The sequence below is a fragment of the Rutidosis leptorrhynchoides genome, chromosome 11, assembly GCF_046630445.1.
Source record: "Rutidosis leptorrhynchoides isolate AG116_Rl617_1_P2 chromosome 11, CSIRO_AGI_Rlap_v1, whole genome shotgun sequence".
Classification (NCBI taxonomy): Eukaryota; Viridiplantae; Streptophyta; class Magnoliopsida; order Asterales; family Asteraceae; genus Rutidosis; species Rutidosis leptorrhynchoides.
In genome coordinates, this window is record NC_092343.1 from 385,799,450 (window position 1) to 385,871,538 (window position 72,089).

At 36.0% G+C, this 72,089-nt stretch overlaps 2 protein-coding genes across 3 annotated transcripts; one reads left to right on the plus strand and one right to left on the minus strand.

Moving 5' to 3' along the window:
• Positions 1-44,450: 44,450 nt before the first annotated feature.
• LOC139877161 (RNA-binding protein Y14A-like) lies at positions 44,451-46,577 on the plus strand. The gene is made up of 4 exons (XM_071864575.1): positions 44,451-44,752; positions 45,366-45,502; positions 45,829-45,974; positions 46,267-46,577. Exons 1-4 carry the CDS (start codon positions 44,488-44,490, stop codon positions 46,310-46,312), a joined length of 594 nt encoding a protein of 197 aa, XP_071720676.1. The 5' UTR covers positions 44,451-44,487; the 3' UTR covers positions 46,313-46,577.
• A 3,019-nt stretch (positions 46,578-49,596) lies between these two features.
• Positions 49,597-55,724, minus strand: LOC139876518 (pentatricopeptide repeat-containing protein At3g59040-like). 2 transcript variants are annotated; one of them, XM_071863853.1, is made up of 7 exons: positions 55,590-55,724; positions 53,358-53,670; positions 52,971-53,261; positions 52,122-52,370; positions 51,917-52,041; positions 50,684-50,782; positions 49,597-50,360 (listed from the first exon to the last, which is right to left on the minus strand). In XM_071863853.1, exons 2-7 carry the CDS (start codon positions 53,592-53,594, stop codon positions 49,790-49,792), a joined length of 1,572 nt encoding a protein of 523 aa, XP_071719954.1. In that variant the 5' UTR covers positions 53,595-53,670; positions 55,590-55,724; the 3' UTR covers positions 49,597-49,789. The 2 variants fall into 2 exon arrangements, with proteins under 2 accessions (XP_071719954.1, XP_071719953.1); XM_071863852.1 differs by lacking the exon at positions 55,590-55,724 and adding an exon at positions 54,359-54,587.
• Positions 55,725-72,089: the final 16,365 nt, after the last annotated feature.

The following is a 72,089-nucleotide window of genomic DNA, read 5'->3' on the forward strand; positions in this document are numbered from 1 at the left end:
ATGGAACCGAATAATGTTTTGTATAATATTAATAGTGTGGTTTGCTTAATGTTCGATGTAAGATAAGCATATGTAAAATATTGAAGTATGAAATGCAATAATTTTCCATGGTTAAGTATTATTTAGATTGTAGTAATTGATTCTGTACTAAGCTATTAAGTATGAACATTAACGGGTAGGTACTACCCAAGATATAATTATAAAACGCTAATAAGAAGAAAAGGCTTTTATAATAATACCTAGTTCATATTATTAATAAGCTATAAATGTACTATAAATACACACTACATCTATAATATTCCATGTGAATAATTATTTTCTTTCATTAGGAAATGGCGCGATTGAATCGAATGACGGAACAAGAACTCGAGGAACTCATCAATCAACGAGTGAACGACAGAATGTTATGGGTCGAGGCTGCAAGAGGTGCTGCAGTTAACCCAAATCCTCGTGTGGGGTGCACTTACAAAACTTTTCAAGCTTGCAAGCCCTCATCATTCAGTGGAACAGAAGGACCGATCGGTTTAACCCGATGGATAGAAAAAATGGAGACTGTGTTTAAAATCAGTGGTTGTGTTGAAAAGGACATGACCAAGTATGCATCATGCACTTTACAAGATAGTGCACTCACGTGGTGGAAAAATTATGTGAAGGCTGTAGGAGGAGATGTAGCTTATGATACTCCATGGGAAGAATTCAAAGCAATGATAATCACCGAGTATTGTCCAAGGAATGAGGTTATTAAGTTAGAAGATGAGTTACGAAGTTTGAAGGTGGTTGGTACTGAAATCACCAACTACAATCAGCGATTCATGGAATTGGTTTTACTATGTCCTGAATTGGTTCCAACCGAAGCACGGAAGATTGAAATGTACAAAGGTGGTTTGCCCAAAAAGGTCAAGGCAAACGTTACGGCGTCGAAACCTAAGACAATTCATGAAGCTATAACCATGGCGAACGAGTTAATGGATCAGGTCATTCTGGATAAGAAAGCATTCACTACTGAGGTGAAGGTATCGAGTAACAAAAGGAAGTGGAACGGAAATTATGATCGAGGTTACCAACAGCAATCTTTTAAGAAACCAGAAACCCCGAAAGGTGCGGGTAGCGGTTCAGGCTTTGGTTACAAAGGACAAAGTCCTTTATGCAACCGTTGTCACAAACATCACTTTGGTTACTGTAGTGTGTTGTGCACCAAATGCAATCGACAGGGACATCTTGCTGAAGATTGTAAGGCTCTCGTTACAAATGCAAATGGTAACAAGACTCCTGCCACCAACGCAAATAGAACTGCTTTGGCTAACATTACTTGTTTTGGGTGTGGAAAACAAGGTCACTATAAGAGCCAGTGCCCGAATCAGAATGGCGGACCTGCACGTGGAAGAGCGTTTGTTATTAATGCTAGAGAGGCACGAGAAGACCCGGAGCTTGTTACGGGTACGTTTACCATTAATAACTTATCAGCATCTATTTTATTTGATACTGGCGCCGATAGAAGTTATGTGTGTAAAAATTTTTACACTAAATTGAATTGTTCATCATTACCTCTAGATGCTAAGTACTTGATTGAGTTAGCTAATGGTAAACTAATTAAAGCCGATAAAATTTGTCGTGGTTGTGAAATAAATCTAGCCGGAGAAACGTTTAAAATCGACTTAATACCCGTAGAATTAGGAGGTTTTGATGTAATAGTCGGCATGGACTGGATGTCCAAAATAGGAGCGGAAGTTGTTTGTGCTAAGAAGGCAATTCGTATTCCTGGTAAGGATAAAATACCGGTGATGATTTATGGAGAGAAGGGTAACTCAAAGCTAAAATTCATTAGCTGTTTGAAAGCCAAGAAGTGTTTAGAAAAGGGATGTTACGCTATTTTAGCACATGTTAATAAAGTCGAAAAGAAAGAAAAGTGCATCAACGACGTGCCTGTGGCAAGAGATTTTCCTGAAGTTTTTCCGGAAGAATTGCCGGGATTACCTCCATTTAGATCGGTAGAATTTCAAATAGATTTAGTACCAGGAGCTGCACCAGTGGCTCGTGCTCCATATAGACTTGCACCGTCCGAGTTAAAAGAACTTCAAAGTCAGTTAAAAGAATTACTGGACCGTGGATTCATACGACCGAGTACTTCACCGTGGGGAGCTCCAATTTTGTTTGTTAAGAAGAAAGATGGATCTTTTAGGATGTGTATAGACTATCGTGAATTAAATAAGTTAACTATCAAGAATCGGTATCCACTACCGAGAATTGATGACTTATTTGATCAATTGCAAGGATCATGTGTTTATTCAAAAATCGACTTAAGATCGGGCTATCATCAACTACGCGTCAAAGAAGAGGACATTCCGAAAACTGCTTTTCGGACACGTTATGGTCATTACGAATTTTTGGTTATGCCGTTTGGATTGACGAATGCGCCAGCTGTATTCATGGACCTCATGAATCGAGTTTGTAGTCCGTATTTGGATAAGTTTGTTATCGTTTTCATTGATGATATTCTTATCTATTCCAAGAGTGAGCAAGAGCATGAGCAGCATTTAAGGTTGATATTAGAGTTGTTGAGAAAAGAACAGCTATATGCTAAATTTTCTAAGTGTGCTTTCTGGTTGAAAGAAGTACAATTTCTTGGCCACGTTGTTAGTAGCAAAGGAATTCAGGTTGATCCAGCAAAAATTGAAGCCATTGAAAAATGGGAGACTCCTAAGACACCAATGCAGATACGCCAATTTTTGGGTTTAGCCGGTTATTATAGAAGGTTTATTCAAGATTTTTCTCGAATAGCTAAGCCGTTGACAGCATTAACGCAAAAAGGGAAGAAATACGAATGGACCTCGGAGCAGGAGAACGCATTTCAATTACTGAAGAAGAAGTTAACTACGGCGCCTATTTTATCGTTACCTGAAGGGAACGATGATTTTGAAATATATTGTGACGCTTCGCGACAAGGTTTTGGTTGTGTTCTTATGCAACGGAAGAAAGTTATTGCATTTGCATCCCGACAATTGAAGATTCACGAGCGAAATTATACGACGCATGATCTAGAATTGGGAGCAGTCGTGTTTGCATTGAAGATGTGGAGACACTACTTGTATGGGGTTAAATTCACTGTGTTTACTGATCATAAAAGCCTTCAACATATTTTTGATCAGAAACAATTGAACATGAGGCAACGTAGGTGGGTCGAGTTAATAAACGACTATGATTGTGAAATTCGTTATCATCCCGGAAAGGCGAACGTGGTGGCTGATGCTTTAAGCAGAAAGGAACGAGAACCAATTCGAGTTCGAGCAATGAATATAAAAATTCGCATGAATCTCAACTCACAAATCAAAGAGGTTCAACAAGAAGCACTCAATAAAGAAAACATAAAGAATGAAATAATGAAGAAGTATGAGAAGCAACTCGTTGTACGGGAAGATGGAATTCGATATTTTGCAAATCGTATTTGGGTACCGAAGTTGGGTGGATTAAGGAAGTTGATATTGAACGAGGCACATAAGACAAGATACTCGATACATCCTGGAGTCGGAAAGATGTATCAAGATCTTAAGACACGTTATTGGTGGCCTAATTTAAAGACAGACGTAGCAACATATGTTGGGGAATGTTTGACTTGTTCCAAAGTCAAAGCAGAACATCAAAAGCCGTCAGGGTTACTTCAACAACCAGAAATCCCAGAATGGAAATGGGACGGTATTACCATGGATTTCATCACGAAGTTACCAAAGACTGCCTGGGGATACGACACCATTTGGGTGATTGTTGATCGTCTCACCAAGTCTGCACATTTCTTGCCTATGAAGGAAACGGATAGAATGGAGAAACTATTACGATTGTATATAAAGGAAATTGTTTCAAGGCATGGAATACCTATTTCCATTATATCCGATCGTGATAGTAGATTTACCTCAAAGTTTTGGCAATCACTACAGGAGGCACTAGGAACTCGTTTGGATATGAGTACCGCATATCATCCGCAGACCGACGGGCAGAGTGAAAGAACAATTCAGACTCTCGAAGACATGCTCAGGGCATGTGTGATCGATTTTGGAAACGGATGGGATAAATATCTACCGTTAGCAGAATTCTCGTATAATAATAGTTATCATGCGAGCATTGGAGCTGCGCCATTCGAAGCATTGTATGGAAGGAAGTGTAGATCTCCTATCTGTTGGAATGAAGTAGGAGATCGACATTTAACTGGTCCCGAGATCATACACGAAACGACCGAGAAGATAGTACAAATCAAGGAGAGATTGAAAACATCCCGTAGTCGCCAAAAGAGCTACGCCGATGTTCGAAGGAAACCATTAGAGTTTCAGGTTGGGGACATGGTTATGCTAAAGGTGTCACCTTGGAAAGGTGTAATACGTTTCGGCAAAAGGGGTAAACTGAACCCAAGGTACGTAGGCCCGTTCAAGATCATCGAACGCATTGGACCGGTAGCTTATCGACTCGAGTTACCGCAACAACTCGCTGGAGTACATAATACCTTTCACGTCTCAAACCTGAAGAAGTGTCTTGCAAAGGAAGACCTCACCATTCCTCTTGAAGAAATTCATGTCGACGAGAAACTACAATTCGTCGAAGAACCAATCGAAATCATGGACCGTGAAGTTAAACAGCTCAAACAGAGTAATATACCGATTGTTAAGGTTCGTTGGAATGCTAGAAGAGGTCCCGAGTTTACTTGGGAACGAGAGGATCAGATGAAGCAAAAGTATCCACACTTGTTTCTCGATAACGCAAAATAGGTACAATTTTAAAATTTCGGGACGAAATTTATTTAACGGGGAGGTAATGTAACGACCCGCACTTTTTCGATCATACTATACTTATAAGATTAATATTTACATAAATTAAACCTTGCCAACATGATAAGCAATCCAAATTGTCGAGATTTATATTTCCGAAAAGAGTTTTACACAACGTTTGACCGTCTAGTTTGACCGATGATATCACGAACCATACAATATATGATAATTATACGTTTGTGTATATATATGTATATATACATATTTAACATGATTAAGGAATGTTTTAATACCTCATTTTATATTAATAACAACAAGTTATATGTGTATTTTGAAACTACTAACTTAAGTTTTCAAAACGATAACTATACGTAACGTTATTTGACATAAATACTTAAGACATATAATGTTTATACATATATTGTATAAGTAATGTATTTAATCACTTTTAAGAACTTAAATACATAAAATCATATAAGTGTATTCACAAAAGATAGCTATATTTGAATCCTCATTCCATTTTTCACAAAATTTCTATACGTATACCTAGAGTATTTGTACTCGTATCATACCAAGCTTCTATACGTATTTACTATTGGTATATACACATCAAATCACCACCTAACCAGCCCTTATTCATGCCTTATGTATAAGGTAATTACTTTTGAATCATTGCAAGACTAATTACAAAAAAACAAACTAAAATTTTGTCATGTTATCCTTAAAGATCACATTTTTAGGAGTATATATGTATCATCATTTTTGATTCATTTTTACTTCAATCTCTTAACTAAAAACACACACTCTTTCTTAATCTCTAAACTCCATAACAATCCAGCAAAGTTCCATGAAGATCTAGCTTCAAAAACCATACTAAAACACCATAAGAAAACCATACAACAACACTTCAAGAAAACCCTCCAAGAACACCAACTTACTTCCAATCTTTCATCCACTTCTATCACCCTTTTGATTCTAGCTTCTTACTTCTCTTTTACAGCAAACTTATCTAAGGAACTTGAGGTAGAATCTATGTTCATAACCTTATTCGATTCATATATATATAGCTATCTTATTTTGTGGTACAAAAGTTTAACAACAAGAACATAGTTTGAATGTTTTCAAACTTGTTTGCAAACTAAATAGATCCTTCTAACTTAACTTTTAAAATACTTCAAGACCTGTAATATAACTTATGTATATGCTAATTTAACAAGGTAAAACTTGGTTTTTCAAAGTATAAGTATTTTTAGAAAAATGATCATTAAATGATTTTGTTGTAACAAAAATGTTTAACTTCATATGTTTCACTAATGTTTCACTTATGCCGTATGATTTTGAATACAAACCAAGGTATTTACAGTTCATAGTCTTAAAGAAGAACTCGATCCAAGAAGATGGCAATTTGAATCAACGAAAACGGATTTGTAACGAAGAAACTATGACCGAAACAAAATTGGTTATCCTAGATCATTTCAACTACGGGATCAATTGGAAAAAAATGATATAAATCACATATTTCTAAGATAACATGATATTTTATATATATGTACTTACAATTCAATTTCATATGGTTCAGGATCACCCGTAAGCAACACGAGAAGATTAATCATAAGATCCCATGATTGTACGCAACACGTCATTTGACAACACCGGTACCATGGGTCAAGATTAATCTCGACCAATACATATACGTTGGGGTTTTTATTTATTTCGTTGGGGGTTTTATTTATTGCGGGTATATTAAACATCTAAAAATGAACCATTAAAAATTGAATTGCTAACCTCGGACAGCTAACTTCGGACTAAGGAAATATTCAAAGTATTAAAAGTATAACAAGTATATATATATATAACGTTTGTTTTAAAATGAAAACATATTGATATATTATATATGGATAGGTTCGTGATATCAACCGGAAGACCGAGTCAAAATATATATATCATCAAGACAAGAGTGAGTATATAGTCCCACTTTTAAACTCTAAATATTTCGGGATGAGAATACATGTATTTTATGTTTTACGATATGGACACAAGTAACTGAAAAATATGTTCTACGTTGAGTTGTACCACTGGCATACTTCCCTGTAGCTTGGTAACTAATATTTACAGCGGTATTGTAAACGCGAATCCTGTTGATAGATCTATCGGGCCTGACAACCCCAACCGGACTGGACGACCAGTATTCAACGGTTGCACAGTACTTCGTTTTGGTGACTACACTTGGTACGGTGTAGTAAGATTTCATATTAAAGGGAATATGCGACGTGAAAATGTTAAGTATGGTTACCAAGTGCTCAACCACTTAGAATATTTTTATTGAAATGTTTATATACGAAATCTTGTGGTCTATATATATATATTGCTGCGCACTAAACCTATATCTCACCAACTTTATGTTGACGTTTTTAAACATGTATATTCTCAGGTGATAATTAAAGCTTCCGCTGCATTATGTTGAATCTAAGCAGGATCATGCGTACTCATATTTGTGTCAAAAATAAAACTGCATATCCGAGGACGTGTGTTGTAAAATATGCTAGAAATCGTGTTGTTATTATCATTTGTAAAGTTTGTAAGTCGAAGATTATCGTTAAACGATAATCATCTTTTTATTGTCTAAAGCTTGTAACAAAAATAATGGTTTGGTTTGTAATGTATAATATATGCAGTTTTCCTTTTTAAAAATGTCGCATATAGAGGTCAATACCTCGCAATGAAATCATACGTTATCTAACACGTTCTTATGGTTAAGGACGGGTTATGACAATAATACTTTTGACCCCATATAAGTAGTGCCTCCAAGTCTTTAATGCAAAAACAACCGCGCCTAATTCCAAATCATGCGTCGTATAATTTTGTTCGTGAATCTTCAATTGTCTAGACGCATAAGCAATCACCTTCGTTCGTTGCATTAATACACAACCGAGACCTTGCTTTGATGCGTCACAATAAATCACAAAATCATCATTCCCTTCAGGCAATGACAATATAGGTGCCGTAGTTAGCTTTTTCTTCAATAACTGAAACGCTTTCTCTTGTTCATCATTCCATTCAAATTTCTTCCCTTTATGCGTTAATGCAGTCAAGGGTTTTGCTATTCTGGAAAAGTCTTGGATGAACCTTCTGTAGTAACCAGCTAGTCCTAAAAACTGGCGTATGTGTTTCGGAGTTTTCGGGGTTTCCCACTTTTCAACAGTTTCTATCTTTGCCGGATCCACCTTAATACCTTCTTTGTTCACTATGTGACCGAGGAATTGAACTTCTTCCAACCAAAATGCACACTTTGAAAACTTAGCGTACAATTCTTCCTTCCTCAATACTTCTAACACCTTTCTCAAATGTTCACCGTGTTCTTGGTCATTCTTTGAGTAAATAAGTATGTCATCAATGAAAACAATGACAAACTTGTCAAGGTATGGTCCACACACTCGGTTCATAAGGTCCATGAACACAGCTGGTGCATTAGTTAAACCAAACGGCATGACCATAAACTCGTAATGACCGTAACGTGTTCTGAAAGCAGTCTTTGGAATATCATCTTCTTTCACCCGCATTTGATGATACCCGGAACGTAAGTCAATCTTTGAATAAACAGACGAGCCTTGTAGTTGATCAAATAAGTCGTCGATTCTCGGTAGTGGGTAGCGGTTCTTGATGGTAAGTTTGTTCAACTCTCGGTAGTCGATACACAACCTGAATGTACCATCTTTCTTCTTGACAAACAAAACAGGAGCTCCCCACGGTGATGTGCTTGGTCGAATGAAACCACGCTCTAAAAGTTCTTGTAATTGGCTTTGCAGTTCTTTCATCTCGCTGGGTGCGAGTCTGTAAGGAGCACGAGCTATTGGTGCAGCTCCTGGTACAAGATCTATTTGAAATTCAACGGATCGATGTGGGGGTAATCCCGGTAATTCTTTCGGAAATACATCGGGAAATTCTTTTGCAATGGGAACATCATTGATGCTCTTTTATTCAGTTTGTACTTTCTCGACGTGTGCTAGAACAGCATAGCAACCTTTTCTTATTAGTTTTTGTGCCTTCAAATTACTAATAAGATGTAGCTTCGTGTTGCCCTTTTCTCCGTACACCATTAAGGGTTTTCCTTTTTCTCGTATAATGCGAATTGCATTTTTGTAACAAACGATCTCCGCTTTCACTTCTTTCAACCAGTCCATACCGATTATCACATCAAAACTCCCTAACTCTACTGGTATCAAATCAATCTTAAATGTTTCGCTAACCAGTTTAATTTCTCGATTCCGACATATATTATCTGCTGAAATTAATTTACCATTTGCTAATTCGAGTAAAAATTTACTATCCAAAGGCGTCAATGGACAACTTAATTTAGCACAAAAATCTCTACTCATATAGCTTCTATCCGCACCCGAATCAAATAAAACGTAAGCAGATTTATTGTCAATAAGAAACGTACCCGTAACAAGCTCCGGGTCTTCCTGTGCCTCTACCGCATTAATATTGAAAACTCTTCCACGGCCTTGTCCATTCGTGTTCTCCTGGTTCGGGCAATTTCTAATAATGTGGCCTGGTTTTCCACATTTATAACAAACTACATTGGCATAACTTGCTCCGACACTACTTGCTCCGCCATTACTCGTTCCGACACCATTTGTTCCTTTCGTTCTATTAACCCCTGGTCCGTAGACCTCACACTTCGCCGCGCTATGACCATTTCTTTTACACTTGTTGCAAAATTTGGTGCAGAACCCCGAGTGATTCTTTTCACACCTTTGGCATAGTTGCTTCTGATTGTTGTTGTTGTTGCGGTTATTATTGTTGTTGGGATGATTGTTGTAGTTGTTGTTATTGTTGGGCCGTTTGTTGTAGTTGCGATTGATGTTGCGATTGTTGGAATAATTGTTGCGATTATTGTTGTAATTGCTGTTGTTGTTGTATTGGTGATTCTTATCACCGTTTTCCTCCCACTTTCTTTTGACTTGCTTCACATTGGCCTCTTCAGCAGTCTGTTCTTTAATTCTTTCTTCAATCTGGTTCACTAGTTTGTGAGCCATTCTACATGCCTGTTGTATGGAGGCGGGCTCGTGTGAACTTATATCTTCTTGGATTCTTTCCGGTAATCCTTTCACAAACGCGTCGATCTTCTCTTCCTCATCTTCGAATGCTCCCGGACACAATAGGCACAATTCTGTGAATCGTCTTTCGTACGTGGTAATATCAAATCCTTGGGTTCGTAACCCTCTAAGTTCTGTCTTGAGCTTATTGACCTCGGTTCTGGGACGGTACTTCTCGTTCATCAAGTGCTTGAATGCTGACCACGGTAGTGCGTACGCATCATCTTGTCCCACTTGCTCTAGATAGGTATTCCACCATGTTAACGCAGAACCTGTGAAGGTATGCGTAGCGTACTTCACTTTGTCCTCTTCAGTACACTTACTTATGGCAAACACCGATTCAACCTTCTCGGTCCACCGTTTCAATCCGATCGGTCCTTCCGTTCCATCAAATTCCAAAGGTTTGCAGGCAGTGAATTCTTTGTAGGTGCATCCTACACGATTTCCTGTACTGCTAGATCCAAGGTTATTGTTGGTATGTAGCGCAGCCTATACTGCGGCTATGTTTGAAGCTAGAAAAGTACGGAATTCCTCTTCATTCATATTCACGGTGTGTCGAGTAGTCAGTGCCATTTCCTTCAAAATAGTTAAATGGAACAAGTTAATCATACAGAATATTAAGAGTAGTTAATAGTATTTCGTAGCATAATATGAACTCATTTATAAAAGCTTTTTCTTCATATTAGCATTTTATAAGTTTAAATTCGGGTAGTACCTACCCGTTAAGTTCATACTTAGTAGCTAATATACAATTCAACTACTACAATTCTATATGAAAAACTGATTATAATAATATTTCGCGTTCAAACTTTTATACAATATTTTACAAACTTACAATACCGCTTATTTTACATAAAGCATGAAATATAGCACACAATAACTTTGATACAAGATAGTTGTGAAGACAATTCTAGCTAGTACACAAGTCGTTCAGCAAAGGCAATAAAGACACGTAATTCATACGTCCAGAAACAAGTCATGCATTCTGGTTTTACTAGGACTACTTCCCATCCTTGGTCTTGTGCAACATAACCGTTATGGCCGTTGATAAGACAGCGTGTTGTAACGTCATCAAAGGGACGAGGGTTACGTAATGTCCAACAGTCCCGTAATAATCTAAAAACCTCATTTCTTACCCCAATTACCGACTCCGTCACTTGTGGAAACGTTTTGTTTAATAGTTGTAGCCCGATGTTCTTGTTCTCACTTTGGTGAGAAGCGAACATTACTAATCCGTAAGCATAACATGCTTCTTTATGTTGCATGTTAGCCGCTTTTTCTAAATCACGAAGTCCAATATTCGGATATATTGAGTCAAAATAATTTCTTAACCCGTTGCGTAAAATAGCATTTGGGTTCCCCGCAATATATGCGTCAAAGTAAACACATCGTAACTTATGGGTTTCCCAATGTGATATCCCCCATCTTTCAAACGAAAGTCTCTTATAAACCAAGACATTCTTGGAACGTCCTTCGAATGTCTTACAAACTGATCTCGCCTTAAATAGTTGTGCCGAAGAATTCTGGCCGACTCTAGACAAGATTTCATCAATCATGTCTCCGGGTAGGTCTCTTAAAATATTGGGTTGTCTATCCATTTTGTGTTTTTAAACTGTAAAATAGACAAGAGTTAGATTCATAAAAAAAATACTTATTAATACAAGCAATTTTTACAAATATCATAAAGCATAAGCACACTATATTACATATATTACACCACACGAATATAACTATCTTATTCCGACTCGCTCGTTTCTTCTTGTTCGGTTTTGGTTCGTTTTGCCAAGTTTCTAGGGATATATGATGTTCCCCTAATACGAGCCGTCGTTATCCACATTGGTTTAGAAAAACCTGGTGGTTTAGAGGTTCCCGGGTCATTGTTACAACTTAAGGACTTCGGGGGTTGACGATACATATAAAGTTCATCGGGGTTGGAATTAGATTTCTCTATTTTTATGCCCTTTCCCTTATTATTTTCTTTTGCCTTTTTAAATTCAGTTGGGGTAATTTCTATAACATCATCGGAATTCTCGTCGGAATCCGATTCATCGGAGAATTGGTAATCCTCCCAATATTTTGCTTCCTTGGCGGAAACACCATTGACCATAATTAACCTTGGTCGGTTGGTTGAGGATTCTCTTTTACTTAACCGTTTTATTATTTCCCCCACCGGTTCTATTTCTTCATCCGGTTCCGATTCTTCTTCCGGTTCCGATTCTTCTTCCGGTTCCGACTCTTCTTCCGGTTCCTCTTCGGGAACTTGTGAATCAGTCCACAAATCATTCCAATTTACATTTGACTCTTCATTATTATTAGGTGAGTCAATGGGACTTGTTCTAGAGGTAGACATCTATCACATAATATCAAACACGTTAAGAGATTAATATATCACATAATATTCATATGTTAAAAATATATAGTTTCCAACAAAAATGTTAAGCAATCATTTTTAAAGAAAACACGGTCGAAGTCCAGACTCACTAATGCATCCTAACAAACTCGATAAGACACACTAATGCAAATTTTCTGGTTCTCTAAGACCAACGCTCTGATACCAACTGAAATGTCCCGTTCTTATTGATTAAAAACGTTCCATATTAATTGATTTCGTTGCGAGGTTTTGACCTCTATATGAGACGTTTTTCAAAGACTGCATTCATTTTTAAAACAAACCATAACCTTTATTTCATAAATAAAGGTTTAAAAAGCTTTACGTAGATTATCAAATAATGATAATCTAAAATATCCTGTTTACACACGACCATTACATAATGGTTTACAATACAAATATGTTACATCGAAATCAGTTTCTTGAATGCAGTTTTTACACAATATCATACAAACATGGACTCCAAATCTTGTCCTTATTTTAGTATGCAACAGCGGAAGCTCTTAATATTCACCTGAGAATAAACATGCTTTAAACGTCAACAAAAATGTTGGTGAGTTATAGGTTTAACCTATATATATCAAATCGTAACAATAGACCACAAGATTTCATATTTCAATACACATCCCATACATAGAGATAAAAATCATTCATATGGTGAACACCTGGTAACCGACAATAACAAGATGCATATATAAGAATATCCCCATCATTCCGGGACACCCTTCGGATATGATATAAATTTCGAAGTACTAAAGCATCCGGTACTTTGGATGGGGTTTGTTAGGCCCAATAGATCTATCTTTAGGATTCGCGTCAATTAGGGTGTCTGTTCCCTAATTCTTAGATTACCAGACTTAATAAAAAGGGGCATATTCAATTTCGATAATTCAACCATAGAATGTAGTTTCACGTACTTGTGTCTATTTTGTAAATCATTTATAAAACCTGCATGTATTCTCATCCCAAAAATATTAGATTTTAAAAGTGGGACTATAACTCACTTTCACAGATTTTTACTTCGTCGGGAAGTAAGACTTGGCCACTGTTGATTCACGAACCTATAACAATATATACATATATATTAAAGTATGTTCAAAATATATTTACAACACTTTTAATATATTTTGATGTTTTAAGTTTATTAAGTCAGCTGTCCTCGTTAGTAACCTACAACTAGTTGTCCACAGTTAGATGTACAGAAATAAATCGATAAATATTATCTTGAATCAATCCACGACCCAGTGTATACGTATCTCAGTATTGATCACAACTCAAACTATATATATTTTGGAATCAACCTCAACCCTGTATAGCTAACTCCAACATTCACATATAGAGTGTCTATGGTTGTTCCGAAATATATATAGATGTGTCGACATGATAGGTCGAAACATTGTATACGTGTCTATGGTATCTCAAGATTACATAATATATAATACAAGTTGATTAAGTTATGGTTGGAATAGATTTGTTACCAATTTTCACGTAGCTAAAATGAGAAAAATTATCCAATCTTGTTTTACCCATAACTTCTTCATTTTAAATCCGTTTTGAGTGAATCAAATTGCTATGGTTTCATATTGAACTCTATTTTATGAATCTAAACAAAAAAAGTATAGGTTTCTAGTCGGAAAAATAAGTTACAAGTCGTTTTTGTAAAGGTAGTCATTTCAGTCGAAAGAACGACGTCTAGATGACCATTTTAGAAAACATACTTTCACTTTGAGTTTAACCATAATTTTTGGATATAGTTTCATGTTCATAATAAAAATCATTTTCTCAGAATAACAACTTTTAAATCAAAGTTTATCATAGTTTTTAATTAACTAACCCAAAACAGCCCGCGGTGTTACTACGACGGCGTAAATCCGGTTTTACGGTGTTTTTCGTGTTTCCAGGTTTTAAATCATTAAGTTAGCATATCATATAGATATAGAACATGTGTTTAGTTGATTTTAAAAGTCAAGTTAGAAGGATTAACTTTTGTTTGCGAACAAGTTTAGAATTAACTAAACTATGTTCTAGTGATTACAAGTTTAAACCTTCGAATAAGATAGCTTTATATGTATGAATCGAATGATGTTATGAACATCATTTCTACCTTAAGTTCCTTGGATGAACCTACTGGAAAAGAGAAAAATGGATCTAGCTTCAATGGATCCTTGGATGGCTCAAAGTTCTTGAAGCAAAATCATGACACGAAAACAAGTTCAAGTAAGATCATCACTTGAAATAAGATTGTTATAGTTATAGAAATTGAACCAAAGTTTGAATATGATTATTACCTTGTATTAGAATGATAACCTACTGTAAGAAACAAAGATTTCTTGAGGTTGGATGATCACCTTACAAGATTGGAAGTGAGCTAGCAAACTTGAAAGTATTCTTGATTTTATGAAACTAGAACTTTTGGAATTTATGAAGAACACTTAGAACTTGAAGATAGAACTTGAGAGAGTTCAATTAGATGAAGAAAATTGAAGAATGAAAGTGTTTGTAGGTGTTTTTGGTCGTTGGTGTATGGATTAGATATAAAGGATATGTAATTTTGTTTTCATGTAAATAAGTCATGAATGATTACTCATATTTTTGTAATCTTATGAGATATTTCATGCTAGTTGCCAAATGATGGTTCCCACATGTGTTAGGTGACTCACATGGGCTGCTAAGAGCTGATCATTGGAGTGTATATACCAATAGTACATACATCTAAAAGCTGTGTATTGTACGAGTACGAATACGGGTGCATACGAGTAGAATTGTTGATGAAACTGAACGAGAATGTAATTGTAAGCATTTTTGTTAAGTATAAGTATTTTGATAAGTGTATTGAAGTCTTTCAAAAGTGTATAAATACATATTAAAACACTACATGTATATACATTTTAACTGAGTCGTTAAGTCATCGTTAGTCGTTACATGTAAGTGGTGTTTTGAAACCTTTAGGTTAACGATCTTGTTAAATGTTGTTAACCCAATGTTTATAATATCAAAAGAGATTTTAAATTATTATATTATCATGATATTATGATGTACGAATATCTCTTAATATGATATATATACATTAAATGTCGTTACAACGATAAACGTTACATATATGTCTCGTTTCAAAATCATTAAGTTAGTAGTCTTGTTTTTACATATGTAGTTCATTGTTAATATAATTAATGATATGTTTACTTATCATAATATCATGTTAACTATATATATAACCATATATATGTCATCATATAGTTTTTTTTTACAAGTTTTAACGTTCGTGAATCACCGGTCAACTTGGGTGGTCAATTGTCTATATGAAACCTATTTCAATTAATCAAGTCTTAACAAGTTTGATTGCTTAACATGTTGGAAACATTTAATCATGTAAACATCAATCTCAATTAATATATATAAACATGGAAAAGTTCGGGTCACTACAGAGAATACATGCAAGTTTTATAAATGATTTACAAAATAGACACAAGTACGTGAAACTACATTCTATGGTTGAATTATCGAAATCGAATATACCCCTTTTTATTAAGTCTGGTAATCTAAGAATTAGGGAACCGACACCCTAATTGACGCGAATCCTAAAGATAGATCTATTGGGCCTAACAAACCCCATCCAAAGTACCGGATGCTTTAGTACTTCGAAATTTATATCATATCCGAAGGGTGTCCCGGAATGATGGGGATATTCTTATATATGCATCTTGTTAATGTCGGTTACCAGGTGTTCACCATATGAATGATTTTTATCTCTATGTTTGGGATGTGTATTGAAATATGAAATCTTGTGGTCTATTGTTACGATTTGATATATATAGGTTAAACCTATAACTCACCAACATTTTTGTTGACGTTTAAAGCATGTTTATTCTCAGGTGAATACTAAGAGCTTCCGCTGTTGCATACTAAAATAAGGACAAGATTTGGAGTCCATGTTTGTATGATATTGTGTAAAAATTACATTCAAGAAACTAATTTCGATGTAACATATTTGTATTGTAAACCATTATGTAATGGTCGTGTGTAAACAGGATATTTTAGATTATCATTATTTGATAATCTACGTAAAGCTTTTTAAAACTTTATTTATGAAATAAAGGTTATGGTTTGTTTTAAAAATGAATGCAGTCTTTGAAAAAATGTCTCATATAGAGGTCAAAACCTCGCAACGAAATCAATTAATATGGAACGTTTTTAATCAATAAGAACGGGACATTTCAGTTGGTATCAGAACGTTGGTCTTAGAGAACCAGAAAATTTGCATTAGTGTGTCTTATCGAGTTTGTTAGGATGCATTAGTGAGTCTGGACTTCGACCGTGTTTTCTTTAAAAATGATTGCTTAACATTTTTGTTGGAAACTATATATTATTAACAAGTATATATTATGTGATATATTAATCTCTTAACATGTTTGATATTGTGTGATAGATGTCTACCTCTAGCACAAATCCCATTGACTCACCTAATAATAACGAAGAGTCGAATATATATTGGACTGATTCACAAGTTCCCGAAGAAGAACCAGAAAAAAGAATCAGAACCGGAAGAAGAATCAGAACCGGAAGAGGAGGAACCGGAGGAGGAAATAGAACCGGTGGGGGAAATAATAAAACGGTTAAGTAAAAGAAAATCCTCAACCAACCGACCAAGGTTAATTATGGTCAATGGTGTTTCCGCCAAGGAAGCAAAATATTGGGAGGATTACCAATTCTCCGATGAATCGGATTCCGACAAGAATTCCGATGATGTTATAGAAATTACCCCAACTGAATTTAAAAAGGCAAAAGAAAATAATAAGGGAAAGGGCATAAAAATATAGAAATCTAATTCCAACCCCGATGAACTTTATATGTATCGTCAACCCCCGAAGCCCTTAAGTTGTAACAATGACCCGGGAACCTCTAAACCACCAGGTTTTTCTAAACCAATGTGGATAACGACGGCTCGTATTAGGGGAACATCATATATCCCTAGAAACTTATCAAAACGAACCAAAACCGAAGAAGAAGAAACGAGCGAGTCGGAATAAGATAGTTGTATTCGTGTGGTGTAATATATGTAATATAGTGTGCTTATGCTTTATGATATATGTAAAAATTGCTTGTATTAACAAGTATTTTTTTTATGAATCTAACTCTTGTCTATTTTACAGTATAAAAACACAAAATGGATAGACAACCCAATATTTTAAGAGACCTACCCGGAGACATGATTGATGAAATCTTGTCTAGAGTCGGTCAGAATTCCTCGGCACAACTATTTAAGGTGAGATCAGTTTGTAAGACATTCGAAGAACGTTCCAAGAATGCCTTGGTTTATAAAAGGCTTTCGTTCGAAAGATGGGGGATATCACATTGGGAAATCCATAAGTTACGATGTGTTTACTTTGACGCATATATTGCGGGGAACCCAAATGCTATTTTACGCAACGGGTTAAGAAATTATTTTGACTCAATATATCCGAATATAGGACTTCGTGATTTAGAAAAAGCGGCTAACATGCAACATAAAGAAGCATGTTATGCTTACGGGTTAGTAATGTTCGCTTCTCACCAAAGTGAGAACAAGAACATCGGGCTACAACTATTAAACAAAACGTTCCCACAAGTGACGGAGTCGGTAATTGGGGTAAGAAATGAGGTTTTTAGATTGTTACGGGACTGTTGGATATTACGTAACCCTCGTACCTTTGACGACGTTACAACACGCTGTCTTATCAACGGCCATAACGATTATGTTCCACAAGACCAAGGATGGGAAGTAGTCCTAGTAAAACCAGAATGCATGACTTGTTTCTGGACGTATGAATTACGTGTCTTTATTGCCTTTACTGAACGACTTGTGTAATAGCTAGAATTATCTTCACAACTATCTTGTATCAAAGTTATTGTGTGCTATATTTCATGCTATATGTAAAATAAGTGGTATTGTAAGTTTGTAAAATATTGTGTAAAAGTTTGAACGCGAAATATTATTATAATCAGTTTTTCATATAGAATTGTAGTAGTTGAATTGTATATTAGCTACTAAGTATGAACTTAACGGGTAGGTACTACCCGAATTTAAACTTATAAAAAGCTAGTATGAAGAAAAAGCTTTTATAAATGAGTTCATATTATGCTACAAAATACTATTAACTACTCTTAATATTCTGTATGATTAACTTGTTCCATTTGACTATTTTGAAGGAAATGGCACCGACTACTCGACAAACCGTGAATATGAATGAAGAGGAATTCCGTACTTTTCTAGCTTCAAACATAGCCGCAGTACAGGCTGCGCTACATACCAACAATAACCTTGGATCTAGCAGTACAGGAAATCGTGTAGGATGCACCTACAAAGAATTCACTGCCTGCAAATCTTTGGAATTTGATGGAACTGAAGGACCGATCGGATTGAAACGGTGGACCGAGAAGGTCGAATCGGTGTTTGCCATAAGTAAGTGTACTGAAGAGGACAAAGTGAAGTACGCTACGCATACCTTCACAGGTTCTGCGTTAACATGGTGGAATACCTATCTAGAGCAAGTGGGACAAAATGATGCTTACGCACTACCATGGTCAGCATTCAAGCACTTGATGAACGAGAAGTACCATCCCAGAACCGAGGTCAATAAGCTCAAGACAGAACTTAGAGGGTTACGAACCCAAGGATTTGATATTACCACGTACGAAAGACGATTCACAGAATTATGCCTATTGTGTCCGGGAGCGTTCGAAGATGAGGAAGAGAAGATCGACGCGTTTGTGAAAGGATTACCGGAAAGAATCCAAGAAGATATAAGTTCACACGAGCCTGCCTCCATACAACAGGCATGTAGAATGGCTCACAAACTAGTGAACCAGATTGAAGAAAGAATTAAAGAACAGACTGCTGAAGAGGCCAATGTAAAGCAAGTCAAAAGAAAGTGGGAGGAAAACGGTGATAAGAATCACCAATACAACAACAACAGCAATTACAACAACTATCCCAACAATCGCAACATCAATCGCAACTACAACAAATGGACCAACAACAACAACAACAACAACAACAACAGCAACTACAACTACAACAATCATCCCAACAACAATAATAATCGCAACAACAACAACAATCAGAAGCAGCTATGCCAAAGGTGTGAAAAGTATCACTCGGGGTTCTGCACCAAATTTTGCAACAAGTGTAAAAGAAATGGTCATGGCGCGGAGAAGTGTGAGGTCTACGGACCAGGGGATAATAGAACGAAAGGAACAAATGGTGTCGGAATGAGTAATGGCAGAGCAAGTAGTGTCGGAGCAAGTTATGCCAATGTAGCTTGTTATAAATGTGGAAAACCGGGCCACATTATTAGAAATTGTCCTAACCAGGAGAACACGAATGGACAAGGCCGTGGAAGAGTTTTCAATATTAATGCGGCAGAGGCACAGGAAGACCCGGAGCTTGTTACGGGTACGTTTCTTATTGACAATAAATCTGCTTATGTTTTATTTGATTCGGGTGCGGATAGAAGCTATATGAGTAGAGATTTTTGTGCTAAATTAAGTTGTCCATTGACGCCTTTGGATAGTAAATTTTTACTCGAATTAGCAAATGGTAAATTAATTTCAGCAGATAATATATGTCGAAATCGAGAAATTAAACTGGTTAGCGAAACATTTAAGATTGACTTGATACCAGTAGAGTTAGGGAGTTTTGATGTGATAATCGGTATGGACTAGTTGAAAGAAGTGAAAGCAGAGATCGTTTGTTACAAAAATGCAATTCGCATTATACGAGAAAAAGGAAAACCCTTAATGGTGTACGGAGAAAAGGGCAACACGAAGCTACATCTTATTAGTAATTTGAAGGCACAAAAACTAATAAGAAAAGGTTGCTATGCTGTTCTAGCACACGTCGAGAAAGTACAAACTGAAGAAAAGAGCATCAATGATGTTCCCGTCGCAAAAGAATTTCCCGATGTATTTCCGAAAGAATTACCGGGATTACCCCCACATCGATCCGTTGAATTTCAAATAGATCTTGTACCAGGAGCTGCACCAATAGCTCGTGCTCCTTACAGACTCGCACCCAGTGAGATGAAAGAACTGCAAAGCCAATTACAAGAACTTTTAGAGCGTGGTTTCATTCGACCAAGCACATCACCGTGGGGAGCTCCTGTTTTGTTTGTCAAGAAGAAAGATGGTACATTCAGGTTGTGTATCGACTACCGAGAGTTGAACAAACTTACCATCAAGAACCGCTACCCACTACCGAGAATCGACGACTTATTTGATCAACTACAAGGCTCGTCTATTTATTTAAAGATTGACTTACGTTCCGGGTATCATCAAATGTGGGTAAAAGAAGATGATATTCCAAAGACTACTTTCAGAACACGTTACGGTCATTACGAGTTTATGGTCATGCCGTTTGGTTTAACTAATGCACCAGCTATGTTCATGGACCTTATGAACCGAGTGTGTGGACCATACCTTGACAAGTTTGTCATTGTTTTCATTGATGACATACTTATTTACTCAAAGAATGACCAAGAACACGGTGAACATTTGAGAAAGGTGTTAGAAGTATTGAGGAAGGAAGAATTGTACGCTAAGTTTTCAAAGTGTGCATTTTGGTTGGAAGAAGTTCAATTCCTCGGTCACATAGTGAACAAAAAAGGTATTAAGGTGGATTCGGCAAAGATAGAAACTGTTGAAAAGTGGGAAACCGCGAAAACTCCGAAACACATACGCCAGTTTCTAGGACTAGCTGGTTACTACAGAAGGTTCATCCAAGACTTTTCCAGAATAGCAAAACCCTTGACTGCATTAACGCATAAAGGGAAGAAATTTGAATGGAAGGATGAACAAGAGAAAGCATTTCAGTTATTGAAGAAAAAGCTAACTACGGCACCTATATTGTCATTGCCTGAAGGGAATGATGATTTTGTGATTTATTTTGACGCATCAAAGCAAGGTCTCGGTTGTGTATTAATGCAACGAACAAAGGTGATTGCTTATGCGTTTAGACAATTGAAGATTCACGAACAAAATTATACGACGCATGATTTTGAATTAGGCGCGGTTGTTTTTGCATTAAAGACTTGGAGGCACTACTTATATGGGGTCAAAAGTATTATATATACCGACCACAAAAGTCTTCAACACATATTTAATCAGAAACAACTGAATATGAGGCAGCGTAGGTGGATTGAATTGTTGAATGGTTACGACTTTGAGATTCGTTACCACCCGGGGAAGTCAAATGTGGTAGCCGACGCCTTGAGCAGGAAGGACAGAGAACCCATTCGAGTAAAATCTATGAATATAATGATTCACAATAACCTTACTACTCAAATAAAGGAGGCGCAACAAGGAGTTTTAAAAGAGGGAAATTTAAAGGATGAAATACCCAAAGGATCGGAGAAGCATCTTAATATTCGAGAAGACGGAACCCGGTATAGGGCTGAAAGGATTTGGGTACCAAAATTTGGAGATATGAGAGAAATGGTACTTATAGAAGCTCATAAAACCAGATACTCAATACATCCTGGAACGGGGAAGATGTACAAGGATCTCAAGAAACATTTTTGGTGGCCGGGTATGAAAGCCGATGTTGCTAAATACGTAGGAGAATGTTTGACGTGTTCTAAGGTCAAAGCTGAGCATCATAAACCATCGGGTCTACTTCAACAACCCGAAATCCTGGAATGGAAATGGGAAAACATTACCATGGATTTCATCACTAAATTGCCAAGGACTGCAAGTGGTTTTGATACTATTTGGGTAATAGTTGATAGTCTCACCAAATCAGCACACTTCCTGCCAATAAGAGAAGATGACAAGATGGAGAAGTTAGCACGACTGTATTTGAAGGAAGTCGTCTCCAGACATGGAATACCAATCTCTATTATCTCTGATAGGGATGGCAGATTTATTTCAAGATTCTGGCAGACATTACAGCAAGCATTAGGAACTCGTCTAGACATGAGTACTGCCTATCATCCACAAACTGATGGGCAGAGCGAAAGGACGATACAAATGCTTGAAGACATGCTACGAGCATGTGTTATTGATTTCAGAATCAGTTGGGATCGACATCTACCGTTAGCAGAATTTTCCTACAACAACAGCTACCATTCAAGCATTGAGATGGCGCCATTTGAAGCACTTTATGGTAGAAAGTGCAGGTCTCCGATTTGTTGGAGTGAAGTGGGGGATAGACAGATTACGGGTCCAGAGATAATACAAGAAACTACCGAGAAGATCATCCAAATTCAACAACGGTTGAAAACCGCCCAAAGTCGACAAAAGAGCTACGCCGACATTAAAAGAAAAGATATAGAATTTGAAATTGGAGAGATGGTCATGCTTAAGGTTGCACCTTGGAAAGGCGTTGTTCGATTTGGTAAACGAGGTAAATTAAATCCAAGGTATATTGGACCATTCAAGATTATTGATCGTGTCGGACCAGTAGCTTACTGACTTGAGTTACCTCAACAACTCGCGGCTGTACATAACACTTTCCACATCTCAAATTTGAAGAAATATTTTGCTAAAGAAGATCTCACTATTCCGTTAGACGAAATCCAAATCAACGAAAAACTTCAATTCATCGAAGAACCCGTCGAAATAATGGATCGTGAGGTTAAAAGACTTAAACAAAACAAGATACAAATTGTTAAGGTTCGATGGAATGCTCGTAGAGGACCCGAGTTCACCTGGGAATGAGAAGATCAGATGAAGAAGAAATACCCGCACTTATTTCCAGAAGATACGTCAACACCTCCAACTGCTTAAAATTTCGGGACGAAATTTATTTAACGGGTAGGTACTGTAGTGACCCGAACTTTTCGATGTTTATATATATTAAATGAAATTGTTATTTACATGATTAAGTGTTTCCAACATGTTAAGCAATCAAATTTGTTAAGACTTGATTAATTGAAATAGGTTTCATATAGACAATTGACCACCCAAGTTGACCGGTGATTCACGAACGTTAAAACTTGTAAAAACTATATGATGACATATATATGGATATATATATATAGTTAACATGATATTATGATAAGTAAACATATCATTAAGTATATTAACAATGAACTACATATGTAAAAGCAAGACTACTAACTTAATGATTTTGAAACGAGACATATATGTAACGATTATCGTTGTAACGACATTTAATGTATATATATATCATATTAAGAGATATTCATACATCATATTATCATGATAATATAATAATTTAAAATCTCATTTGATATTATAAACATTGGGTTAACTACATTTAACAAGATCGTTAACCTAAAGATTTCAAAACAACACTTACATGTAACGACTAACGATGACTTAATGACTCAGTTAAAATGTATATACATGTAGTGTTTTAATATGTATTCATACACTTTTGAAAGACTTCAAGACACTTATCAAAATACTTCTACTTAACAAAAATGCTTACAATTACATCCTCGTTCAGTTTCATCAACAATTCTACTCGTATGCACCCGTATTCGTACTCGTACAATACACAGCTTTTAGATGTATGTACTATTGGTATATACACTCCAATGATCAGCTCTTAGCAGCCCATGTGAGTCACCTAACATATGTGGGAACCATCATTTGGCAACTAGCATGAAATATCTCATAAAATTACAAAAATATGAGTAATCATTCATGACTTATTTACATGAAAACAAAATTACATATCCTTTATATCTAATCCATACACCAACGACCAAAAACACCTACAAACACTTTCATTCTTCAATTTTCTTCATCTAATTGATCTCTCTCAAGTTCTATCTTCAAGTTCTAAGTGTTCTTCATAAATTCCAAAAGTTCTAGTTTCATAAAATCAAGAATACTTCCAAGATTGCAAGTTTACTTCCAAGTTTTCTAAATCCATTCCAAGTAATCATCCAAGATCAAGAAACCTTTGTTACTTACAGTAGGTTATCTTTCTAATACAAGAACTTTCAAGCCATCCAAGGATCCTTTGAAGCTAGATCTATTTTTCTCATTTCCAGTAGGTTTATCCAAGGAACTTGAGGTTCGTGAATCAACCAGTGGCCAAGTCTTACTTCCCGACGAAGTAAAAATCTGTGAAAGTGAGTTATAGTCCCTCTTTTAAAATCTAATATTTTTGGGATGAGAATACATGCAGGTTTTATAAATGATTTACAAAATAGACACAAGTACGTGAAACTACATTCTATGGTTGAATTATCGAAATCGAATATGCCCCTTTTTATTAAGTCTGGTAATCTAAGAATTAGGGAACAGACACCCTAATTGACGCGAATCCTAAAGATAGATCTATTGGGCCTAACAAACCCCATCCAAAGTACCGGATGCTTTAGTTCTTTGAAATTTATATCATATCCGAAGGGTGTCCCGGAATGATGGGGATATTCTTATATATGCATCTTGTTAATGTCGGTTACCAGGTATTCACCATATGAATGATTTTTATCTCTATGTATGGGATGTGTATAGAAATATGAAATCTTGTGGTCTATTGTTACGATTTGATATATATAGGTTAAACCTATAACTCACCAACATTTTTGTTGACGTTTAAAGCATGTTTATTCTCAGGTGAATTCTAAGAGCTTCCGCTGTTGCATACTAAAATACGGGCAAGATTTGGAGTCCATGTTTGTATGATATTGTGTAAAAACTGCATTCAAGAAACTGATTTCGATGTAACATATTTGTATTGTAAACCATTATGTAATGGTCGTGTGTAAACAGGATATTTTAGATTATCATTATTTGATAATCTACGTAAAGCTTTTTAAAACTTTATTTATGAAATAAAGGTTATGATTTGTTTTAAAAATGAATGCAGTCTTTGAATAAACGTCTCATATAGAGGTCAAAACCTTGCAACGAAATCAATTAATATGGAACGTTTTTAATCAATAAGAACGGGACATTTCATGGATGCCATCAGGTCAGGTTTGAGCCAGGTTTAGGTAATCTCAGACCCGAACCCGATTCAAAAACTCGTCCTAAACCCGGACGGGCCGGGTCCTGTAACAACCCAACCCGTAATCCATACGATAAATTTTTTTTTCTATACAACACCATTACACCCAAATAAATATGTAACCCATTTCACGAGTTCCATTTAAAACGCACAACAATTAATTGTTTACAAAAGGCACAAAGGCCACTAATTAAGTTAATACAAGTTCGACCCACTACGATTGATAGTTTACAATCCAAACGACACTTCGAGCATGGTTTGGGACTAAACTACCCATAACGTTAGGCCAACATCAAAACTCCAACAAAGCATCATCACGGGACACCTAATGTCCGATAACCCCATTGCCCTTAACTGCTACTGCATCTAAAAAGATAAACAACGATGGGGTAAGCTAGCGCTTAGTGAATGCAATAATTATACACATACATATATAACCTACTTACATGCAATCACATACACAATTACCTCATACACGCTAGCAATTTAAAAGACATACCAACGCAAGGCATAACGCTAAATCTCCAAGACCACAAGCTAGCACAATGATAACATATATAACTCGAATAATGTGAAAACACCACACAACAAACACATAGCCATGGTTAACCAATAGTACAAGGAATGGTACTTCGAATTTCCCATTGGTGTTCCCAACAACCGTTAGTGCACAACAAATTATGACACTAACCCCGGAGTGGTATCGATCGCCCGAACTTTAAACCCACCCGTCACGTGTAATGTGGTATCGAACGCCCGAACTTTAAACCCACACTACATGCCCACACACATATATGATATGGCATCGAACACCCGAACTTAAACCCATATCATATATTGACCCGATGTGGTATCGACCGCCCGAACTTAAACCCACGTCGAATCTCGTACAAGTAAATACATTATATACACATATGCATAATCATTCCACTCACCTCAAGACTCTTGTGGAAGCTAACCGAGCTTGCAAACCTTCAATATAACGGACCTATTACATTATGCATTTTATTAACATACAATCTAGTTGAATTAATTGCCAACTTCTAACCCTTGAGCATTTAATGACCCGATTGCATTAAATGACTCAACTACACCAAAACCGCCCATTAATGGCCACGCCTCGTCATAGATCACTTAAGGCTAGTGATTAGGGTCTGTTAACATCAACTAACATAAACTTGGTGTATTTCATAACCATTTCACCCGATTAGGTCAACTAGTGCTCTTTTGACTCTTTGACTCACAAACCAAGTCAACCTTACACATTAAAAATTCTTTCATTCCTTTAAAAGTGCATTAGTGACTAACAACATCACTTAGCACTTAAAACCTCAAATCACAAGACCAAACCCTAGATAATAGCTATTTAGGGTTTCCTTTTAACAATCCAACCCAAAATCCACCCATTTAACCCTCAAATAGGTCACACAAGTTCCATATGAACCAAACCCTAGCTTAAACTAAATGAAACTCAAAACTTAGAGTTGAGACTTACCAAAACTATCCTCTTGTAGCTAATAACAAGGAGAGCAACTTTAATTCTTGGATTCGGGTGAGATTTGGTCTCCTTCTTCTCCAAGTGAGATTTCTCTCACTAAACCCTAACTCTCTCTCTCTCTAAATTGAATGTGGTGTAGGTGAAGATGTGTTAAATGAGTTAGGATAACTCATTTATCAGTTTTTCTAGATCTAAAACCGTCCACAAGTGAAAAGACCTAAACACCCCCAAAGATGCCATTTAAATTGGGTCAAATTTGTCAAACAGTGACATATGTTGCGTTTCGCGACAACCTGTCGCGTTACGCGACGCCCAAACACTACAAACCACAACAGAACTTGATAACCTTGACATAACTGGGGTTCTGGAGCTGTCGCGTTCCAGCCCACTTTGTCGCGTATCGCGACGCACCAGGACGCGATGAAACCTATTCAGACGCGACAGAAGTCCTGATCAAACCATTTTCCAATATTTTCACACATTAAACTAAAATAAACGATCATAGATGCAATAATAAATGTACACGAGGTTAATTACGCACCTTAAGTCATATTCGAGGAAAACGGGATGTTACAACTCTCCCCCACTTGAATCGGAGCGCGTCCTCGCGATCCAAGCCGCATGACAAGAGGGTAGGTAAACCAACACGAATTCTTCGGGCTCTCAAGTAAATTCGGAACCTTTACTACAACGCCATTGAACTTTAAAAATTCTCACTTCTTTATTTCTCAACCTTTTGACCTTCTCATCAAGTATAGCAATCGGCTCCTCAATATACTCTAACTTATTGTTTAGCTCAATTTTGTCTAAAGGCATCCAAGAAGAATCATCCGCAAGACACTTACGGAGATGGGAAACATGTAATGTATCATGGATCCCCGCAAGCTCTTCGGGTAATTCCAAACGATACGCGACTTCACCAACACGAGCTAAAACCTTAAACGGCCCAATAAACCGAGGAGCTAACTTTCCTCGTTTCCGAAACCGAATAATACCCTTCTATGGTGAAACCTTGAGCATCACCATATCACCTTCTTGGAATTCGACCAAACGTCTACGCTTATCGGCGTAAGATTTTTGCCTATCTTGCGCCTTTTTCAAATGTTCCCGAATCATATCGATTTTATCATTTGTCTCCAATACCAAGTCGGAGCTCCCGACTTCCCTTTATCCCACTTCGCCCCAACAAATCGGGGTTTGACACCTTCTACCATATAACATCTCATACGGTGGCATTCCAATACTAGAGTGAAAACTATTGTTGTCCGAGAATTCCACCAAAGGTAAATGTTCATCCCACCTACCACCGAAGTCAATGATACACGCACGTAACATATCCTCCAATGTTTGATTCGTACGTTCGGTTTGACCGTCCATTTGAGGATGGTACGCCGTACTCATATTTACCCTCGTACCCATATCTTCATGAAACTTCTTCCAAAATCGAGAAGTAAAACGTGTGTCCCGATCCGAAACAATAGACGCGGGAACGCCATGTCTCGATATCACCTATTTAATGAACATCTTCGCGAGTGCCTCCGACGAAATTGCTTCTTTAATAGGAAGAAACAACGCACTCTTCGTCAATCTATCGACAATCACCCAAATAGTGTCAAATTGGGTTCTTGCCGTTTTCGGAAACTTGGTAATAAAATCCATGGTAATATGCTCCCACTTCCACATCGGAATTTCTAGCGGTTGCAACTTACCATACGGCTTTTGGTGTTCGGCTTTAACTTGCAAACACGTGACGCATTGCTCAACATACTTAACAACGTCGCGTTTCATGCCCGGCCACCAATAATCTTTCTTCAAATCATGGTACATCTTCGTCGCACCCGGATGTATGGAATACTTAGACTTGTGTGCCTCATCAAGAAGCACCTTTCGAAAATCACCCATCTTAGGCACCCACACTCTTTCTTGAAAAGACAATAAACTACGCGAACCCATCGTAATGAATTCCAATTGCCCCACAATTCGTTCCGCATGCTTGTTGTGAACGTAACGCTCTATTTGAATCACACCAAGTTTTTCAAGAAAATCATTAGTAATAATCATACGTAACAATCCCAATCGTAATGCCGGGTGGTGACTCTTTCGGCTTAACGCATCCGCGACCACATTCGCTTTGCCCAGATGATAAAGTATCTCACAATCATAATCCTTCACCACATCCATCCATCTACGTTGATGATAATTCAAATCCCGTTGATCAAAAAGATGTTTCAAACTCTTGTGATCCGAATAAATCGTACACTTGACACCATACAAGTAATGGCGCCAAATTTTCAAAGCATGGACCACCGCCGCTAATTCGAGATCATGAGTCGGGTATCTCTTTTCATGTTCCTTTAATTGGCGAGAGGCGTAAGCGATGACTTTACCTCGTTGCATTAGAACACACCCGAGCCCATTCAAAGAAGCATCACAATAGACCGTCATATCATCTACACCTTCCGGCAATACTAAGACCGAAGCTTTACACAATTTCTCTTTCAACAATTGAAAAGCGATTTCTTGCTCGTTCTCCCAATTGAATCTCGTATTCTTCCTTGTCAACTTAGTTAATGGTGAAGCAATCTTGGAAAAGTCTTGTATAAACCGACGATAGTAACCGGCCAATCCGAGAAAACTTCGGATTTCCGTAGGCATAGTCGGTCGTCCCCAATCCTTCACCGTCTCTATCTTCCTCGGATCCACTTGAATACCATCCTTATTCACAATATGGCCAAGGAATTGAACCTCCCTTAGCCAAAATTCACATTTTGAGAATTTAGCATACGACTTCTCTTTTCTCAACGTCTTCAATACTTCGCGCAAGTGGTGTTCATGTTCCGTCATGCTCTTATAATAGACAAGAATATCGTCAATGAACACAATTACCGACTTGTCCAACATAGGTTGGCACACTCGGTTCATAAGATCTATGAATGCCGCCGGTGCATTCGTAAGACCAAAAGGCATAACCACAAATTCAAAATGCCTGTAACGCGTTCGAAAGGCCGTTTTCTCAATATCTTCCTCACGGACCCGCATTTGGTGATAGCCGGACCGTAGGTAAATTTTTGAGAAATACGTCGCACCTTGGAGTTGGTCAAATAATTCATCAATCCTAGGCAATGGATAACGATTCTTGATCGTCACCTTGTTCAACTCCCGATAGTCGATACACATTCGCATACTTCCATCCTTCTTTTTCACGAATAAAACCGGAGCATCCCATGGCGAAGCACTCGGTCGAATAAAACCCTTCTCAAGTAACTCTTGAATTTGATTCAACAATTCTTGCATTTCCGTCGGTGCTAAACGATAAGGAGTTTTAGCAATAGGAGTAGCTCCCGGAACCAACTCAATGAGAAATTCCACTTGTCTTTCCGCCGGAACACCCGGTAACTCATCCGGAAAAACATCTTCAAACTCACGTACCACCGAAATTTCACGAATGGGTGGTGGCTCATTATGAGTATCAACAACATGAGCAAGGAAAGCCATGCCACCGGTAACAACGAGACGACGTGCCCGTGCAAAAGTGCATATCAGCACCGGTCTCCTTCGTTTATCACCATGAATAATTAACTCTCCCCCACTTGGGGTCTTCACATGAATAGATTTTTCATGGCACGCAATATCGGCTCTATTATGATCGAGCCAATCCATACCAACCACGATATCAAAATCACCCAACGTCATCGGAATGAGATCAATATTAAAGTTCTCGGAACCAAACACAACATTACAGTTCTTACACACATCAACCACTAGCACCGTCTTGTCATCCGCTATTTCAACTTCTACCGGACGACTTAACTTAGCTAACGGTTTATTAAGTTTAGGCACAAATTTTGGAGACACAAACGATAAATTTGCACCGCTATCAAATAGAATCCTTGCCGGATTAGAGTTAACCATGAAAGTACCTGAAACGACTTCATTGGATTGCTTGGCTTCGTCATTGGTCATCAAATAATTTCGTCCCCTAGCCGACCCCGCCACCTTCTCCATTCTCTTAACTTGATCATTTCGGAGTTCGGGGCACTCCGACTTTCGGTGCCCTTCTTGTTGACAATTGAAACATGTGATCACATTAGTACGCGGTTTTGGGCAATCACGAGAGTAGTGACCTTTTTGCCCACAATTGAAACAAGTGACCATGTGACCACTAAAAGCACCCTTCTTCACACTACCGACACTTTCGGATGCTCCCTTACTCTTCTTGTTCGAAAAATTAGAAGCTTCAAACTTTCGTTTACTTGGCGCATAACTAACCGGACTCAGAGCTTGCACTTCAAACCCCTTCGCCCCCACCAAAAGCTTAGCAAAGGTCTCAACATGACCAATACTAATTTTACCCTTCAAATCATCTCTAAGGGTCGCATGAAAGTCTTCCATTAACAATTGATCATTCCCCACATACTCGGGGCAAAAACGCGCCTTAGCGAGAAAGTTGGTTTTAAGAGTGTTTAGGTCCAAAGACCCTTGACGCATGTTCCTTAACTCGTTGCGCAATTTAGAAAGATCCGCTTGCGTACGATATTCAAGGAAAAACTCCTTCTTGAAATCCGCCCAAGATAACCCCACAAAAGCCGCATCACCTACCATATCAATCTTGCCATCGAGCCAATCTTTAGCATGGCCCCTTAACAAACTAGTAGCAAGCCTTGTTTTCTTTTCGGGAGGGCACTCGGTCGTGCGAAAACAACCTTCAACATCGGAAATCCAAGCCGCACTCTTCATGGGGTCGGGATCCCCGTGAAAGTGAGGAGGCTTAGTCGCCAAGAAGTTCTTATAGCTAAACTCCAACTCTCCCACATTTTGAGGTCTAGGAAACCTCCTTTCAACTTCTTCCTTAACGGCATTAGTTATCCGTTCTTGAATCATATCGACAATTTATTCCGAAACCGACTCTTCGAATATTTGTTTAACCCTTCGTGAGAAAACCGAAACATAGTTTTCTAAAGCGGTCTCAATCTTGGTAGTCATCTCTGTTGGGATTTAACAAGTTTGATATATCTTAAAACCTTTTAAGAATCATTATAAACGGAAGCGTGTAATTATCAAGTTTTACTTGTTAAACTTTAACCAATTTAAAGCTAAATCCCATGGATCAAGTTGTGAACATTATGCTTACTAATTAACAAGAAAGGAAGAAGTTTATACCTCCTCAATGAGTGAGAAATGAGCTGAATTGGACAGCAGAAATGTGCTGAATTGGACAGCAGAAATGGTGATGAAGATGATGCAAAATGAGCTTCTAACTTGAAGCCTCAAGCAAGTGATACCCCAAGCAATTAATCACCAACACCCACCTTTGTTTAGTTAGGATTTTAGGACACTTAATACCTTAATTTAGCAAGCAAAAGGCTCTCCTATTCTGCCCAAACAGTTCGGCCAGCAGGGTCTACAAGAGCTGAATTTTTGTTGCAGTTTTTAAGTGTATTTCTTGAACTTTGAATGCATGCCCACTTTGTATTTTTGGTCAAGCATCAATAACTAAGGATTGTGGCATATATTGGGAGTAACATCAAGCATGGGGAGGCCATCTTGGTCCCCTAAAAACGTCCCCCATGGGAATATATCAATAAATATGTAACTTTCAATTATCTAAAGAAAACTAGTTACATATAATCCCATGCCTTTTGTTACTTACATTTTATAAATCCTTTTTACAAAATGTATCACAACATAACTATTTAATCTTATAAATAATTAATTCCTTATCATATAAATTATCCAAATAATTTATCTCAAGTAATAATATTTTAGAAAAACCGATTTTCTAAAGTTCAAGTGTCGCGTATTTGTTTAATGAACCAATCGTTAAGATCAAATACGTTTAACGTGTCGGTAAGCTTGTTATTGGGTATGACCCGACTTGGATCATAACATACTAGCCACATTAATTTAATATGTCGCTCGGGCATACGAAATACCTTCAATCTCCCACTTGCACGAGAAACATACGAAATTAATGCAAGTGATGGAAACCACCTAACGACCGTCCATCACCCCCAATATGTTATGACTTTGTGCCATTCAATAACATCATCCCTTTCGAGTTCCCATCTCGAATATGAATAGGTGAATCTTTCATTATATCCTTTCATCCTAGATGTCATGTTAAATCCAAGAGATACAGAGTGACCACTCTCTTGTAGATTTAACTTTATCAGGCCTTAGACATCTGACTCTCTACGAATAAGAGGGACAAATTCCATCTTGACTACATACGTCCTAGATACACACTTTGTATTATACCTGAGCTCTTCCTTATGTACTACCATATTTCAGAATAGCGAAGGAAAGAATCAAGGCATAATACTCGGTGAATATCAGGACCCAATATGTATCTCAGGTCAGAGGATACGATGATATTCGCCTTTACTCAAGATTACATGTGATCAACCACAAGGGCTCCATACAGTAAATCTTGAGAGCGGGTCTTCCAATATTTGTATCCCACAAATATCTATGAACCTTGGTAGCAACCCTGCCCTACATTCAACCTATGAATGTATACCAATCCAAGTTCATAATAGTCTAAACCTCACACTCATTCCCACAAATGTGATCGACTACGGAATTTAGAATAATTACTTATTCATGGATAAAATATGCAAAATAGGAACATAACTCAAAATAAATTAAACCATAATTATATTAATGAGTTTGAACCACTTCGTTCCATTACAATACTTAAAATAGATCATGACCAATCACTAGAATATCGAAGCCCTAATGCACAAACATGTCCTTCATGTTTTGCTCCATATAAGAGTTTCGTGAGTGGATCCGCTATGTTATGATCTGTGTGAACTTTGTGAATACATATCTTTCCCTTTTCAACTTCATCCCTAATGTAGTTAAATCTCCGCTCAATGTGACGGGTCTTTTGGTGAGCACGAGGTTCCTTGATTTGAGCAATCGCACCTTCGTTGTCACAAAAGATCTCAAGAGGGTCTTGAATGGAAGGGACCACTCCTAAGTCGTCGATGAATTTCTTCATCCATGCAGCTTCCTGTGCTGCCAATGATGCGGCAATGTACTCCGATTCTGTAGTGGATAATGCAACAACATCCTGTTTTGAACTCTTCCAAAAGACCGCACCTCCATTTAATGTGAAGACATAACCGGATTGTGATCGAGAGTCATCTCGATCAGTTTGGAAACTTGCGTCCACGTAACCTTTTACAGCGAGTTCCTCCTCACCAGACCCATATATTAGAAACATATCCTTAGTCCTCCTAAGGTATTTCAATATACTTTTAACAGCAATCCAATGACTGTTTCCTGGGTTATTCTGGTATCTACTTGTCAAGCTTAGAGCGCATGACACATCCGGTCTAGTACATATCATTGCATACATGATAGACCCAATAGCAGATGCGTATGGGACTTTCTTCATTCTCTCTTGTTCATATTTCGTGGTAGGACACTGAGATGAACTGAGAACGGTTCCTCTTTGAATAGGTACCAAACCTTTCTTAGAGTTTTCCATCTTGAACCTTTTCAAGATTTTGTCAATGTATGTACTTTGACTTAAACCTATCAATCTCTTGGATCTATTCCTATAGATCCCAATCCCCAATATGTATTGTGCTTCTCCAAGATCCTTAATGGAGAAGCATTTACTTAACCAAGTTTTAACACCTTGCATTGCCGGAATATCGTTCCCAAATAACAATATATCATCCACATATAATACAAGGAACATGATAGTGCTCCCACTAGCTTTCTTATATACACAAGCTTCATCACCATTTTTAATGAAGCCAAATTTCTCAGCTTCCTCATTAAAACGATGATTCCACATTCTAGATGCTTGTTTCAATCCGTAGATTGACTTCTTTAACTTGCATACCTTTTTAGGATATTTCGGATCAACAAAACCTTCAGGCTGAACCATATAGACATCTTCCATAAGATATCCATTTAGGAAAGCGGTCTTGACATCCATTTGCCATATTTCGTAATCATAATGAGCAGCAATGGCAAATAATATCCTGATAGACTTTAGCATTGCCACAGGCGAAAAAGTTTCATCATAGTCAACCCCTTGAGTTTGAGTGAAACCTTTTGCTACAAGTCTAGCTTTGTATGTATCCAAGTTTCCATGTATGTCGGTTTTCATTTTGAAAAGCCATTTGCAATCAACTAGCTTAGAGCCAGGGGGTTGCGTAACAAGTTCCCAAACTTGGTTGTCATACATGGATTGCATCTCAGATTTCATGGCTTCCTGCCATTTATCTTTATCAATCCTTGATAAAGCATCTTGGTAGTTTGTTGGTTCATCCAAATCAACCATATAGTAATCATCTATGAGAAACCCATATCTCTTAGGAGGATTGCTAATCCTACCAGATCTACGAATGTCTTGTGTATTTTGATCATCCATTTGATCACTCTCAACATTTTCATGTTGAGTGCTAGTGTCAACCAATTGTGTATCATCTACTTGATCTTGAACCTCTTCAAGATCTATCTTCCTTTCACTATTTCCTTCCATTAGGAACTTAGTTTCAAGGAATTCCGCCTTCCGAGCAACAAATACATTCTGCTCGGATGGATCATAGAAATAGTATCCCATATCATCCTTGGGATATCCTATGAAGATACACTTCGTGGATTGAGCATCCAACTTATTAGGGACGTAACGCTTAGGATAAGCTTCACATCCCCATACCTTTAAGTATGAAAGAGAAGGAGGTTTTCCAAACCACATCTCATGAGGAGTTCGTTCCACTTTCTTGGTTGGGGCCATATTTAAAATACGAGCCGCGGAGCTTAGACAATAACCCCAAAATGATAGAGGTAACGAGCTTCTTGCCATCATAGATCGAACCATATCCATTAGGGTTCGGTTCCTCCTTTCGGAAACTCCATTAAGTTGGGGTGTTCCGGGCGGAGTAAGTTGTGAGATAATCCCACAACTCCTAAGATGATCTTGGAAGGCATCGCTTAGGTATTCACCTCCTCTATCGGTACGAAGTACCTTAATTGTCCTATTGAGTTGATTTTGTACTTCGTTTTGATATTCTTTGAATGCTTCAAACGTTTCGTCCTTGTGTCTTAACAAGTAGACATATCCGAAACGACTGAAGTCATCAATGAAAGTAACGAAGTATCTTTCACCATTCCTAGTTATGGGCTTAAAGGGTCCACATACATCCGAATGTATTAATCCCAATAAGTCTTTAGCCCTTTCATAGGTCCCTTGGAAAGGTGCTTTTGTCATTTTGCCTTGTAAACAAGATTCACATACATCAAATGAGTCTAGTTCATTTGATTTCAAAAGTCCATTCTTTTGAAGTGTATGCATTCGGTTCTTGTTTATATGGCCAAGGCGACAATGCCATAAATAGGAATCACTCAAATCCCTTTTGAGTTTCTTGGTGCTTGTATGATATATAGAGCTTGATGATGCGTCATCATGAACCAATTCATAAATCCCATTTGAAGGCGAAGCCTTGAAATAGAATACATTGTCTTTAGAAACATGAATATCATCATCAATAAAATTAACAACGTAACCACATTGTTTTAAGCGAGAAATAGAAATAATGTTTCTACACAAATCCGGAGCATACAAAACATTTTCTAAAATAAGTTTCAATCCGCTTGGAAGCTTCAAAATAAAATCTCCTTGAGCTTTAACATGCACCTTTGCACCATTGCCCATATAGAGACTTGATGTTCCCGCCTTATGATCACTTCTTTTGAACCCCTGCAAAGAATTGCAAATATGAGTTCCACATCCCGTGTCTAATACCCATGTATTAGAAGAAGTAATACTAAGCTCTATATATACCATATATATATTACCTGAGGTTTGCCCTGCATCCCTCTTGTCCTTCAACTCCTTAAGATAGACCGGACAGTTTCGTTTCCAATGACCCATCTCACCACAACCGAAACATGGGTCTTCTTTGGGGTTTGCCTTCTCGGCTACCTTTTGCTTCTTAGCCTTGTTGATGGTTGGGGTAACCATCTTCCCTTTCCCTTTGCCTTGATGGGCGGGTCCTTTTCTCTTGGCCACCTTTGGCTTAGAGGTGTTACCTTTTGACCCACCTTGATCGATTGCTAACACGGGTAAAGCCCTTTTACCCATGCTATTTTCCGCCGTTCTAAGCATACCGTGAAGCTCACCTATGCTCTTATCCATCCCATTCATATTGTAATTAATTACAAATTGATCAAACCTTTTTGATAGGGAGTTAAGGATAAGATCGGTGGCTAACTCATTAGATATGTTTAGGTTAAGGCGGTTAGCACGATCGATAAGGCTTTTCATCTTAAGTACATAAGATGAAACCGATTGGGTATCATCCATACGACAAGCATGTAGCGCCCGAACCATTTCGAAACGCTCGACACGCGCTTGTTGGAGGAACATCTCCTTCAATTGCGTTATCATGTCGTATGCACTATGATGCTCGAAATCCTTTTGGAGTTCGGGTATCATAGTCCCAAGCATTAAGCATGAGACTTGAAGGGAGTCGTGGCAATACTTATCGTAAGAGGCCATTGCCTCCATATCATGCTCATCCGGTTGATCGGGAATGAGGTCCTCAAGTACATACGCTTTATCCTCTTGTTTGAGGACAATCCGAAGATTGCGGAACCAATCCATAAAGTTGGTATGATTGAGTTTGTCTTTCTCGAGGAGAGACCGTAACGATAGGTTGTTCATGTTAAGTGGTGCGTTTTGCATGTTGTTGTTGTTATTAGCGGCCATCTACGAAATTTAACAAAGTTCGTTTAAGTATTAATTTTAATTTAACATCCAATACCCTTTAAATCAAATTTATTAAATTCTAGAATCCAACGGTAAACCAAATTTTGGTTAGGTGACCTTTATCCCGCAATTTGATTTAGCTAGGTAGTCAATAAATGACAATTGCAATCCATTTGCAACTTTTAGAGTATGGGATCATGCAATCCTTTTGCATGGCATATTTATCCCATCAACGCCTATTTGTTCCTCATGCTTCGGTGACCCTAAGTTCATGATTCCCAAATCAAGTCGTCCTACTTGTATAGACTTGTAAATTCAGCATACATGTGGTTAGGTGACCTTTATCCCACAAGCATGCGAAATTTACCTTAATCATACTAGTTTGCTCATAACGGTTAGGTGACCTTTATCCCATCATGAGTTCCCTAATACTTTTAAGTGTCACACAATAGGATGGCGTTAAACTTGTTTACCTTGTTTGTAAAAGGGATTTTAAGTTTTCATTAATTCTAGTTTAAGAAAACTTTTATGCCATACACCAACATGCATTTAGTGTATGGTACTTATGAAAAACCAATTTCATGTCTTGTAATTGAGCCAATTACTTGATATAAACCATTTTATATACGTTATCCTTTTCTTGTTCTTAATAACCATTTATTAAGGTTTTTGGTTGCAATTTTAATTCAACCATTTAAATTACCATTTTGCATGTACTTAGTACGTCTAATTTAACCAATTAAATTGTCGTTTTGTTTGTTGTTATCTTGTGATTAATTGTATCAACCAAACATACAAAACAATAATCATACAAACAACCACACATGCAAAATAAGTGTGTTCACAATCTAGCCATTTTGGTGGACATTTGTTTAGCAGAAAACAAATGTCACCGGTTAAAGGGTTAATCATACAAAGTAGGAGATTTCAAATCTCCCGCTTAATCTTGCATCCATATGCACCTTGTGTTCTTCAAGTCTTCATCATCTTGTATCTTCATTTTTACAAAATATGTATCCTAATACATTTTATCTAGAAAATGAAATTACAACCTATTCTATTTTACATACCAAATATAAAATGAATTACATAACCAAATGAATGAATTATTACAAACCAATTGAACAATTATTACATGCCATTGAATAATTATAATTACAAACCAAATGAATCATAAATCAACCAAATATAGCATGCAATCAACACACGGTCAAGGCTAGGATTGTGAACATCAACATGCAACCAATTGTGACCAAAATGCAAGAGCCCAAACCCAATTTTGGAGCCCTAACAATTCGGCATTCATCAAACACCCTCCCAAAACTCATTTGTTTTTGCAATCTACATTCATGCATGTTAGTAGATTGCAAATATAGTGGGTTTTAAACAACAATTCGAAGCATATTTCAACAACTTCGGCTCTCGATACCATTGTTGGGATTTAACAAGTTTGATATATCTTAAAACCTTTTAAGAATCATTATAAACGGAAGCGTGTAATTATCAAGTTTTACTTGTTAAACTTTAACCAATTTAAAGCTAAATCCCATGGATCAAGTTGTGAACATTATGCTTACTAATTAACAAGAAAGGAAGAAGTTTATACCTCCTCAATGAGTGAGAAATGAGCTGAATTGGACAGCAGAAATGTGCTGAATTGGACAGCAGAAATGGTGATGAAGATGATGCAAAATGAGCTTCTAACTTGAAGCCTCAAGCAAGTGATACCCCAAGCAATTAATCACCAACACCCACCTTTGTTTAGTTAGGATTTTAGGACACTTAATACCTTAATTTAGCAAGCAAAAGGCTCTCCTATTCTGCCCAAACAGTTCGGCCAGCAGGGTCTACAAGAGCTGAATTTTTGTTGCAGTTTTTAAGTGTATTTCTTGAACTTTGAATGCATGCCCACTTTGTATTTTTGGTCAAGCATCAATAACTAAGGATTGTGGCATATATTGGGAGTAACATCAAGCATGGGGAGGCCATCTTGGTCCCCTAAAAACGTCCCCCATGGGAATATATCAATAAATATGTAACTTTCAATTATCTAAAGAAAACTAGTTACATATAATCCCATGCCTTTTGTTACTTACATTTTATAAATCCTTTTTACAAAATGTATCACAACATAACTATTTAATCTTATAAATAATTAATTCCTTATCATATAAATTATCCAAATAATTTATCTCAAGTAATAATATTTTAGAAAAACCGATTTTCTAAAGTTCAAGTGTCGCGTATTTGTTTAATGAACCAATCGTTAAGATCAAATACGTTTAACGTGTCGGTAAGCTTGTTATTGGGTATGACCCGACTTGGATCATAACATACTAGCCACATTAATTTAATATGTCGCTCGGGCATACGAAATACCTTCAATCTCATCTTCCTCTACATGAGAGGGACCACCATTGCCATTCGTATTCGTTCCCTTTTCCATCTTCATTCTAAAGATTAAAAATGGATTAGACATCACCAACAATTTAATACACATATATACCTATGCATATGACCGTACACACACCACATCTAGCTCGATACTTGTCGCACATCCTTGCTTGACTTGACTTGCAACCGTAATAGTGGTCGCGACTCACTATTACGCTCACATGCCGTGCCATGCTCAAGCGTGTCACAACCATCTTGCTCGATGTTCAAAACAACAACACACGATTAGTAACATCATAATATAGCATAGTTAGTCCACCTATGCATCAAAGAACTAATCAAACCCCGCACCGACCCGCAGTCCTACAAGTCCCGCATATAATTCCACAACACAAAAGTCTAAGTCTAGGTGCCTATCTCAAGTCACCTAAATCCCTTAGACCATGCTCTGATACCACTTGTAACAACCCAACCCGTAATCCATACGATAATTTTTTTTTATACAACACCATTACACCAAAATAAATATGTAACCCATTTCACGAGTTCCATTTAAAATGCACAACAATTAATTGTTTACAAAAGGCACAAAGGCCACTAATTAAGTTAATACAAGTTCGACCCACTACGATTGATAGTTTACAATCTAAACGACAATTCGAGCATGGTTTGGGACTAAACTACCCATAACGTTAGGCCAACATCAAAACTCCAACAAAGCATCATCACGGGACACCTAATGTCCGATAACCCCCTTGCCCTTAACTGCGCCTGCATCTAAAAAGATAAATAACGAGGGGGTAAGCTAGCGCTTAGTGAATGCAATAATTATACACATACATATATAACCTACTTACATGCATTCACATACACAATTACCTCATACACGCTAGCAATTTAAAAGACATACCAACGCAAGGCATAACGCTAAATCTCCAAGACCACAAGCTAGCACAACGATAACATATATAACTCGAATAATGTGAAAACACCACACAACAAACACATAGCCATGGTTAACCAATAGTACAAGGAATGGTACTTCAAATTTTCCATTGGTGTTCCCAACAACCGTTAGTGCACAACAAATTATGACACTAACCCCGGAGTGGTATCGATCGCCCGAACTTTAAACCCACCCGTCACGTGTAATGTGGTATCGAATGCCCGAACTTTAAACCCACACTACATGCCCACACACATATATGATATGGCATCGAACGCCCGAACTTAAACCCATATCATATATTGACCTGATGTGGTATCGACCGCCCGAACTTAAACCCACATCGAATCTCGTACAAGTAAATACATTATATACACATATGCATAATCATTCCACTCACCTCAAGACTCTTGTGGAAGCTAACCGAGCTTGCAAACCTTCAATGTAACGTACCTATTACATTATGCATTTTATTAACATACAATCTAGTTGAATTAATTGTCAACTTCTAACCCTTGAGCATTTAATGACCCGATTTCATTAAATGACTCAACTACACCAAAACCGCCCATTAATGGCCAAGCCTCATCATAGAACACTTAAGGCTAGTGATTAGGGTCTATTAACATCAACTAACATAAACTTGGTGTATTTCATAACCATTTCACCCGATTAGGTCAACTAGTGCTCTTTTGACTCTTTGACTCATAAACCAAATCAAACTTACACATTAAAAATTCTTTCATTCCTTTAAAAGTGCATTAGTGACAAACAACATCACTTAGCACTTACAATCTCAAATCACAAGACCAAACCCTAGATAATAGCTATTTAGGGTTTCCTTTTAACAATCCAACCCAAAATCCACCCATTTAACCCTCAAATGGGTCACACAAGTTCCATATGAACCAAACCCTAGCTTAAACTAAATGAAACTCAAAACTTAGAGTTGAGACTTACCAAAACTATCCTCTTGTAGCTAATAACAAAGAGAGCAACTTTAATTCTTGGATTCGGGTGAGATTTGGTCTCTTTCTTCTCCAAGTGAGCTTTCTCTCACTAAACCCTAACTCTCTCTCTCTAAATTGAATGTGGTGTAGGTGAAGATGTGTTAAATGAGTTAGGATAACTCATTTATCATTTTTTCTAGATCTAAAACAGTCCACAAGTGAAAAGACCTAAACACCCCCAAAGATGCCATTTAAATTGGGTCAAATTTGTCAAACAGCGACATATGTCGCGTTTCGCGACAACCTGTCGCGTTACGCGACGCCCAAATGCGACAAACCACAACAGAACGTGATAACCTTGACAGAACTGGGGTTCTGGAGCTGTCGCGTTCCAGCCCACTTTGTCGCGTATCGCGACGCACCAGGACGCGATGAAACCCATTCAGATGCGACAGAAGACCTGATCAAACCATTTTCCAATATTTTCACACATTAATCTAAAATAAACGATCATAGATGCAATAATAAACGTACACGAGGTTAATTACGCACCTTAAGTCATATTCGAGAAAAACGGGATGTTACAGGTCCCCATTTAGTACTAACTAGCGGGTAAACGAGTTTCCGCACAAGTATTCGGGTCCCCATTTACTTATGAACTATCGGGTAAACGGAGGTTTCCATGAGTTTTCAAGTCTTTTTTTTTTTAGTGTACGGGTCATATAATCGGGCCGAGTAATCAGGTTCACAGGTAAGGTTGTCGGGTTAACAGTTAGATATGAACACGGGTCTTTTTGGATATACGGAACGGGTAATTGGATTTCTGATTAAAACCATTCGAGACATGAACTCACGAACAAATCAAAAATCACCCACATACCCGACCTTAGACTCATTTACCGGGCCCGAACCCGAACCCAAAATATTGGTTTTTGGATTTACCTGTTTGAGTACGAATTTTTTGCCATCCCTAAATTTACACGGACTATCTGTGTAGTTAATACTGTTGTAAACGGCGTCCGTTGCGACGCTCATTGCGGCGTTTTGGTGACTAAACCGTTTCGACCCCGTCCCGTTTTCTTATAAGCCAGTCAACGGTCAAAATTCAGGTCAAATGTAGGAAAAATTGGGTCAACGCCGATCAAAAGTCAGAAAATCTGTTAAAATCGGTCATAAGTCGGTCAAATCTATCAAAATTAACTTAGTTTAGTATTCCATTTTGTATTATATTAACGCTAATTGCAATTATATGTGCAAACTTGTCAAAAAAAGTTTTTTTAGCTCTAAAATATGTGTAAATATATATTTATATATAAAAGTCAACATTAGTCAACATCCGTTTCGACCCCGTCTCGGCCCTTTTTTTCCGTTGCGACGTTTTGAGGTCGCTACCGTTTCGCCCCCGTCTCGCGCCTTTTTCAACATTGGTAGTAATTATGTGTTTACAATGTACCGATCCAAACCCGTTAACCCGAATTAAACAAAAGGTAACCGCCCCAGTTTTAAAACCTAAATCTACTATCTACTACGAGTATCTACTATCTACTTAACTAGTGTTCGAACCCTCGCTTCGCGCCGGGGTTCGGTTTTCAATGTATTATATTGCGTTTAGTTTGTAAAATTATTTCGTGGCTAACGATGATATTATTGAAGCGCAACTCGAGTCGAACTAAAAGGTATAATCCTTGAAAGATTTAAATGTTATTTTAAATTAACAATATATGTACACCTCCGCGTTTCACTATGGAATTGTCGACTTTTAAAAATTTAACGCAAAATCGACGTGTATGAAAAGTACCTCAAATATTTAGCGTTTTTTAAAAAGCGTATGATTTGCGTATAGTTAGTGACAGTGTGCTCCTAAAATTGTTTCGAGTTTAACGATGGTGTCAGAAAAATTTAACTCGGTGCGAGCGAGAAGATATGGCCCGTTGAATATTTGGATGTAGTTTTTTTAATTTTTTTTTTTATGAAAATGAGTATTTGACACTTTACCCCCTATTTGGGGGGTCGATTTTAATATTTGAACAAACTATGGAGGCTTTTTTTTTTAAAAAAAAGGTGGAAAAGGGGGGAAAAGTGAAAGAACGAAAGCACCCCTGGTGACTATTAATCGTTTATGTCTATTAGGTAGTATGTAAAGTATGTAGTCGATTTATAATGAATGAGAAGTTTAATGGTTAAAGTATTAAATGTTAAAAGTTTAGGATAAGTTTGTAAAAAACCATGAAGGTAACTGTTTTATGATTTTTAGGACTAAAATGTAAGTAAGTAAAAGAGTGGGGGTGGTTTGTGAAACTTGTGAATGTACTATTTATTTTTGGTATGTATTTTAGATATAAGGTATCTATTTATTTTGAGTGATACATATCACTTCCCATTTATTTTGGGAGATGATTCTCACACACATTTTTTTGATCCTCACGCACCTATTTTAACCTTTTACTCTTCTAATAATACTCAATTGGTATGTGAGGATCAAAAAAGTGTGTGTGAGAATCATCTCCCATTTATTTTTGGTATGTATTTTAAATATAAGGTATAGTATAATAATAATATAATATAATATAATTGGGGGTTTTGTCGTATCAAACTGCAACCCTATAAAGGGATGATTCTCCCACACTGTTTTTTGATCCTCACACCAATTTACTTGAACTCCCGTGTAGCAAAGAGTGTGAGGATAAAAAACACTGAGAATCATCACTATAAACCCCAATTTCATCCATTTGCCACCGCAAAATCCCCTAAATTCACCAAAATGGCAACCGCTACCGAAGTAGACGCACTCGATTTCGAGCCCGATGATGACGATCTCATGGACGAAGACGCCGCTGCTGACGTCGATGCATCATCATCACCGGCTCACATACCTAAACTTAAATCCGCCATCACCGGCGGCTCTGTTGCTCCTAAAAAAACTAAAGGTCGTGGTTTTCGTGAAGAAACTGATGCTGAACGTAATAATCGTATGTCTGGCCGTTTTGATTCGCTTGATTCCGATGGTGGCCCTGGCCCTGAACGATGTAAGTTGTGTATACGTGGTTGTATGTAATCAATTTTTGTTTAGTTTAGGGTTTTGTTGATTTTAGCATATTTTTTAGGGCTTCGTTGCAGTAACGAATCCAGAAAATTAGGGGTTGGTTATTAGGGTTTACGCTTTAATTGATTCGTGATTTTTGAAACACTAACAACATTGTTGTATCTCATACTTATGCGTGGCAAACGGGTCAGGTTGGGTAGGTTTGGGTAATGGGTCAAAATGGTTTTGGGTTGAAATGAGTCATACTTATATATTTATGGTTTCGTATATCATTGCTGTTTTGCTAATGAAGTGTTACTTGAGCACCCTTTAAGCTTTAAAGGAATACCGTTATTAATTTTTGAAAATCGTTCAAATTCTCTAATTTTAGCATACACTTCTTAACAACAGTTTGTTCTTTGTAATCATGTTACACTTGCATTAAAAATACATTTAATGCATTAGGGTGATACATTGTTTTGTGTTTTAATCATATAGTTAATTGGACAAATCTTAGTATGGAATACACATATCAAATCGCTGTACCTTTTGTATATAAATTGTAAAACAAGAGTACTTGTGATGATGAATATTTTGACAAATATGAATATATGCAGCAATTGAAGGGTGGATTATTCTGGTTACTGGGGTCCATGAAGAAGCTCAAGAGGATGACTTGCAAAATGCATTTGGAGAGTTTGGGGAGATCAAGAACTTGCATCTGAATCTTGATCGTCGAACTGGGTTTGTCAAGGTATAGTGGTTTTCTGAATTAATTGATTATGGTTCAATAGACGGGCTGATGTAGTTCTCCCCGTCTGTATGTTTGTATTCACAAAAAAATTGTTATATTGCCTACTGGTTGAATATGTAAATAACTTATCAATTTAGTACTTGTAAGCAACACACTATAATGTATTAATTGTGATTATGAGATGCTTATGTATTGTACAGTGGTAATGCTTTTAAGAAGAGACTGATTAAGTAGGGAAATTTGTAAACCGTGAACGCTGGAATATATTTATTTGATTTCAATTGATTTTTTATATATGTATATCTCTTACAAACCTATTTTAATAGGGGTATGCACTGATTGAATATGAAAGTTTCGAGGAAGCAGAGAAAGCTATAGCTGCAATGGATGGTGGTGAACTGCTTACTCAGATCGTAAACGTTGATTGGGCATTCAGCAAAGGTCCTTTCAGAAGGAGAAACAATAGGAGGAGGTTTGTGTTCCTGTTTGTTGATTGGAATAATTTTTGCTAATATTTAATTTTAATTCTAATTCAAAGCAATCATTTTGTGTGATGTTTAACGTATATTCAGTTTAGGACTCTTTTTTCTGTATATGGATGTGCAATCATTGCACCTTAGTGTAGCCTAATTTCTATTTTACTTTAGTGAAGTTTCAATATTATATGAATGCGAAAATTTGTAAAGTTCAAAGTTAGTTTTTGATAGGACCAATTCGCTTGGGGTTATTGGAGCTAATTTGCTAAATTGTTAATGTGTGAGCAGATCACCTCACGGTCGTCGATCAAGAAGTCCAAGAAGAAGATTTTGATTTGGAATACTTCTTGAAGCAATAGTTTGCGAATCTGATTATGTTTAGGTTGAAGGGAGTAAGTTTAACTTCTCTGATCGTGGTCTGCTGTTGTCCTTTGATTGTACTTTGTAAGGCAGTTTAGTTGTTTATTTGAAGGTTTAAGTTTTCGTATGGTGTGAAGAAAATGGTGTCTTTTTGCGCTATGTAAACTGAGTTTGATATATTACATGTTGCAACATAAGATTATGAGAGAAATTGAAGGTTTCTATTGTGCTGTTTTTTACTCTATTTCTTTGGTGCTGGTCTTTTAGAAGTTGCAATGAAGGTTGAAGAACATAATTTGTAAGGCCGAATCTAACTTCAGGTGAATTGCTAGTAATTCATGCTTAAATTGTCCGAGTCAAACGCTCGGATCTCAATTAGAAATAAAAAAGATCTCAAGTATAAAAGGGTTAATCTTTTAGTTGTGAATTTATTGAACTTAAATTTGAGCTTATATGAGCTTAGTGAACAATCTCAGGCGATTAGCTTTTGTTTGAACACTAAGGGGGTGTTTGGATTTGCGTTTTGAAAATTGATTATGCGTCTTAAATAATCAGAATCAGATAATTAGCTGTATCAAAACGTGATTTTAGTTAATAGTGTTTGGATTTAATTATGCTGTTTGATATCGCAATAATCAAATAATCAGTTTTTCAAGTGTTTAGGAAAATCATATTATTTGATAATCTAACATGCAAAGTTACCGATAAGGACATTCTTTTACAAATAATATACAATGATTTAATAATAATTTTTTCATAAAATGTAAAAACTATTATCAAATATAAAATAGATCGAGATATACTACACCAAATTCTAAACATTATACTATACACTAACTATGGACAAACACCTACCAATCACGCCCCGCCACATCATCAATACCACTGTTATACTGAACAACTACTGTAGCAGTACTGTAGCACCTTTTTTTTTTTTTTTTTTTTTGGCAAAATAGACTCAAATTTGATTTGCAACATATTTTCGGAGCTATGATACAATCCTCTCTTGATGGTACTCAACTACAAATGTCAATAAACAAAAAAAGGTTAATGGTCGGTTAATTAAACTTTTAAAAAAATAGTTAATAATCGGTTAGTTGGCCGTTTTTAAAAAAAAGGTTATCATCGGTTAATTGAACTTTTTAAAAAATGGTTAACGGTAAGTTAATTGAATGTTTATAAAAAGGTTATAGGTAAAAAGGGTTATATTTTTATTTTTCATCACCTTTTTCAATATACTACATATTATTTGATTTTTTATCTTTTAAAAAATCTACTAAAATTATATGGACCATAAGGTTTTGACAAATAAGTAATTTGTTTAGAAGCCTCAAAACTTAAACATTGCAACCCAGACTGTAACATATATCCAGTTGTTTATGTATTTTTCATTTATATAGTAGAATATTAACAAAACAGTTGTCAGCCATTGCGTAAATGGTCTGGAAAGAGTGGACAACGTTGTCAGCCATTGCGTAAATGGTCTGGAAAGAGTGGACAACGTTTTGATGACTTTCAGGCAGAAAACTGTCTAACGATATAGTAGCGTTAAAATGACACAAATCCGCCGCGATGCGCGGACCACAAATCTAGTTAATAAATAAATAACACATGAGATACTTGTATACATTCTTCAACACATTTATCATGATACTGTATTTATTTTATAATCAACTACTTCGTAATTGATAAAGATCGTACTCGTAATACTCCGTATAACATTATAACATAAAAATAATATTACTCCGTAGATGATAGTCAACATATAACATAGGCATAGGTAGGAGTACATACATCAAAGTATATATAAATTATTAATTACTATAATGCACAAGAATGAATAAAAACTAGATTTGTGGTCCGCGCTTCGCGGCGGATTTGTGTCATTTTAACGCTACTATATCGTTAGACAGTTTTCTGCCTGAAAGTCATCAAAACGTTGTCCACTCTTTCCAGACCATTTACGCAATGGCTGACAACGTTGTCCACTCTTTCCAGACCATTTACGCAATGGCTGACAACTGTTTTTGTAATATTCTACTATATAAATGAAAAATACATAAACAACTGGATATATGTTACAGTCTGGGTTGCAATGCTTAAGTTTTGAGGCTTATAAACAAATTACTTATTTGTCAAAACCTTATGGTCCATATAATTTTAATAGGTTTTTTAAAAGATAAAAAATCAAATAATATGTAGTATATTGAAAAAGGTGATGAAAAATAAAAATATAACCCTTTTTACCTATAACCTTTTTATAAACATTCAATTAACTTACCGTTAACCATTTTTTAAAAAGTTCAATTAACCGAAGCTAACCTTTTTTTTAAAAACGGCCAACTAACCGATGTTAACCATTTTTTAAAAAGTTCAATTAACCGATGCTAACCTTTTTTTTAAAAACGGCCAACTAACCGATTATTAACTATTTTTTAAAAAGTTTAATTAACCGACCATTAACCTTTTTTTGTTTATTGACATTTGTAGTTGAGTACCATCAAGAGAGGATTGTATCATGGTTCCGGAAATATGTTGCAAATCAAATTTGAGTCTATTTTGCCAAAAAAAAAAAAAAAAAAAAAAATGCTACAGTACTGCTACAGTATAACAGTGATATTGATGGTGTGGCGGGGCGTGATTGGTGGGTGTTTGTCCATAATAATTACTACCTCCGTCTCATTCCAATAGGCCATTATTCTATTTTGGGCTGTCCCATTCTGATAGTCCACTTCCATAAATAGAAAGAAAAGAAGATATTTCATTGGTGGATCTGGAGAGAGAAGATATTTCATTGGTGGAGAAATGAAGTTAGTGGGATTTTCTAAAACTGCGTGTTTTTTGTCTGTGGACTATTGGAATAAGACGGAGGTAGTAGTATATAGTATAATATAATGAATGGTCACATCATTAATATAAGAAATTGTCTAATGTGTATGCTGAATTTAAAAGTGCATAAGAAATACGTTAAGCCGTAGACAAAAAGCAATTAGCGCAGTAAATTGTAGGAATAAAGAAGAAATAAAAGTAGGGTTAAAGAGAGATGCTTTTGTAAAGAGTATAAAAAGGGTAAAATAGTAATGTTTATTGGTGTGAAATATTTTGGGGAACTGCGTTTTGTAGGCAGTACCTCATCACCTACTGCAAGGAAATCACGATTTGGAGACCTAAAATCGCAAAAAATCAATTTTTAACATATCTTTCCCAAACGCTAAAATGAGATTTTTTGTGTTTTGATAAAATCAGTTCCCCAAAATATGTTCTAATCGCAAAAACAAACACCCCTAATTCGAACCAAGGACATGCATCTTGACTCGATTTGACTTGTTTACACTACTAGTTCCCCATGTTTGACATGATTTTCACTAAACTATACACAAATACATAACTCTCTAACTTCAAAATTTCACAACAGGTTTAGCATATATGATCCCATCGCCTATTCGCCTCATTATACACTTGCAATTGACCTTTTATCTGTGAAAGAAATTTCCTGCTGATTTTCATCTTCATCATCAATGTCATCTTCATCATCATCAATGACATCATCAACATCATCATCTTCAAAACGAATATCATCATTGATAACAGTATGTTCATCATTAAAATGATTGCTTTTTCCAACTAATTCAAAAGCTTCTGCTTTTTCTTCATCTGTCTTAGCCAAAGACAACAAAATATTTTTCGCTTTCTTATCCGGAACAACTCCGCAAGATTCCATCTCTTTGAACCAAATCATGGCATCTCCGAAGTCTCTATTCTTCCCGTAAGCATCCATGATTGTAGTATAGATAGTTTCATTAGCTTTAATGCCATTTACTTGCATATCTTCATATTTCTTCATCATCGTTTCAAGATCATTTATCTTGGCGTAACCTTTAATTAGGGTTCCATACGTTACAACATTAGGTTCGAGTCCATCTTGCTTTATTCTCGTGAAAAATTTCTCGGCTCCCTCCATATCAGATGCGTTCACGTAAGTTGATAACATAGTTGTGTATGAACAAAGATCAGGGGTACATCTGCAAAAAGATTAAATATAAGCGATTTGGGTTAGCTTCCGCCTTTAGAATGTGAAAACTTGAATTACTATACATGAATTATCCACTATATGAACTGTGAATCATGTCAAATTACCATAATACACCTACGTAAACAGTAATGTTCACTATTATACACGCATGGTATTTTGGAAATTTTGAATTTTATGTTTTTTAAAAAGTTAATTTTTTTAGTAGTAATTCTCACTTGCGTTTACACAATGAAAGGGGGGCCTACAATTACTAGCTGAAAACGATAACGTTAGCCCGTGAAATTGACATCTTTCTGCGTGGACTATTATTACCTGTCTCTACGCATGCTTTTGAAGACAATCTTCGCTTGTTCCACCATTCCCGATATTGCAAACGCATCAAGCAATATATTATACGCCTTTTGAGTCGGCCTATAATAATAACAAATAAATATACACAAGAAATAAAAATAAAGCAGTGATATAGTTTCCAAGTTTAAATTGATAAAATGATGTGTTGATAGAGGTGCAACTCTGAACCATTTATGTATAAACAGGTCAATTTGGGTTTAGATACAGTAAGCATGGTCGTAAAATTCGCGAGTCGGGACTAGTTGGACGTTGACCAATGTTGACTTTTAGTAATAAATAATTTTTTCTAGTAATAAATAAATTTAACGCGCGCGCACACACACACATATATACACAAACACACACACATATAAATACACAAATATATATATATATATATATATATATATATATATATATATATATATATATATATATATATATATATGGGCAGGATCAATGGGGAAGTAACCAATCGGGGGGAAGCGGGGGGAAGCAAAATTATTTTTTTTTCGTTTTTTTTGGAATTTTTTTTTCCCGGCATCAAGATCACACGAAAATATGAACATTTAGAAGAGACACTTCGTGATGAATGTTATTATTTAGGCGGGAAAACGATCTTAAAAAATAACATTCAAGATAATATTGTTCGTGAAGAATATGAACGTTTTTTTTTCCATGTTTTGTGAAGTAAAATTTAGCCCGATTTAGAGTTTAGGGTTTAGGGTTTAGGGTTTGGTGTTTTGGGTTTATTCCATAAACCCAAAACACCAAACCCTAAACCCTAAACCCTAAACTCTAAACCGTTCGTGTTAAAAACTCAATCTAAATCCTAAATCTAAACCCTAAACCCTTAATTTCTAAACCCTAATATCTAAACCCTATAAACCCTAATATCTAAACCCTAATATCTAAACCCCAATAGCTAAAACCTCAATATACGCTCGAAAAACACGATAATTGTTATATATTACTTCTTCGAGCGTTTTCCCGCCAAAATAAAAACATTTATCAAAAAGTGTCTCTACTAAATGTTCATATTTTCATCTCATCTATAATGTTCGTGAACAAAGTTTTTTCAAAAAACGAAAAAAAAAAAAAGTTTTTGCTTCCCCCTCTTCCCCCCGATTGGTTACTTCCCTCTTGATCCTACCACTATATATATATATATATATATATATATATATATATATATATATATATATATATATATACCTCACACCAGCATCTAGCATCTCTTCAAAAACAGCTAAAGCCTCCTCTTCCCTACGCGCTTTCCCATAAGCACTAATGAGTAGGGCATAACTCACAACATCAGGTCGTACCTTCGCTCTTTGCATCTATATACAATCAATTAAAATTACAAAAAGCAAAAATGTAAAAGAAAACTTGAAAACACATAGCTTCTTTTTTAAGTTACCTGATCATATATGTTTGCAACTTCCTTATAATTAGTTTCATAAGACATCAAACTATTATAAGTTACTGATGTTTGTGGAATCCCTCTTTCGCTCATCATTGAAAATAGCTTTCGGGCCTTATCGTTGTTCCCGGCCTTTTTGTACATATAAATCATCATGTGGAACATTTGTTGATCTGGTTTTAAAGATGAAACTTCATCGGTGAGAATTGTTTCAAAAATTTCTTCAGCTTCTTTATATTTGTCCGCCTACAACATCCATATATCGAACAATGAGAGTCATAATCCATCAATACAAATAGTAAGACAAGCGGGGCCCAAGAAATAAGTAGTGAACAACTACTTGTTTCATGTTGACTGGACAATTAGCACCACATAGTATGCCGTTGATCTTTTTACCTCAAAATTATGATAATCTAAAATGTTGTATATATTTCATGAGTGTTAAATAAACCAAATGCTACAAACTTGTAAACAAGATTGCAAAAATCGCTACTCGGGTAGTACTCAGTCGGGACTTTTAAAGAGTACTCGGAATCTTAGGGGAGTACTCGGATGTAGACCAAGTTCGACTTCAACCCATTTTGACCGATTTCCCGAGTAATCCCAAGTTTGCCCGAGTTTGCCCGAGTTTGACCGATTTTCCAAGTAATCCCGAGTTTTGGCCGAGTTTTGACCAAGTTTGAACGAGTTTGACTACCAAGTCTGAATTTTGACCGAGCTTGACTGAGTTTGAGCAAGTTTGACCGAGTACTCCCCGAGACGAAAAAAGCGAGTACTCGACGAGTAATTCCGAGTTCTGCAACCCTGCTTGTAAAGCAGCAAAAAGTAGTAGGTAAGACTTCTTACCTCGACAAATATCTTAAGAATGATTTGATATGTAGCAGCAGATGGTTCGGGTCCCGAAGATTGCATACGTCTGAATATCGTTTCTGCCTTGTTGGACTGACCACCTTTTCCATATGCTTCCATAAGAGCAGTATAAGATATAACACTCGGTGTATACCCCATCTTGTTTATATAACTAAAAACCCTTTCTGCTTTGTTAAAATCTCCTCCTTTACCGTAAGCAGTAATCAGCATCAACGCATCCATTTCATTAAAACTCCACCAATGCTGCGTTCTAAGCCATTCAAGAATCTGCAAAAAAAAAAAATTAAAAAATAATAATAATAATAATCAAACCTAATGAACAATCCAAGTAGAAAATGTGATGAAATATATATAATTATATACCTCAGCAACAATATTCCATTTCTTTTGCTGCTTAAACCTAACCAAGGTTCCCAAAACCAAGTCTTTAGGAAGAGGCTGATTCTTTGTCCTTCGTGTTCTGAGTACGGAAACAGCGGACCCCACCTCATCGATCTCATTCATCATCTTTCTCCAGTTCTTTTGATCTTCTTCATCAGCAGCATCCTCAAAAACTTCAACCTTTTTCCTTTTCTGCATAAACTTTCTTGGTGCTAACATACCTTGACATACTATTTTCACTCGTCTTTTGCTATTGAAATTGGTATCAAATCGATATATACCGAAAATCTGCTCACTAGAGTAGTAAATCATGTTAGCAATCATATACTGCAACATATAATTTTATAAACCCCATTTTCTTAATAAACATATTAATTTTTTTTGAACACCGGTACGGGATCACACAGGGGACTTAACCACTCACGCGTTCATCTCCCACAGTTGCATAACCCGCCCCAAACTGTTGCTCACGAGGAAACCCGGCCCAATCAGAGGGCATGGGCAGTAAAACCCCCACTCCCCACTGCCTCCGCAACGTGATGTGCGGAAGGCACCCTTGGGTGGAATTCAAAGGTAAAGGGTCAACCTTGTATGCAATGTTGCACCCCACGGGAGTCGAACTCCTAACCTCTCGCTAAGAGAGGCAGGCCACAAACACATGACCTACAACACAAGGTTACTTCTCGTATACCCAGAAAACAGATCGATACACGATTGATTAAATAATTAAATTCAGTATAGATACAGTTATATAAATGTATAGATAAATATAACATTAGAGATGCTTACAGGAAATCAGATAATTTACTTCTTCTAAACCTAATATTTTAAAATATTTTATAGTACAATTTCTGCTAGCAATGAAATTTGGTACAGAACGATGCACGATTGGTTAAATAATTATATTCAGTATAGATACAGCTATATGAATGAATGTATAAATAATATAAGATTATAGATGTATACAGGTAAATATTACTGACTTGAAATGTGAAATTGAAGAGTGTTGACTGCGAGGTATAGAGAGAGTATGAGGTAGAGATGCGGCCATTGTAATCGTTAAATTGTTCCGGCGGTTAGTTGCGGCGGCGATGAGGTTTTTACGGTGGAGCCGCCGTGGGACGACGTCGCCGGTTGGATAATTGGGATTGAGAGGTGGTTGGAATAACAGGATAGGATTTTCAGAGAGAGGTTTAAGACAGGGGTTTTTCTTTTTTTCTTTCTTTTACTTATAAAAGAATTAATTAATAAATTAATAATATAAGTACTGTAATAATACAGTAATAATACAGTAATAATAATTTATTTATTTATAAAAGAATTATACGGGTAGTGATTCGTATAACACCATTTTTAGTCATACATCACCAACCAACCGTTCTTGTACTTTACAATACTATAATGTGTATTTAGTGATTGCATAACTATAAATAGTGATGTACGAATTATCATCTAGAGATAAAGGTCGTTTAGCATACTTAAAGGACAATATTTATGAAAACAAAAAGAAAGTCAAGGCCAAAGAGACTAATCATGTGTAAGTTTGGTCTTTGTAATATTGTGACTATTTAATATATTTTTATTGTTTTTCTTTTTTAAATTTATTTACTAAATATTTTCTTCTAATTAACATTATTAATTACGGTTATGTGTTAATAATTAATGTGATAAATCTCAAAAATAAATATGATTAAAGTATTATTTATCTTTTATTTTTCATATAATATATATTAAACTAGAAATAGGAGGTGCGCGCTTCGCTGCGCTGCGATTTTTTACAGCAGGATGTTTGATATGCAAATATTACGATACTGTTTTAAGTCGACTACGTGATATTGTTATAAAACGGTGATCTCCCTTCAGACGGGGTAATCGAACCAACACCATAAACAATAGATGAATCACCCGCCTGAACACCACTACAACTGCCTCTCTTTCGTTTATTTTTAGACGACATTATATAAACCAACACTAACTATCAACAACAACAAAAAAGAAGGCTAAACAAAAGCATGCATTTAACATCTAACATTCAACACCATCAATGACAACCAAATGACCTAAAATTACTACCATAAACAAACACAACATGCCAACAGATTGTAAGAACTGGGAAAAAAATTTAAGAAGGCTCAAACTGAATCAGAAACAACTCCTAAACAACCAGGAACAACAAAAACCAAGGAAAATAAAAAGCAATCGATAACATCATACTTGTTGAAGTTAACTACGAACTCACACCGATTATGCAGGAATCTGCAAGATCAAAGGAATTTAAACAATAAATGAAGTGTAGCAAACCATGAATCTTGCAAAAGAATGAGCATGCGAACACAGGCTTACATCAATTGCCAGAGGTTGCCGATGGTACATGAACGCCAATGGAAAACTGAAAGTTAAAGAGGTTGAACAATTTAAGTAGGGGGTTTTTCAGGTAAAAAATAAAATTAAATTAACACTTGCCCCATATAATTATTACGTTTTCTGAATGTTGACTTCTGAGTCGGTATTTGAAAGCTACACACAAATATAATTGTGAAGTACAAGTATGGTTTGTGAAGTACACGTATGATCCTGGTTCTAAAAAGTCTTTGACAGTGCTAGGTAATAATAAATCTTGGATATGGATATCAACCATCAACGATCTAACTAATAATACACGTGGCCCACTAACACAAACATTCCCAAAACGCAGAGGGTTTCAGCAGGAAACGACATCGAGAGCCTTTGCTTGATATATTGTAGGTTAATTGTAACAGACTCGTCCCACATCGGTGGGAGAGGAAAAACAAAGCACTCCTTATAAGGGTGTGGATACCTCTTCTGGTATGACGCGTTTTGAGGGTGTTTACCCGAGAAGCAAATCCGTGAGGTAGAAGTGCGATCCGGGGTTGTACTCGTGCGCGGGTAGCCCGTCGGTGATCGGCTTGTGTCCAAAGCGGACAATATCATACTACGGGCTGATGGTGATGTTACTTATGGTATCAGAGCTGGGGCCCGCATCGATTTGCACTGCGGGGACGCAGTGTCCCGAAGGGGGGGGGAGAGTTGTAACAGACTCGTCCCACATCGGTGGGAGAGGAAAAACAAAGCACTCCTTATAAGGGTGTGGATACCTCTTCTGGTATGACGCGTTTTGAGGGTGTTTACCCGAGAAGCAAATCCGTGAGGTAGAAGTGCGATCCGGGGTTGTACTCGTGCGCGGGTAGCCCGTCGGTGATCGGCTTGTGTCCAAAGCGGACAATATCATACTACGGGCTGATGGTGATGTTACAAGTTGGTATCAGAGCATGGTTTGGCAGCAAATACGTGCGCGTATTTTGTTCCCAAACCCTGAGGCAAGTCAAACATGTCTGTGGGAGTGGGGGGCTAAGTGAAAATAGGATATACGTGTGTTAGTTGTGATTGAACTAACTGTTATCCACTAAGCTTTTGTGTGAGCTGTTTTGTAGCACAGGTATGGCTGATGGAAACGCAACTGACCCATCCAACCCCGGAACATTCAGAGCACCAGAAGAGGGTGTTGAGTCGGATGATGATCAGAGTAGTTACATCCTTCAGTTAGAAAGCAAGCTAAAAGAGGCTGAGGACAAAATTAATGAGCTTGAATTGGCGAGGCATTCTGGAAATGATGATACACCACCTGGATTCCCAACCGTGCAATCCCAAACGATACCTAATGTTCCCCAGAACCAGCTTCAGAATCAAATACCTAACCAATATTATATGCCACCACCAAACACTTTTACATACCAAAATCCCATGATGATGAACCCATACTAAATGCAAATGTTTCAACAACCTTACATGCAACCACCCAAAAAGTGTACCTATAAGAACTTCCGTGATTGCAAACCCTCTGAGTTTTCTGGAAGTACTGATCCAACAATAACTCTCAATTGGTTGCGAGAAATTGAAAGGGTATTTGAAGCGTGTCAGTGTGAACCTGAGCTGAAAGTAACATATGCTAGTCGAATGTTGAAAGGTAGGGCTATGATTTGGTGGGATTCTGTGATTTCCAGTATACCGAAGGAGCAAGTGAGTATGATCACGTGGGAGCAGTTTTATGGAAAGGTGTGTGAACAGTATTGTAATCCGTTTGATATGAATCGAATCAAGACTGAGTTTCTTGAAATGAAGATGACACCTCAAATGACGATCGATGAGATAGTAGAGAAGTTTATGGATAAACTGAGGTTTGTACAACAATGGGTGCCAGACGAAGCGTCTCGTATCCAGCATTTTGTTAATATCATTTTGCCAGAGTACCGAACTTTTGTTAGAACAGCTACATCGTTGTCTCAAGCTGTTGTGATGGCTAAGATGGTAGAAAGTGATGTTCAGGCCGCCAGAAATAGAATGTTTAGTAATGTGCTACAACGAGGTGGGCAAGTATCTGGTCAATCAGGATCTAAACCCAAGAAGTCTAGTGGGTTTAAATTGAAGGGTAAAAGTGGTCAGAGTAGTTTTGTGTCTGGAGCAGGTAATAGGAATTGGTGTCACACGTGTCGATCTTCTCACAGTGGTCAATGTTCTGAGGCTACAAGAAGATGCTTAAAGTGTGGTGTTGTTAGACATGAGTCTTCAGCATGTCCGTATCCGAATAGTGTGTGTTGGACTTGTCACAAACCAGGGCATCGTGCAGTTAGTTGTCCGTCGAAGAGTGGTAGTTCCGGGGCAGGGTCAGGGGCGCGTTCGGCATCAGTCGTAGGTTCAACTGCCTCAAGTGGGCAGAAGAGGAAGAACCCTCCAACAGCAGAGGCTAGAGCTTTTCAGATGTCGGTTGAGAATGCTGTGGCCGCCGACGAAGTGATAACCGGTATGTTTCTAATCAACTCAATACCTGCTCGTGTATTGTTTGATTGTGGTGCCAATAGGTGTTTTATGTCCCTAGATTTCTGTGCTAAGTTGAAATTACCAGTTACTGTGTTACCCAAGCCGGTTAGTGTAGAAGTAGCCGATGGTAAGATCATACCCATCACAACATATGTGTCTGGGGTTTGTATAGAAATCGAAGGGAAGTCTTTCCCGGTGACTTGTTTAGTGTTACCTATTCATAGCTTTGATGTAGTACTAGGAATGGATTGGTTGAGCTCGCTTAGGGCTAATATTAAGTGTGATAGGAAAGTGATTACCTTTCGTTCGACCGATGGAACCCGTGTTGTGGCCCGAGGGGAAAGGGGAGGGTATAATTTTCCGTTGATAACCATGATGAAAGCGAAAAAGTCGATGGCAAAGGGTTGTGAATCATTTCTTGCATATGTGATTGATGCGAAGAAAGAAAAGAAAACAGTGGTTGATATTCCGATAGTATCAGAATTTCCCGAAGTGTTCCCAGATGAGTTACCAGGTCTGCCACCGGTAAGGGAAGTCGAATATAAGATTGAGTTGGTTCCTGGAACAACTCCAGTTGCAAAAGCTCCATACCGACTAGCACCATCTGAAGTCCGTGAAATGATGTCACAGATTCAAGAGTTATTAGATCGTGGGTTTATCCGACCGAGTTCCTCACCGTGGGGTGCTCCGGTATTGTTTGTTAAAAAGAAAGATGGGTCAATGCGTATGTGTATTGATTATCGTGAATTGAATAAAAGAACAGTGAAAAATAAGTATCCATTACCTCGAATAGACGATTTGTTCGATCAGTTACAGGGTGCTTCATTCTTTTCTAAGATAGACTTACGATCCGGATATCATCAGGTTCGTGTTGCTGAATCAGATATACCGAAAACAGCGTTCAGAACAAGGTATGGTCATTATGAATTTCTTGTCATGCCGTTTGGGTTGACGAATGCGCCAACAATCTTCATGGATCTAATGAATAGAGTGTGTCGTCCGTTCTTAGATAAGTTTGTGATTGTGTTTATAGACGATATACTAGTGTATTCAAAGACCGAAAGTGAACATGCTAAACATCTGAGACAGGTTTTGAACTTGTTGAAACGTGAACAACTATTTGCAAAATTTTCAAAGTGTGAATTTTGGTTACGTGAAGTGCAGTTTTTAGGTCATGTGATTTGTGCCGAGGGTATAAAAGTTGATCCGACAAAGATAGAAGCGGTAATGAATTGGAATTCTCCGAAGACTCCGACTGAGATTAAGAGTTTTCTGGGTTTAGCCGGTTATTATCGCAGATTTATCAAAGATTTCTCGAAAATAGCAGGTCCGTTGACTAAGTTGACTCGTAAAGATGTAGCCTTTCGATGGACTGATGAACAGGAAAAGGCTTTTCAAACTTTGAAACAGCTTCTGTGTCAGGCACCAGTGTTAGCTTTACCAGAAGGTTCAAACGACTTCGTGGTATACTGTGATGCATCATATGCTGGGTTGGGTTGTGTATTAATGCAAAGAGATAAAGTAATCGCATACGCCTCGCGACAGTTGAAAGTTCATGAGCAGAATTATCCAGTGCATGATCTTGAAATGGCTGCAGTAGTGTTTGCTTTGAAACTGTGGAGACACTATTTGTATGTGAGACGACCCGACCCAATCCATAGGGACGAATACAATAACATATGATTACATCGCGAGGTACTTGACCTCTAAATGATACATTTTACAAACATTGCATTCATTTTTAAAAGACAATCTTTCATTACATCGAAAGTTGACATGTATGCATACCATTTCATAATATCCAAACTATAAATGACCTAATCTGTCATTTACTTAATAATAATCTTTAATGAACTTCAACGACATTAATGCAACGTCTTTTGAAATATGTCATGAATGACTCCCAGTAATATCTTTAAAATGAGCTAATGCACAGCGGAAGATCTCTTTCAAACCTGAGAATAAACATGCTTTCAAGTGTCAACCAAAAGGTTGGTGAGTTCATTAGTTTATAGTAATCATTTCATTTTCATCATTTTAATAGACCACAAGAATTTCATTTCCAGTTCTCATAAATATACGTCCCATGCATAGAGACAAAAATAATCATTCATATGGTGAACACCTGGTAATCGACATTAACTAGATACATATAAGAATATCCCCTATCATTCCGGGATCCTCCTTCGGACATGATATAAATTTCGAAGTACTAAAGCATCCGGTACTTTGGATGGGGTTTGTTAGGCCCAATAGATCTATCTTTAGGATTCGCGTCAATTAGGGTGTCTGTTCCCTAATTCTTAGATTACCAGACTTTAATAAAAAGGGGCATATTCGATTTCGATAATTCAACCATAGAATGTAGTTTCAATTACTTGTGTCTATATCGTCAAACATTTATAAAGCAGCGCATGTATTCTCAGTCCCAAAAATATATATTGCAAAAGCATTTAAAAAGGGAGCAAATGAAACTCACGCATATAATTATTGTGAAACAGTTACTAAAGCATTTGCATGTATTCTCAGCCCCAAAAATGTAAAGAGTAAAAGGGGATCAATGAAACTCACATACTGTATTTTGTAGTAAAAATACATATAACATCATTGTACAAGTGTAAGGTTGGCCTCGGATTCACGAACCTATAGTAATTATATATATTCGTGTATTTGTCAATATTTGTTTAATAAATTAAGTCAAGTCATAGTGTACCACAATCCTAATGCTCGAGGCTAATATGCAAAAGTTAATAAAAGTCAGTTTGACTCAAAATGATTTCCAAAGTTTTTACATGATTATTATATGGTTTAAATATCGTCGTTTTATATTATTAAATATTTTAAAAGATTTATTAGAGTAAATAACATAATTCATTTATTAATACATAAAATTCTATATTAAGGTTTATATAATAAATGATACTTTTATATATATTAAATAATAAAATTTATAAAGTTTATTTAGTGTCATAAAAATAATATGGTAGGGATTATTATAATATACGTAGTAAAATATCTTTGTATTACATATTTATTTGATAAAACAACATTGATAATAATAAGTAAAAGTTATATTATTTTGCAATAATAATTAATATCATTCTATTAATAAAAATATCATTATCTATATTTACTAAAAATGATATATATATATATATATATATACATATATATATATATATAAGTGATAATTCTAATTATGATAATTTACGATACTTTTTAATATTAACTTTAAAATAATAATTCTACTCAAAATGGTGATAGTAATGATATTTTATAATTATAATGATATTTTATCAAAATGATAACTTTAATAAAATTGATAGTTTTAAAATTTAGAACGACGATAATAATAATCATTTTTACACAATTTCAAATGGCTATAACTTCTAATCCGTTCATCGGAACGATTCGACATCTAAAGGAAAAGTTCTTAATTTTTCGCTAGCTTTCCAACGACATGCATATCTTATATCTTATCTCATCCCTAGTATAACAACCTTTAAGATTCAACATAACCTATCTAGGGGCAATATAAAATATACAAGCATGCATAATTTTATTTTCTCGAGCACTAGTCAGGGATACACTATTGATAAATAAAAGTTAAGTTATGAGTGCTCACGTATCAATATTGAGGTTCAATATTGTAGGAAAGGTACGTAGACGCAACGGAGATGACAAACACTAAATTGACCTCACGGGCATACCCATGAACCATACCCATCACCTCCATAGCCATAACTCATAATTTCCTTAGCCCTATCCTACTCATAAAACTTGTCTTGAAATGACCCGCTCATGACCTCGTCGTAATATTTTATGTATAATACTCATATTATCGCTCCCTAATAATACTAAATACTAATAATAAGATTAATATTATTAATCTTAATATTAATAATAATCATAATATAAATATAAATATATAATATAGAGAGAGTATGAGACGATAGATGAATGAATGAAATGGCTACGTAAAACTTCGAGCTTTATAGCCCTGAACCGGACCCCATTAACACTAAAGTTGCGGAGTGATTAAAGAAAAAGAACCATAATGTGCGCCTAAAAACATGGACGTTTACATCTTTAATATATAGATTTTTTTAATATATTATATTTATATAATTAATTAAATATTATATTATATTTACGCTCATGGTAAAAATATAATTTTTACAAAAATGACACGGTCGTGGTCTCACGACTCATGTACCACTTTCGGTTTTTCGGGCGCACTTTCGTACGTTTAGAAAACTAGCCTTTTACGTTACGTGACGTGTACCTTTTACAAAAATTAGACTTACTCATCAATAAATTTCCTTTATAAAAATATAACTTATAAAATTGAGCGTTGTGGTCATTTACTTCTATAAATCAGTGACTCGTTGTTTGTCAAAATATTTTATTTTAAATTAAACGTTTTGTGACATGTACCTTTATTAATAACTAGACTTAAATTAATTAAAAACTAACCCACTCAAAGTGTAACTTAATCTTTTGAGTGTTTTGGTCATTTCCTTTTATAAATCCTAGTCTCATTATTTATCAAAACATATATAATAATATTAATTTAAATCAAAACGTTTTATGACTAGTTTGATATTGTAATTCATCTTTTTGTAACATATAAATATATTTTTATTTAAAATATATAAACTTGTACATATTGTATATCATGGAAGTATTAATATAATAATATAATAATTAGTTTTTGAAAACTAATAATAGTTCAAAGTTTATTTTAAATTCGTTTAGGAAATATTATAACACGTAACATTTACACTCTAAACCTGTAATTCCTTTATATGCTAACGTTTATTTTAGTTTCCTTAACCTTTCTAAATAAAATAACTTAGTATCGATCGAATCAAATAACAAGGGTTATGAAATTCAATCCTCCACCAACTTTTGTCTAATCCCCAATAATTAACACTTTTGTTCTTATATACAATCACTTTTCCAAATATTCCGAATACCGTTAAAAGTAAGGGTTTTCTAATTCAAAGTGGACCTCATAACAGAGACTCATAATCATAGTTCAATGTATCCGATAATTCAATCATTTGATATTATCTTTTAATCTCGTCGATAAACTTACACCGAACAAATATGTTTATGTAACATATTATTCATTCAATACCTTGATAGCATTTCCAAGTTCAAAAAAAAAGATCTCATAGCTTATATTCATATTAACCAATCCGTTCAATGTTTTATTAATATATCTCAATTTAATAAGCACACATGTATATGCATATATATTTATTTACACATAATTGTTCGTGAATCGTTAGGCATGGTCAAAGGGTATTTAATTAAATGAATATAATTTTAAAACTTTCGAGACTCAATTATTACAGATTTGCTTATCGTGTCGGATATATATAAAGGTTAAAGTTTAAATTTGTTCGGAAATCTCCGGGTCATCACAGTATGGAACCCATTGTGTTATATGTACAGATCACAAGAGTTTGCAGTATATCTTCTCACAAAAAGAATTGAATATGCGTCAGAGACGATGGCAAGAGTTGATCAAAGATTACGATTGTGAAATTAAATACCATCCGGGTAAGGCAAATGTGGTTGCAGATGCGCTAAGTCGTAAAAAGTCAAGTGAAAATGTGAAATTTCTTCGTTTGAATATAACTTCAGATTTGATTAACAGCTTAAAAACCATTTAGGCCTGTGCTTTAGAGGACGAACATATTAAATCTGAACAAATGACCAAACGAAAGGTGAACTTAATTGATGACTCACGTGGACTAAAGACCTTAAACAATCGTGTTTGGGTGCCTAAGCTTGGAAATTTGAGGGATTTAATCATGACGGAAGCTCACAAATCCAGATTGACAGTACATCCGGGTAGTAATAAGATGTATCATGATTTGAAAACAATGTATTGGTGGCCAACAATGAAATCAGATATCGCCCGTTATGTCGAAAAGTGTCATATATGTGCTCAAGTGAAGGCAGAACATCAGAAACCTTATGGTTCGTTACGTCAGTTACAGATTCCAGAGTGGAAATGGGAACATATAACGATGGATTTTGTGACCAAATTACCTCGAAATCAGAAAAGACATGATATGATTTGGGTAATAGTGGATCGTCTAACTAAAAGTGCTCATTTTATTGCTACTCGTGAAACAGCTTCGTTAAGTGAGTTAGCCGATTTGTATGTGAAAGAAATAGTTAGTCGTCATGGTGTGCCGTTATCGATCGTTTCAGATAGAGATTCCAGATTTGTGTCAAAATTTTGGAATAGTCTTCAACAGAATCTGGGTACACGTGTGAATTTAAGTACAGCTTATCATCCTCAGACAGACGGACAGAGTGAAAGAACGATACAGACTTTGGAGGATATTTTAAGGGCTTGTGTGTTAGAATACGGTGGTTCGTGGGATACACATTTGCCGTTGGTCGAATTCGCGTATAATAATTCATATCATTCGAGTATAGGGATGCCGCCCTATGAAATGTTATACGGTCGTCGTTGCAGAACTCCGAATTGTTGGTTAGAAGCCGGGGAGAAACAGTTTGCAGGTCCCGAAATTGTTCAAATGACAGCCGAAAAAGTTGCAATTGCGAGAGAAAAGTTGAAAGCCGCTAGAGATAGGCAGAAAATGTATGCTGATCCGCGTAGACGTCCGGTAACCTTTAATGTGGGTGAACGAGTGTATCTGAAAGTTTCACCGTGGAAAGGGGTTATCAGATTCGGTAAACGTGGTAAGTTAGCACCGAGATTTATTGGTCCGTTTCCGATCAGTGAAGTGTTGAATGATCAGACTGTGGTGTTAGATCTTCTGCCAGAATTAGCCGGTATTCATAATACATTCAATGTGTGTTATTTGCGTAAGTGTAAAGTCGATGACGAGACACAAATCGTACCGCTGGTAGATTTGAAAGTTGATTTGAGTAGCAAGTTGATTGAGGAACCTATTCGAGTGGTCGACAGAAAGGTTACTGAGTTAAGAAAGAAAAAGATCCCGATGGTTTTAGTAGAATGGAAACACAGCTTAGGGTCTAACTTGACGTGGGAGACAGAAGAGTTGATGAAGAACCGTTACCCTCATCTGTTTGAGCAAGACCAGATTCCGAGGATGGAATCTCTTTAAGGGGGGTGGATTTGTAACAGACTGAAACCGGGGTTAGAAGTAAGATTACTTAATTGCCCTTAGGTTTATAATCGTGTTTAAATTATGCTTTTATTTTAATAATATGTTTATTATTAATTGAATATGGGGTTAAGACCAGTTTGTGACAAGGGTCCCAGAACAGGTTGGTTTATTTAATTTGGACTCCGTTAGGACCGCCTAAGGAGATACGAAAGGATATCAGATAACTGGTAAATACCCGTGTGTGATGGGGTATTGTATTTAACCTATATATAAAAGCAAGAAATGAGTTATTTCCTTTATTTTCTTGAATCTTCTAAAAACATCCCGTACCTAACTCTTTCTCCTCTTCAAACTCTAAATGATCTAAACTTGAAATTGGATTAAGAGACTTTAGAAACTGATTTCTAGCATCATTGTGAGCATCATCTCAGGTTTGTCTTGTTGAATACATGCTTTGATTGTTAGAAATTGGGTTTTTATGTTCTTGAGTAAAAAGTATGATTTTGGGTTTGATTCTTGCTTAAATGTGTTAGATATGCTTAATTGATGTTAGAAATAGCTTATATATATGTTTAGTATCTTTCTTGTGCTTAAAATTTGTTCAAAATCGCTTAAAAATTGAGTTTTGGGCAAAAAATCATCAAAATCAGCGAAATTGGTTCGAAACCCAGTTTGCTACAGTACCCGAGTTGCTACAGTACCCGAGTTGCTACAGTACCCGAGTTGCTACAGTACCCGAGTTGCTACAGTGTCACTATTCGCTACAGTGTCACTATTCGCTACAGTGTCACTATTTGCTACAGTACCGAGTTGCTACAGTACCGAGTTGCTACATTACCCGAGTTGCTACAGTACCGAGTTGCTACATTGTCACTATTTGCTACAGTGTCACTATTTGCTACAGTACTTTTATGAAATTGAAACGGGCGTAACTTTCAAAACGTAACTCCGTTTTTGATGAATAAACTATCGTTAGAATCGTAATAAAGAATACTTTTCAATGGTGAACTTTTAAGAAACTAGATCAAACTATTTTTGGGTCAGAAAAGGAGTTTTAGTGTGTATGTCGTGTTTTGCACGCACCTGTATGCCATTATTGAATGGAGTCATGATGTAGATTCATAAAATTATGAATATATGGTGTTATGACCTAGTTTATAGTATGATTTGATTATACTATTGATTGAGATATGTATATTGACTTCGTTGTGTTGTTCTCAGGTGATAAGAACAAGGAAAAAGCTCAGAAGTAAGATAACTGAGCTGTAGCTGGTAATCGGTGAGTGGGTCTATCTCCGGATAGAGTTTAAGTAGCATACCATGCTACTGTGGTTGACTCTTTTACCATGCATAGTGTAGAAATTGCCATGTTAGAATAATATAGTATGCCTGATGTTGTATGTGAATTATGTGTACACTGTGTGAATGGCACCAGTCGGGCCTAGGGAGACTGGGGACTCGAGACCGTGCTTAGGTGAGGTTAGAGTCCGTATGAGGTCAACCGTGCCTAGGGGAGGTTGGGTCCATAGGCTACTGATTGTGAGTATAGTGTGAACGATGCACCCCCTGCATCTGGATAACTATACTGTGAATTGAGTAGCAGGGACTATCGGTAGACTCAGGCCCGATCAGCTGAGAGTCGTGTGCTCGTACAAGCCGCCGATCCTCGTATTGTCTTATTGTATGCTAGTTGGTAGTTAGCAAGTATTGTTGATGTACATAGCTTGTGTGTGGCTTAAGCTATATCTGTTAGATAGATTCCATTCACTTAGCGGTGCGCTAATCCCCCACATATTCTCCCCTTGCAGGTTTAGGTACTGCTAGTAGGGATGGGTGTTGTTGCAGGAGACATGTTTGACAACCCAACTCTGATGTGGACTTTTGTATAAATAATGTTTTGTAATAACGTAACACCGTTTTGTAAACTTAAACTTAATTACTCAGATTAAGGTAATGACGTGACTTATAGTGTGTTTGCTAATAAAGTCTTCCGCTGTGTTTTAAAAAAAAAAAAAAAAATGGCCGGTGTTACATTAATTCTATATGCTAACAGTTTAATCAAATGGTTTCTAATTTAGGTTCACTGCGAGTAAAGTAGCTTCATGGAAAACATATATCTTTGTGAAAATCGACAATATTGATATGCATATTTTAATTATGAACTATTAATAAATATTTCATACATATACTGAAATGTATGGTTACAAAAATGATTTTCCGCAACAACATATAATGATTTTATTCTTGTTAATATTAAAATTTCAATTTAAAATGAATAAAGATAAGTAATACTCTTTAAGACTTTGTCAAAAAAATGGAGGTGATACTCACACTCTTTTTTAATCCATACACACCTAATTTACTATTATACTCTTACTTAGAATAATGTAAGTTCAATTTCCTAGATAAACTTAAAGATATAATTGTAAATTTTATGATAAAAGTGTGTATGTATCAAAAATTAGTGTGTGCATATCACTTTTCAAGAAAATAGCTATTATTATAAGCTCTAAGCTAGTATAGAATGATCAATCATATATTTACCGAAGGATAAATACATGTTTGTGTGAAATGAATATGTGAGTTTTGATGACTACATGATTCTACACTCAGTTCTGTAAATCGTTAATAACCCAAGTTGAGATGCAAATCTTAAAAGAGTGGTTAAATGTTGCATTCTCCTGTCGAATGACTGGAATCATGTGACCAAAAGGGAAAGTACCTGTATAGTAACCATACAGTAAATAACCCGAAAGTAATTACCGATTGTATAGACCATCATAGGAAAGGAAGTAAGCATAGGAGAGAAACCACACGAGGTCCATGTGGTGGTCTTTGATGTAGGTTTATAACCTATATTCAAAAAGCATAAACTAAGGTTTTAGGTAGCTTGCGTGTAAGGGCCATGTACAAACCCTTATTAAACCCTACATCATCATATCTCCCGGTTCGATATGATAACCTTTTTTAAGTATCAGAATGAACTCGTCGTTATGTTGCGGAAAAACAAGATCACAAAACGTCGTGCGGACACCCTTCTTGAATAACACTAGCTCACCTTTTTCATATTAAAAACTTAAGTTTGAGAAAAAACGTGGAATAAATTGACTGGTACACCTGGTCAAATGAAAGAACACCCTTCAAGAATAATCATTGGTTTCTATCCTGAAATATATAATAAAACCACAAACGCAACTAGAAGCTTAATTACAACTATCCGAGTTTAAATGTTAGTAAGAGTAATTTAACTATTCATAAGATAAGGTGAACATAACTGATTAATGAGTCATAAGATACTGACACTAAGCGATGTTATGAAATTCTAATATGGAACTATGGAAGTCAATATACGATACTACCATAGAATCTAACAATGAGAGGATTATTTATTAACAACTCATGAATTATGATAGTGCTCCAAATGAACATATATTTAGGCACAATATCCTTCTAATATGTAAAGTTTTTAGTTGCTATTGTTCTATTTTTATGTAATTTTTGTTTAAATAAATAAGTGCGAAGACTGAAGATGCAAATGAAGATTTGAAGACGCAAATGATCAAAAAGCTCAAATGTACAAGATACAATCCAAGTGGTTCAATTTATTGATTAGAAACGTCTAAAAATTACAAGAGTACAAGTCGCGGAACGCAAAGTACAAGATATCTAAGCACACAAAAACACGTTCGAAAATCCGGAACCGAGACATAAATCGGGCGTAAACGAGCAAGACATCGGAGCTAAAATTACGAGTCAACTACGCACAAGAATATAATATAATATATATATAATTATATAAAATTATATATATTATATTATATATTATAAAAATCGAGCAGCCCACGTTTTGCAAAAGAAAATATCCTAATCTAGCTGGCCATGCGATCGGATGGCCTGGAAGAGCAAATCCCATGCGATCGCATGGCTTCAGATTCCTGGCCAAGTCTATAAATTCAGCAATTTTCGGACGAGTTTAACACACATCAATTTTCTTTCTTCCTCTGTAAAGAATTATATATATTTATATTTATAATTTAAAGTTTAAATTAAGTTTAATAATAATTGGGTTAATGTAAGAAATGTTTTAAGGTTTTTAAAGTCGAAACTCTGTCCGTGTAACGCTACGCGATTAATACTCACTGTAAGCTATGTTCTTCCTTTTTAAATTAATGTCTCGTATCTAAGTTATTATTATGCTTATTTGAGCTGAAGTAATCGTGATGTTGGGCTAAATATTAAGATGGGGTTATTAGATTTTGTACCATAATTAGGGTTTGGACAAAAGACCGACACTTGTGGACATTGGACTATGACTATTAATAGATGGGGGGTATTGTCTAATTGAGCGACAACTCATTGGAATCTGTCGAACCTATCTTCAAATTAATTAACTTAATAATTATTAAATGATTATGAAGGTCCTATTTAGTGACGTTTATACGACATCTTTTACAATCATTTAATTAATCAATTGGGTTAGGTAATTGATTATTCATTCTGGCCAAGTGGATAAATTAATATATCATGGACTAATTAAAACAGGTGTGGATTACATACAAGGGTAATTGGTGTAATTATTAACAAAGTATTAAAACCTTGGATTACACGCAGTCGATAACCTGGTGTAATTATTAACAAAGTATTAAAACCTTGTTACAGTTTGAATCCCTAATTAGTTAGAATATTTGACTTCGAGAATAAGGTTAATTTGACGCGCATTTTATAATTATGACCGATGGACTATTATGGGCAAAAACCAGATAGGTTTCAAATAATCAAGGACAAAGGACAATTAACCCAGAGTAATAAATTAAAATCAAAATGTCAAACATCATGATTACGGAAGTTTAAATAAGCATAATTCTTTTATTGTATTTCTCATCGTACTTTTAATTATTGTCATTTTATAATTCGCAATTTTATATATCGTCATTTAAATATTGTTATTTATTTTACGCACTTTAATTATTTCGTCATTTATCTTTACGCTTTATTAAAAATCGACAAACCAGTCATTAAATGGTAAAACCCCCCTTTTATAATAATAATAATTGTAATATATATTTATATTTTGTACAAATATAGTTATATAAAAATATAGTATAAAATAAGCCGTCTCCCTGTGAAATGAACCGGACTTACTAAAAACTATACTACTCTATGATTAGGTACACTGCCTATAGTGTTGTAGCAAGGTTTAGGTACATCCCATAAATAAATAATTAAAACTTGTGTAATTTGTATCGTATTTCGTAATAAAAATAATAGTATTTTGTATACACCGCTGCACACATCAAGTTTTTGGCGCCGCTGCCGGGGAAGACGAAAGCGAAACGCTATATAAAAAAAAAATAGTTTTTAAGAAATTTTTGTAAAAATATAATATTTCTTATTTTGTAAAAATATTTTGTTAAAAAATACAAAAATATAAAAACATAAAAAGAAAAATATATTTCTATATTTTTAAGTGTTTGAATTAAAAAAGTTTATTTTTTTTATTTTTATTTCTTTTGTTAAAAATTAAAACTAATAAGTAAATTTTTTTTAAATATAAGTTTTTATTACATATTATTTTATATAAATTTAAATAAAATAAATATATATATAAATACTAAAACTGGGCCGAACCCGAATTAAAGTCCAATCCATCTATGGATTTGCAGTCCATGCGACCACATGGCTTTAAAACCCTCAACTCATGCGATCGCATGAGCTGAGGTGACAGGTCTGTTACCTTTGACTGTACGATTAGGGTTTACGTTTAATAATTATTATTATTAATTAAGTTATTATTTAGGGTTTTAATTAAATAATATTTAGTTTAAGTTTATTTAAATTAGTTTTAATTAAGTTTTTATAATTATAATTAATACTTTTATAAAATAATAATATAAAAATAATATTTTTATAAAAATAAGTAATTTTATCATTTTTTGTCTCTTTTTATAAATTGTATTTTTTTAACGTTTAATTCGTAATTTGTTTATTTTTCGTTCGTAATTAGTTTTAAACTTAGTTTTTTCCGTAGAAACTTTTATATCTCTAGATTTTTAGGCTTTACCATAAAATCCCTTAAGTACTTTTTCTTTAGATTAAGATTTAGACGCTTTAGAATTTTACGACGTTGCTTATCACTTTAGTTTTAAATAAGTTTTAGTGCCTTTTTAAGTTATTGCCGTTTTGGATATAGAATTCCTTTAAGCCTTAATACCTTTAGACGCAAGTTTTAATTTTTAGTTTTTAGACTTTTAAGTTTCGACGCTCTACTTTCTTATTATTATTTTTCGACGTTCGTTTTTCGACCTTTCGTTTTTCGACGCACTCTTTTTCTTTCTCATTTCTACGCTCTAGTTTTTAGGACATAGAATTTTCTTTATTTTCTTTAAATTTCGATGAAAAATTATTTTAAGCGGTTAAATTGATAGACATCCAAAATTTTCTGCTTCGTAGTAATAGTTGGATTTGTTAGTGGCTGAGTTGTGGATTTTCCGACTTAAAGGATCAAGGCTACCTGCTGCATCTTTTGGCTATTCGAAACGTGGGCAAAAGCAGAAAAGTCTATTAATTTGATAACTTATATAATTTTTATATAATTTCTAATAGGATATTCTGTGAATGCACCGAGTAAAACGTTCACCACCTTTCATACGTTCACCACCTGTAACTCGATCAAGACATCTAGCCAATATTGTCGCCGTTGATTTTTCTTTAGAATCATCATCTAGTCGAACAAGTATTCCAATTCAAATTTCCGATA

What these genes read in the sequence shown, in the direction of transcription:
- LOC139876518 (XM_071863852.1), bottom strand. Translation starts at nt 54,426, where the DNA reads ATGGCCGCATCTCTACCTCATACTCTCTCTATACCTCGCAGTCAACAC. An exon ending in AATGGAATATTGTTGCTGAG is followed by an intron (nt 53,262 to 53,357) that starts GTATATAATTAT and finishes TTTTTTTTGCAG; the next exon opens with ATTCTTGAATGGCTTAGAAC. An exon ending in TTCTTAAGATATTTGTCGAG is followed by an intron (nt 52,371 to 52,970) that starts GTAAGAAGTCTT and finishes TGGATGTTGTAG; the next exon opens with GCGGACAAATATAAAGAAGC.
- LOC139877161 (XM_071864575.1), top strand. Translation starts at nt 44,488, where the DNA reads ATGGCAACCGCTACCGAAGTAGACGCACTCGATTTCGAGCCCGATGAT. An exon ending in TGGCCCTGGCCCTGAACGAT is followed by an intron (nt 44,753 to 45,365) that starts GTAAGTTGTGTA and finishes GAATATATGCAG; the next exon opens with CAATTGAAGGGTGGATTATT. An exon ending in AGGAGAAACAATAGGAGGAG is followed by an intron (nt 45,975 to 46,266) that starts GTTTGTGTTCCT and finishes ATGTGTGAGCAG; the next exon opens with ATCACCTCACGGTCGTCGAT.